The following is a 72,089-nucleotide window of genomic DNA, read 5'->3' on the forward strand; positions in this document are numbered from 1 at the left end:
CCCTCACCCTTAGGGTGGAAAAAAAACTTACTTCTGCAGCAATACCACACTTCACTTGACCGCCTTTGAGGTAACTTCAAAGAGACTCGTTATAGTTCTTTCACAATCTTATCACTTCACAACGGAAACATCTTCAATAATTATGTAAAACAAAGCCATTGTTTTTGCTTATTTATCTTATGCGACTAACATCCATTGACAAAGCCAATAGCTCAGCCTTGTGTAATGTTACTTGTTGTATTTTATATCTGGATTCAATCACAGAAGCAGCAAAATACCAATCGGAGGGCACACCATGCTAAGTACTGATTTTTAGCTTATGTGTTTTTAAGCCACACCCTTAACTGGATCGGCCATGCCCCCTAGAGACAGCCCCACAGTTTTGTCATCTCACTTAAAGCAATGGCTAAGGCCCTGATTATGAGTTGTGTGGAGCAGAATTACCACAAGTTTTTATAGCCTTAATTCCAGTAAACACAACTACAAGTTAAACCTCAGGCAGAAATACAAGTTGTGGTAATGAAATATGCATATTTGCATATATCTCTGTACCCAGTATGCCTGAGCCTGGCTTTACCTGTGGTAACTCCACACTCAGTAATTCCAGTGCAGAAAATATAACGTTGAGTACAAGTTGCAGTAGGGGCTCTCATGGGTGAGGAAAAAGCACCTTCAATTTTGACAGGTGATAAAATGATAGAAAGGTTCCTTTAACATTGGATTGTGTTAAATAATAATACTTATATATATATATACAAAAACAATGTACGAAAGAAGAAAAGCTTTTAATTTTAGGGGAAAATAATCCAACACTCCATTAACCCAACAATGAGCTACATAAGGGATATACCTGAAGGCAATCCAAATGTTATGAGTCAGTGTAAATGAGGCTTGTTCCTAATTAAAGCACCTGATAAATGCAGGCTCCGACTGGCAAACACATCAGAAAACCTTGGACGAAGCTGGTGCAGAGTCACGTCAGAGAGCAGGAGATTCTACTTCTGCAAATGCAGTTACAGGTACAAGTGCAAAAAGAACAGTTAATGGACACATTGCTGAACAATGTGAAACATTCACCCCAGTACAGAGATATGGGCCTAAATCCATCGTTTTTCTCTCACCATTCCATTCCTGTTTAAACCCAGCCATGTGCCAATCAGCCTTGACCCTGCTCTCCATGTGAACAGTCCAGCCCAAACTGCCAGGCCAGGTCCTCCCTGGACCGGAAACAAGCACCCTGGGACCGGGTTCGGGGTATCACCCCTCATCAGTCAGGCTAGCTTGACTCCAGTGGTATGGAGAGCACAGGACCGACGTCTGGGCATACCCATCCCCCTCAGGGTGAAAAATTCAAGTTCAGCAGGAGTAACAGCACAGGCAAAAACATCAACAAAAGCACAGAAGAGGACCTAAGCTGATAAGGCGTTCCATCAACTCACTAAACATATCCAAGTGACACATTCTCAGCAAAAACTAGCTAGATATCGAAACAATATAGTGTCTTACAGCCAACAAAATATATAGGGTGATTTGATTATATACTTGACAAGGCACATATTTATTGTTTATGCAAAAGATGGATATCCAGATGAAGGTCCTATGCCACTTTTGTGCAGTTTTATATAGAGCGCACTTGGCTTAAAGGCATCAGACCATTTTACATAAGTACCAGATTTCATTACACATGGTCAGATTTATGTATATAGTTAGTTAGTTAGTTAGTTAGGGGCATATTATCAAGAAAGGCATTAAAAATTATGGTGTTAACATGGGCTTCTATTGGAATTCTCAAGGGCATATTATCAAGCCCATTATCGCCGCTTTAGCTGCAGTTTTCTGCCGCTAAGCCTGTGATAATTTTAATGCCGTTCTTGATAATATGCCCCTTAGTTAGTTAGGCAGGCACCGTGAGATTACATTATTTTCCCAGAATCACAGGATATTGAGTTGAGACTGGGGCTCTAGCCTGTACCATTTCCAAGATCAGAACTTCAGGCATGGAGAACAAATCCAATATGAGTATAATGAAGATGGAGCAGCTATCAGAAATGAACTCCCTAATAAAACGAGGTGTATTTAATACCATTTCTTTGTGGACAACCTTTGTTAAGATGAATAAAACAAAACCTTTCGAGAATAACTGTGTTCATTGTGATGTTAAGAATGTGAGTTTTATATAAACGTCCTTAAGGGTCACAGAATACCCACATTCATTCTTAACTAGGAACATCCCATCACATACCACTCCGGCACCTTATACATTAGTACTATGTTTCTCAGTACTTACAGTAACTTGAAAAGAAACTAACATACCCCTGTCTATCTTAAAGTATGCTTTAACCTGCCTGCTGTGTATCAATTAGCAAATGATTAAACATTTCAAATATGAAGAATTGTGCTGTGGACTGGAGATGTTTAAGGTGCTTTCTTTTTGGCAGAGGGACACCTGCTGACATGAGTGAGACTGAGAAGACCTGGTGGAGAAGGTGAATTACTTGTTCTGCCATACTGACATTGGCTTGGCTCTCAGACATTCTGTACCACTCAAGCCTCTCTAATATATGAGGCATTCCCTGTAGAATGGACATCTGATATTGTGACAGTTGATTTCACGTGTGTGATAGACCATGCCTTTATTTGACAAAGTCCTCTTTTTGCACAATCTATTTGCTCACTCCTTCTCTATTGATGTGCTTCTCTGTGCTGCTCTACAATCCCTCCACTGCTGGATGCGATGTTGCATTGCTGATTTTGCTTCGAGTTGAAATAGAGGTAACATGTTCTTAGTGTGTCACTGGTGTCATTGAGAGTCTATGCACTTGTTTCACTGAATCTCAGCACTTGAGATTCACCAAACTGAATGTCAGGTGGCAGGTGGGTTAGATCAGAGAAGGTTTGAGGCAAAGCATCACCATTCTTAAATTCTAACTCTGTAGGTTTGTTTGTTCCCGTCCAGCTTATGCAGCATGTCTAAGTTGGAGCTCAATTTCAAATGTCTCTCTCAATGATAGTTCATGTTCAGCTGAGTCTAAGTGAAAACCCATCATATGATGGCCCAGACTCTCCCTGATATTCTGACATGGAGAGAGTCTGTGTGACTTGATTTGTTTCTGCAATGTCTGTGTCAGATGTAGAAAATATGCGCCTTGTGATTGCCAAGAAGGTGGTGGAAGTGCCCAAATCATCTTGCATTGGTTTCTGGTTTATCCGTTCCTGTTCCATGTGCTTTCTAGGCCTAGTCTCAGAAGTGTGGTATGGTTTTTATCGGGAGAAGTGTGGGAACAATCAATGGCAGGAATTTTGCGGAACTGCGCAGATTCCACTTTCCCTGACATGAATGCAAGGAAGATTTGCGATTTTAGGCAAAGTTTGTGGGCGGCAGGGTTTTTGAGGGTAAGAAAACATCATGGCATTTATGTGTTGACATCTCCCTAGACTCCCCTTGGTGTCTAGTTTTCCTGGTTGTTGGCTGACCCGGTGCCCTAATAGTTCAGACAGTCAGTATTACAGGTGAGAGGAAATTGGAATTTACTCCCACTCTGCTGGCTCAATTGTAAAAACAACACCCCCAAAAAAATCTAAATTTGTTCTTGCTTACCATGGGGGTTTGGGATGCCTTATCCCCCAGGGGGAAAGAAAGAGTGTAGCATCTGTTTTGGGCTTATTTCCCCTTTAAGGGTGGGGTCATGACCCGATGTAGAGTGGGACACCCGCTCCCCATTTATTTTCCCAAATGTTAGGTCCCTAGTGTGTAGTGGAGTTCTACTCCCTGAGGGGGTCAGGCGAACTACAAGGGTGTACATAAAAAAGAGAAAATCTGTTGTCAGCAGATTCAACACCTCACAAAAGGGATTATTCATTAAAATAGTAAGTGCCTTGTGGAAGAAATCACTGGGAGCCTGTTGGCGAATGCTTACCCACTAGCTCATTCTATCATCATTGGCACTTTACTTTTAAGCAGGAAGACCCCGCATAGTGTGTATATATATATATATATTGGGTATGTTTAATAGACTACTCCAACTCCCAACTCTTACATTAGTCTCCTGCACCCTATTCAAAAAGGGTCCTCAAATTCTGAGAGTCAATTGCTTCCCCTTAGTACAAAAATACATAAAAATTAGTCCACATGGTATCCCATAATTCTTTATGTATGTGTCCAGGCTTACCATTAAAACCACACTAACATGCTTGACCAAGATATAAAGAAAGGCCAACATGTTTAATTGAAATACTTAACTTACAGGCAAATTCATCTGGGCATGAGGACCCAACAGTCGCCCAACTGTGTACTGTTCCACATAGCCATCGGGTAAAAGCCTACCTGTGGGCAATGTGAATAATTTCAAGAATAAGTGAGAACCATGATGCCAGTGATCAATACTCTAACAGAATGCTTCCCAATCGGGCCAACCCTCCTATCTGTCTCACCATGGAGGCAGAAAGATATTATTGCCCCTTCTGGAGTGGGTTCATGGTGTCCACATGAAAGAGTGGCCGCCCCATCATTTTGTTTGATTTTATGCCATTTTGAAATCTTTTGTGTCTAGGGGACTTCTCCTCTAAGGGGCTAATTGAGGGTAAACCCCCTATCTGCCCCTGGGATAGCAGAAATACTTTATTGTCCCTTTTGGTATGGGGGCACGGCCCAATTCCATGGCGGGATGCCTCCACCCTTCTTATGCCCAGATGTAATATCCCTGGCATCTAGTGAGCTTCTTTTCTCCTCTGAGAAAATTAGAGGCAAACTTCGAATTGGGGCAAACCTCCTGTCTGCCCCTCAAGTGGGGCAGAAAGACTGCATTGCCCCCTTTTGAGATCGGAGCATGGCTTCTTGGGTGCAGCCATGGTCCTATTCCATGGGGGGGCCACCGACCTCTTTTGTTCTTGTTTTGATTTCAGTTCAGTTCGTGGTGGCTAGTTGGTGGCTTTCAACTCCCCGCCGGGCAAATGCGGGTTGAACAGCCACATCCATCTGAATGTGCCCGGGGGAGGGGGAGCTGAGGCACATGGCTCTGGAAGACGGCATTCCCCACCCCCCAAAAACAATCCCTGGTATCTAGTGGATGCACCAGGCGATTCCATCCCACTGTGACCTCCTGCCACTTTGCAGGTCAGCTGCATGACCATCACAACCCCCTAGGCCGGTGCAGGAGAGTCTCACTCATTATCCCATAGGGGTGTGATAGAGGGCACCAAAACAGCACACAACAGCTGCTGCAGCAGTGTCAGACACATTAAAGTGAGCACCTCTTCAATAGCGCCAGGCCATGGGCACTGTTGATGGGGAGGCCATGTGAAGTGCACTTAACAGGTTAAAGCTGTTCTCTTAATCCAAATGCTGTGCATCTGTTACTAGAACTGACTGAAAGAAAAGTATGGAGCATCCTAAAAGTAAACTCCCTTTGCAGTGTGGTGGAAAAAAAACCCTGAGGTCCTGTATGTGTGAGTAACGAAGAAAGAACACACGTGCTGCCAATAGAGCAAGTACAGAAGTTCAGGCAATGCATTGGCTACAAAGACAACTGAAAAGAAAAAGAAACCCTAGAAGATAAACAACCTATAACTGTCAAACCAGAAGGAGTTATTTGTGGCCTTGTAAGTAGAGAGGACAGTGCTTGATCTTTTGATTTTAAAAGCCAAGAGCAGCATCAAGCAAATACTTAAAAGTAAAACTGTGGATCTACCATGTAATGATGTTTTTTTTTCGTTAATCATACCTCCTTCTCTCTGTGTCTGTAGTTATTGTGGGAAAGTTTCAATTTGCTCAGTGATTGATGTATATTTTGTGTCGATCTCATCAAGTCCCAAAATCAAGCCACCCTGACATCTCTTGCTGAAGATACGTATGGACTAAAACGTATCTGAACAGGGGTTAATTTAGTAGACCAAACAAACACCATCCAGTAGTTCTGAAAAAACAGTTCAACAATTCGACCACACTAAAAAGTCATTGAAGCAAGAACTAGTCATAAGAATAATAGTTTTTTAAAATAGTGATATACATGAAATATATTTGTTGTGATGTTAAGGTTACAAATGTGATTAAGAGTTATGCGTAGAGTGAGGCGTTCGTTTAGTAAAAAATGTAGGGATAGTATGAGTTTTTGAGTAGGTTATGGCAAGAGTTTTGATAATGGTTAGGGAAAGGTTTTGGTTTAGTAAGAGGTTTAGGGGTATCATGAGGGGTAGATTATGTTTAGCATAGCGGTGAGAGTTCCAATTACAGTAAATTAAATTAGGACACATGATTAGGAGTACATTTAGGAATAAAACACAAATTTGGTAGGGTCAAAGATTAGGATAAGGGCTACAGATGAAGTTGGGTTAGGGATATGGCTTGGTTTTGAGTTTCTAAATGGCAGGGCTAGGACAGGCATTAAGGTTAAGGAAAGAGTTATATTTAGGGTTAAGGTAGTGGTTAGGATTATGTTAGGGATTATATTTATGGTAATTGGTAGGATTATGTCAAGGATTACGGTTATGGTCATAGTTATGGTAATGGTTGGCGTAGAAGGAGTTCTGAGGGTGGGTAATTGTTTTTCTTTTTCATTATTTTATTTCAATGTATTAAGGTTTTTGTTACATTCTGTATTATATCCCTTCCCTTTTAATGGCATGAAACCTGGATATTCTTTGTTCTAGTTCTATGTTCTTTACAGAATTTTCCTGATGATGCATTCTGCATCTTTGAGTCAGTTGCATCTGGACTCTAAAGCCTAATGTTATGATGCTGTGCTGCTGAATAAAGCTCTTGATTATAACCTGTTTCCTGCATTACAACAAAATTTGGCGATGAGGACTCCAGCCATCTACAGCACAGGAGCGGAGTGAACCCATTTTTATTCTATTTGGGACTTATTTGGAATTTTAGGAAAATTTTGCCTTTTAATCTTCTGGAGAAAATACTTCTATTGGATCTATGACTTCCTGGATTGGTCCCTATGTTTCTCCCAACGTTTTGAAGAATTTACAGCTAACTTTTAATTGATTTACATTGGATTTCGAGTTGTGCATCTTTCAAGTTGCTTGTACCTGCTCTCAACGTACAGGATTCCAATCTGCTTCCTGACGCTTTCCGAGATGTGGAACACGGCGTGTGAAGCGTAACAGTGCATCGAGGGTTCCTGTTTACGTCATCATTTTGCTGCTGCTGTGTCACGCGGTGCCCGACGTGTGAAGCGCCTCAGCGCATTGAGACCTCATCGCGTTGCTAACTGTGACACGCAGCGTTCTTCTTCTTCTACACGCAGCATTCACGTAACACCCTACGTGTCGACGCTACGTGCAACGTGCCGCCATTTTGTTTCCGGGAGCATTTTGCTGCCTAGCAACGACCTTTTCGGCTACAAAATTTTCCATTCTGCCTGTTTCTCCACAGAAATGCTCATTTGTCTATTCTTTTGAACAGCGTTTTTATCGTTTTAAAATACCAGCGCCATTTTCCTAATTTCCGTTTTTGTGGCATTTAGGCTGATTCACATCGCATATTCAAACTGTTCTCAACCAACTTCAAAACCACGAAGGTACTTTATTCTTCTACCATCTATTGGAGGAACTTGAATATATTACTTCTATTTGCACAGAGACCCTTTTTCAGTGAATTTACCACAATATTTTACATTTTAGTGCATTTTATTTTCACATATATATTTATTTACTTCTTTTATATTTGGACAATCCCCATACATTAATTCTGCTTATAATTTATCTATATTTTGGAGTTCATTTTCTATTTGGGAAGCTTTATTTGCATTCTTAGTGTATTGATATTTGATTGTTATTGGTGTTTTGCTTGTGTTATTCAAAATGCAATTTGACCCTCCTGCAAAATTTTTACAGATCAAAGGTGACCCTCCTTTGCCTTGGGCAAGGTGGAAGGAGGAATTCTTCAATTATATGAGAGCCATCGATGGAGAGCGTATGGGTGCAGAGAGAAAAAAAAGTATATTATTGCATTGTTTAGGTTCAGAAGGGCAAGAGATCTTTAGAACTTTACCTCAAGTTACTGCTACTTCTGGAAGTGGTGATAACCTTAATGTTTATTCTGAAGCTCTTGCCAGGTTGGAGAAGAGATTTAAACCAACTACCAATATTGCGCTTAATCGTTTTACATTTTACACCAGGGCACAGAAGCAGGATGAATCATTTGATGATTTCCATACTTCTTTAAGAGCGTTAACTTTACGTTGTAACTTTGGTACCATTGCTGATGAGATGATACGCGACCAAATCATTGTTCATGTTAAAAATAAGAAAGTCCAAGATAAGTTATGGTGCTTAGGTGATCCAAGCTTAGAGGAAAGCATTACTATTGCTAAATCCACAGAGATGTCTGAAAAATGGACGAATATTGTAGAGAAACAAAGTACTAATAGTAACAAAACTAATGTTGAGGAAGAAGTATGCTTTGTTAAGCCCAAAAATGAAGGAAAAAATCTCACTACTACACATTTGGGTACAAAGAATGTCTCAAGTGGTAATTACAAGAAGCCTGAATTTCACAATAATTCTGTTTCTTGTTTCAGATGCGGTAACAAATCGCATATTGCTTCTTTCCAAGGTTGTCCTGCTCTGAATAGAACTTGCAATGTATGTGGTAGGATGGGACACTTTAGCAATGTTTGCAGCGAAAAACGCTTTAATACACAGGGGCGAGCGGGACAATCGCGTTCATTTTCTAATTATCCCACTCCTGCTAAAATTTCTTCTGTTAATGACTCTGAAATCACACCCCAGGAGGTTACAAGAGGTTATGTTGTTTCCGTCATTCAAAATGAGTCTGTTGTTTTGACCAGGAAGAGATCACCTAAGTGTATATTTCAAATTTTTGAGATTGGCATTGAACTGATGGTAGATTCTGGGTCTCCTTGGACCATTATCACAAAGCAATACTTTGATGAGAAATTACAGTGTGTGTGTGATTTTTCGAAATTACAACCATCTGACATTTTAGCTGAGGGTTTTAATGGAAACAATATTTCTATTGAAGGATTTTTAAATGTTCCTTTGACTTTTAGAGGTAGACTGGCTCACATCAAGTTATATATTGCTGTCAAGGGCGTTAATGTTCTAGGGTGGCATGATCAATGGGAACTTGGTATCAAATTAAATCCACGTGCTAAGGATCCCATTGAACTTTGTAGTGACCAGGAAATGATTAATACCATTAGTGATGGGAGAGAGGATGTTACCTCATTGTGGAAAAAAAATAATTTTGACAAAGTATTTTGTGATCAATTGGGGAAGTTGAAAGGCTTTGCGCATAAAATAGTGTTAAAGGATGGGGCTATTCCCGTTAAGCAAAAATTAAGGGGTGTGCCTCTAAATGTTAGATCTGAATTAAAAGAAATGCTGGATGACCTATTGAAGGATAATATTATCAAACCCATTGAGTCATCTGAATGGGTTTCACCCATAGTTCTCGTACGAAAAACTGATCAAAAGTTGAGAGTTTGCATTGACCTGAGAGCTCTTAATTCAAATATTATAATTGACTGTCATCCGCTCCCCAATATTAATGAGCTGGTTTCCCTTTTTGATGGTGCGCAGATCTTTTCTACCCTAGATCTTAGGTCAGCGTACCATCAAATTGAGCTTACGGAAGAATCCAAGAAACTCACAGCCTTTATTACACCCACGGGCCTCTTCCAGTATAAAAGAATGCCGTTTGGGTTAGCATCTGCTGCTTCTGTTTTTCAGCGTGTAATGTTTCAGATTTTTAGAGATCTTGATTCTTTTGTTAAGTGTTTCCAGGATGACATTCTGATTTTTTCTAAAAATGAGGATGAGCATTCTGTTCATATTGATGAAGTATGTTCTAGATTGCAAAACTATGGTCTCACTCTTAAGGCACATAAATGCAATTTGTTTATGAAATCAGTGGAATATTTGGGGCATACTCTATCGGGGGAAGGTTTGGTTCCAAAAAAAATCTAATGTTGAAGCTATTCTTAATGCCCCAGCTCCTAGTACTAAGGGACAACTTCTGTCCTTTTTGGGCATGTGCGACTATTACAGCAAATTTGTGGCTAATTTTGCTACCAAAATTGAGCCTCTAAGGAAACTATTGAGACAAAAGCATGAGTTTGTTTGGGACACAGAGCAAGGAAAGGCCTTCACTGAGATTAAAAATGACATTGTCAATTCACCAACTTTAAGACCCTTTAGGATGGGCAAGAAGTGCATCATTACAACGGATGCAAGTTTATATGGATTAGGGTGTGTGCTGTCTCAAACAGATGGTGTGACGGAGTGGAATGTTGCCTTTTCCTCTAGGACGCTGAGTGAAACAGAACGCAGGTATGCAGTCATTGAACGAGAGTTACTGTCGTGTGTGTGGGCCATTGAACATTATAGGATCTACATTTGGGGAAGTAAGTTCATTTTAAGAACTGATCACAAGCCTCTTGTCCATATTCTATCAGTGGGTGGAGGTTGGAATTCAACAGCGAGGATTGCACGTTTGACATCAAAACTGCAGGAATATAGCTTTACAGTAGAATACATACCTGGAAAGAGAAATGTTACTGCTGATTGTCTATCACGCCTTCCATGTGTTAGTTTGGTTGACAGTGCTAGTGAATCTAAAGATGTCGATTTTGTTTCTAGTCTGCAGGATTTTGTTTCTACTCAGTATCAAGATATTACTGAACAATTTTGGATCAAGTGTCAGGATGAGGATGATAAGTTAATTACCTTAAGAAAATATCTGTTAGAAGGTTGGCCCAGCAAAGCCAATATCAGGGAGTATATATATTTTTTTTTTTGTAAAACAATTTTTATTGCAGAGATATTGTCAAACATACTGTATCACCATCAACAAGAGCTCCAGTACAACTGCGGGCACTGTCCGATTATCGTTTGCATACACAGCCTTTCGACCCACATCCCGGAGGCTGGGCGGCGGTCAATCTTGTAGTGTGGTGCAGGTGGTACTCATAGAAACAGCTCATCTGTACAACGTTCTCCGCTTTTATTTCGTCATCGCCTATCGTGCCCCCCTGCTCTACGGTTGTGTATAATCTCTCTCCATCCAAATAAACAGGTCAACTTTACTTCCCTCTCCCCTCCCCCACCACCCCGTCCCCCTGGTGTCTAAGCCTACTTGTCCAGTGTAAAATCTCGGGCAAAGCTGTGTGAGTAGGATTGTGGAAACAGTACATTAGGTGCTTGTGTCAGGTGTCAGTGCAGGGTCCGATACCTCTTCCCTCGGGGCTTCTTGTAGCGCCACTCCCTCCTCCTCGTCACTCAACTCCATACTATCTCTGAGCGCCTGGACTAGGGCTTCCCATGCTAGCGCCGCCTCCTGAGCCTTATCATTTGCTGTCCGCCGGGCCAGTTGGTATCTGAGTGTGCTTTCTGCCGCTGCCCATTTCAGAAATTCGTTCAGCCATTTTTTGTGTGTCGGAGCTGACTTTGACTTCCAACCCCTAGTGAGCTCCCTCTTTGCGATCAGAAGGCCCATGTCAATAAATTTACTCGACAGTTTCGTTTTGCGCGTGTGCGGGAACCAATGTAGGAGGACGACCGCGCTATCATAGTGCAGTGCTCTATCCGTGACCTCATTTAGGGCGTCCCCAACTCCCTCCCAGTACTCTTGGATGCGCGGGCAGGTCCTAAGCGTGTGTTGCAAGTCAGCGCCAACTAGCGTGCATCTGGGGCATGCTGCATCAACTGCGCCAAAATATCTCGCTATCTTATTTGGAGTGAGGTAGGCTCTGTGTAGGATATAGAGGTGTATTAATTGGAAACGGGCGTTTCTGGTGCTTTTCCTTGCTCGCTGAAGCAGTTGGGACCATGTTGTGTCTGGGATTTCCCTCTGCAAGTCTTCTTCCCATTGTGTTTTGAGACGTGTTAGTGGTGGAATGTTTTCTGTATGCATTCTGGAGTAAAGACATGTAACCGCCTTCCTCGTTCCTGCTGACATCATCGTGTATTGACATGCCAATGACATCTCTGGTTCCATCAGTCCCTCTCCCCAATGTGCCTGAAGCGCCCGCACTATTGCTGCATGCACCAAGTAGTCACCCCGTGGAAGATCATAGCGTTCCTGCAGAGTACGGAACTCCATCAGCACTCCGTCGGAGTATAAGTCCCCCACCATCTGAAGTCCCGCCTCTTCCCACAGTTGGAGGTTCGACCAATCCCCCCCATGTGGAAGTGCCGTCAACATCCCCAACGGTATTTCTGGGGCATAAGGGTGACCAGGGCCTGCACGCTTTTGCATGCGAGTCCAACATAACCTCAGTGTCTTTTCTTCCTGGGTCAGTCCACTCAGTAATAATTTCTGCTGGAGGGCTATATAGGCCAGCACATGGCGGGGGGTACCCGCGTCCCTCTCATGTTCCGGCCCCCGGTACACTCTCGCCACTTCCTGCGTAAAGAATTGAAGCTGCGCTGCCAGACAATAGAGCTCAAAGTCCGGGACCGCTAACCCTCCCTGATCCTTGGGGCGCATGAGAGTCGTCAGTGCTATGCGCCGCCTGCCGCTGCCCCATAGAAAAGCTATTATGCTGGACTTCAGGCGCCTGAACACTTCTCCCGGTATCCACACCGGCAAGGTCCTAAAAAAGTATAGTAGCCGCGGTAGGGCGATCATTTTGAGGAGGGACACTCGCCCCGTCATAGACAGGGGGAGGGTAGCCCAGAAAGCCATATTGCCCTTCAATCCTCGGATACAGCGCTCGATGTTCCCATCCAACAAGTTGGCGGGATCGTGGTATATGTAGGTCCCAAGATAGTGCAGGCAGTCAGGTTCCCAGCACACTCTGTTGGTGGTCGTCGGGCATGTCTCCCCTTTCCGGAGCGGGAATAAGCATGTCTTCTCCCAATTCACCCTTAAGCCTGAGAGCGCCCCGAATCTCTGCAGAAGATCCTCTGCACCCCTGACCGCCTCATCAGCGTTATCCAAAAACAGCAAAAGGTCGTCCGCATACAACGATATATGGTGGCAGGTCCCTCGCACTTCCAGTCCGAGGTACGCATCACCCCGTCTGGCCAGCATTGCAAATGGCTCCATGGCCAGTGCAAACAACAGCGGAGAGAGCGCGCAACCCTGCCTCGTCCCCCGGTTCACATCGTAGCGGTCCGATATCAAAGCTCCCACTCTCACCCTCGCACCCGCCCGTGCATAGAGCACTGCGGTCCAGTTTATATAACCCTCCCCGAGACCGAATCTCCGCATCACTGCATAGAGGTAGTCCCATTCCAGGCTATCAAAGGCTTTTTCGATGTCGACTGACAACACCATAGGGGCTAATGCCGTTTGTGGAGGGTCCGCCAGCAGCCTGAGCAGCCGCCGAATGTTGTGGGTCGTGTTCCTGGTTGGGATAAAGCCCGACTGGTCCCTATGAATCAATCTCGTCATATGAGTGATCAATCTCCCGGCTAGAATCGTGCTCAAAATTTTGTAGTCCGTCGTCAGCATCGACAACGGACGGTAGGACGTCGGGTTCGCGCTATCTCTGCGCGGTTTAAGCAAAGGGATCATGATCGCCTCGCGCATCGATTGGGGCAGCTCACCTTTCTCCCTGGCTTCATTATACACCATTCTGAGTCTCGGGGCCAGGAGCTCCATATATTTCACATAAAACTCAATAGGGAGACCATCCATCCCCGGCGTTTTGTTTCGCGCCATCCTCTTGATGGCCCCTCTAATTTCCTCGAGGCCAATCGGCCCCCGAGAGCCGTAGCGTCTTCCGGGTCTAACTGGGGCAATTGGGTCTCTGCCAACAGGGCTTCCGTCGCCTCGGGTCGGTTCTCCAACCCCTTCCTGTATATGGCACCGTAGTAATCTTGGAAGCACCGCACTATGTCCGGTTGCGTATGATAGGTTTCCCCGTTCGCTCCCGCCAGGGATAGTATTGGGGTGGACCCTCTGTGAGGGTTGGCCAGCCAGGCTAGGAGTATCCCCGTCTTATCCCCCTCAGCGAGTGTCCTGGTCACATAAGCTTTATAATCGAAGCAGCGCAGGCGCTCTACTTCAACCGCCACTGCCTCCCTCGCCTCACTAACTCTACTCTGCAATTATATCAGGGAGTATATTGTGCCATTTTTAATGTTGCTCATGAATTGTTCTGTGAAGGGAATTTAATCTTTAAAGGTGATAAGTGTGTTCCACCGGTTGGAGTTCAGGATTTGATACTCGAGTTAGCACATAAAACCCATCCTGGTATTTCTGCCATGAAGCGTCTCATTAGGTTGAACTTTTGGTGGCCAGGATTAGACAGGTTTGTAGATCGTGTAGTTAGAGAGTGCAGTGAGTGTTGTGATAAGGACAAGATGTTGAAAGTTTTTGTCCCACCTCTTAAACTGGTAATATGGCCTGAGTTCCCGTGGAATAAAATTGCCTTTGATATTTCTGGTCCATTCCATATTTTACCTGAGTCTTCTCGTTTTGCTCTTGTAATTATAGATTATCATTAAAAATGGCCAGAAGTGAAATTTGTGTCCAAAGTCACTTCTGAAATCATTATTTAGTTTTTTAAGGAAGTATTTTCTAGAGAAGGTTGTCCCTCTGTTTTGGTTTCAGACAATGGTGTGCAATTAGTCTCTTCGGAAATGCAGTCATTTTTACAATCTTGTAATATCAAACACGTTAGAACTTCTCTGTATGAACCGCATGAAAAAGGTCAAGTTGAGCGTTTCAACCGGGTGTTAAAGAACTTTGTTGTTGATGCAATTAAAGAAAAGGGCAATTGGTTGAATGTGCTCAGAGAGAAACTTTGGAATTATCGCATTACTCCTCACACCACTACAGAAGTTAGTCCTTTCAAACTTCTTAAAGGGAGAGATCCAGCTTCTGTCATTTGTCCTTGGTGGTTTAAGGAGAAGTGTAAGAGTTTTGGAGAGGATGTAGTGGATGTCAAGGATATTGCGGATAGGGTTTCTCACAAACAAAATAAGTCTGCTATATGGTATAACAAGAAGTGAAAAGCAAGAGAGCATGATTTAGCTGTTGGAGATTGGGTTAAAATCCTGAAACCGTCTTTTGTCAACAAAGGCATGAGCAAGTATGGTAGACCCATTCAGGTTAAGAACGTTTTTAATAACTCCCTTATAACACAAGATGGCAAAGTCTGGAATGTAAGCAAAGTTGCGAAGTGTCCTATCCAACATGGTGCAAATGCTTATTCTCATTCTCAAAATTGTTCTGATTCCGCACCGAATCAGTTTTCCGGCCTTTCTCCTGAAACTATTGCTTCTAGAGTCAAGGAAGATTTCCGAATTCGGAGGAGACCCATGTCTTTATGAGATTATGTATAATATGTTTACTTTTGTTTTATTTTATGGGGGAGATGTGTTACATTCTGTATTATATCCCTTCCCCTTTAATGGCATGAGACCTGTATATTCTTTGTTCTAAATCTATGTTCTTTACAGAATTTTCCTGATGATGCATTCTGCATCTTTGAGTCAGTTGCATCTGGACTCTAAAGCCTAATGTTATGATGCTGTGCTGCTGAATAAAGCTATTGATTATAACCTGTTTCCTGCATTACAACAGTTTTCATTTAAAAATACTGTGTAACTTTTTCCGAAGCAGGTCAATGTGCTGCCACCCAGTAGCATTGAACACTAGAACAATTAATGTGAAATAGAGCTTTTCAAAACGTCTTAATTGACATCTAAATAGGTACAATATTGTGCTCCAGCTATGATCTGAAATAATACTAAGGGTAATTGTACACTAGCGCTGGCTGTGATGTCAGAAGTATGGTATAACAAACCCTGGGAAAAATATTATAAAGTTGAAGAAACCATAATAAAAATATCATACATAGTCATGAAACTAATTAAAAATAAACCATTAGATGGTTAGGCAGTCTTTTCATGGAGGTCGACCAAATGTTGCAATACTTCCTCTGGCAAGGTAAGAAACTTCGTACTAAACTTTCTACGCTTCAGTTATCGATTGATGATGGTGGTCTGTATGCGGAAATACTATCAAACCGCTTTTCTTGATTGGCTAAATTGTGCAGCCACAAGAAGTGCATCTTTGTGCTGTTTCTATTTGCAAAAAATGCTTGTCGAGTCCGAAGCTCAGTTACCAGCCTTTCTAACATTTCTGAAGCTGCCCAAGGTATAAGGAAAAAGTTTGCACGTCTTCAAGAATACCAGTTTACTTTGATGCATCTCTTGATGCCTTTGAAAGAATGTGGGTTAAAAGGCTTATCCCTGTCTACGCTCCTGCTTTCTTGGTTGTTCTTCTCTTCTCAGGCCAGGCTATTTGGCCTTGGTCTGTCTATTCTTTTCTTGACCTTTTTCTTTTGTTTCCTCTCCTCCTTTCCTTTCTCTTGTTCTTCCCTATTTGGCATCCGTGCTTGTTTTCCTTGTTCCCGTATTACTCTTTTCCTGAATGGTCTCTCTTTCTAAATTTGTTTTTCATGTTATTATTCTTTTTGTCTCTAGACGCAGTTTGCTTCAGTATTATATATCTGTTGGGTGTTTTAGTCACATGTAATTTATTTGTTTGTTGTATTCTTTTTTGTAGTTATCTCCTTGAATTGTGTCCACTCCATATGTTGCCCTTCCTTCCTTCCTTCCATCCTGTGTAATCTTGTCTTGTGGAACGTTCGAGGTCTTGGTCATCCTGTCAAGCGTCAGAAGGTATTGTCCCATTTATCTAAACTGAATTCACAAGTTGTTTTTCTCCAAGAAACGCACTGTTCTGATGTTGAATCTATTAAGTTGAAAAGACAGTGGGTGGGCCAAGTTGTGTTTTCTCCTGCTATTAATAAAAAAGGGGGGGTAGCAATTTTATTTCATAAAGCTTTAAATGTTCAAATTGTTTCTTCTCAGAATGATGATGAAGGACGTTGGGCAATGGCTAAGGTTATCATCCAAAATAAGACATTGGTCTTGCTTAACATTTATGGTCCGGTAAGGCCTGATCCCAAATTTTGGAAGGAAATTAAAGTCCTCATTTCTTCCATTGACTGTCCTGACTTTGTAATAGCTGGTGATTTTAACCATTGGTTAGACCCTTTCTCAGACAGACTTTCCTCCAGTAAATTCCAACCTGACAAATTCCATAAGAGTTTCCAATCTGCCATTGCCTCTCGTCCTCTGAATGATTCATGGAAAATATGTAATCCTGATTTACTAGAGTATACTTTTTTTTTTAATGTTCATCATACCCGTTCGAGGATTGATTATATCATGGTTAGTAAGTCGTTACTCCCTTCTATCCAAAAGTCTGTAATCGGTTCCATATTTATATCAGATCATGCCCCTGTGTACACTTCCCTTGATCTCTCCCTCATTTCCTCTAAATTTAGTCGTTGGAAATTTAATTCATTTCTCTTGTCAGACAATGTATTCATGAAAGAGGCTGTTGGGTTTTTTGATTAATTTTTTACCTTTAACAAACCATCAGATACCTCTATCCCCAATACATGGGATGCTTTTAAGGCTGCCCTGCGGGCCTTTACTATATCCTATGTCTCTAAGAAAAAGAAACTTAATAAACAGAAATATGAAGACCAACTCCAGAAAATTAAGCGGCTTGAACACTCTTATTTCTCTTCTAAATCCAACTCTGCCCTTCAGGACTTAATCCTTGCTAAGACAGACCTTAATAAAATTATCACCAAAGAAGCTTGTAACACACTTCTTAAAATCAAATCCAAATTCCATGGTGGTCAAAATAAAGCGGGGAAAATGTTGGCAAATTTTTTAAAAATTAAGTCGGAACACAAAAATGTAGGCCCTATTTTTAACGACTCTACTAATAAACTAGTTTCATCTGATGAAGATATTGCTGAAGTGTTTCATACTTATTACCAATCCTTATACACTGATGATACTCACCCATCTGATGATAATTTGTCATCTTTTTTTGATAGCCTTCCCCCACCACCATCATTTCCCGATTAATTAATTCAATTGGAGAAAGACATTACTCTCCAGGAAGTTACCCGGGCCATTAACTCCCTCAATCTAAATCTAAAGTGCCTAGTCCTGACGGATTGCCTGTTGAGTTTTATTCGGCTTTCCATATCTTTTTTGCACCAAAACTCCTACAGCTTTTTAATTCCTTCATTGCAGATGCTAGAGCTTCTGGGTCCTTTTTAGATGCATTAATTATAATAATTCCTAAACCCGACAAAGATCATTGAAAATGTAAAAACTTCCGCCCTATATCATTAATTAATTATGACTGCAAAATGTTTGCAAAAATTCTGGCTTCACGCCTTGATTCCATTATTACCCATTTAATCAAAACGGATCAGGTAGGGTTTGTAAAAGGTAGACTTGCCCTGACAATGCAGCATGTTTTCTAATGTTATTGCACACAGTAAAAATCTCAAGGTCCCGATGGCAGCTTTGTCTTTAGATGCTGAAAAAGCGTTTGACCGCATTAATTGGAAGTTTATGTTTCGTACCCTCCAAATGTTTGGTTTTGGTCCTTCTTTTATTTCCTTTGTTAAACTCCTTTACTCTTCCCCCAGGGCCAGTATTTTTGTAAATAACACATTTTCCAGATTCTTTTCGTTAACTAGAGACACACGACAAGGTTGCCCTCTGTCCCCGTTATTATTTATTTTGTGTCTGGAACCTTTTTTAGAACGGATCCGATCTAATCCTGGAATTGCTGGTTTTAAACTTTCTTCTACTGAAACTAAATTGTCTGCCTATGCGGATGATGTACTAGTATATATGGCTGACCCTACCTCTTCCCTTCCACATTTTTTAGACGAGGTACGAATGTATTCATCTTTATCGGGTTATAAACTCAATTTGTCCAAAACTGAAGTCCTACCCCTAAAACGCAATGTGTTACCAATATATGTTCAGTAATACTGAATTTGCATGGTGCCCTGCCAAACTCAAATATCTAGGTATATGGTTCTCGTCCTCCTTAAAGGATACACTTAAATTTACTTTTGATTCCCTTCTGAAGAAACTCCAATTCCTCCTTCAACTTTGGTCTCCCCTATTTTTATCCTGGTGGGGTAGATTGGACACGATTAAAATGATGATTACTTCACATGTTCTTTATACTGTCTCTATGCTCCCTTTTAAAATTCCTAATTCATATTTCTCCCGCATAAACTCTATCTGTACCAGGTTCTTGTGGAATGATAAACACCCTTGTATTGCATTACATAAACTGACTCGCCCTAAAAATGAGGGTAGCGTTCGTTTTCCCAACTTTAAAACTTACCACTCTGCCTTCTCAATCAAACAATCCTTTTCATTAGCCTATGATTTTTCAGATAATCCTGTGCCTAGTTGGGTTCTCCTTGAACGCTCCCTCTTAAAGGATTTCTCGTTTCAACATATTGTTTTTATGTCAAATTGTTCTTGTTTGGCCAAATACCCTATTTTAAACTACTCCCAAACACTGCTTCACAATGTTTTTACTTCTAATTTCTCCCCTCATCAATGTTTTCTGTCTTCTGTTGTGTGGTATAACAAATTCCTCAAATACAAAGGCAAATCGTTTTACTTTAAATATTGGAAAGAAAATGATATTTTATTTGTTCATCGGTTTTTTGATGATACTTCTATTATTCCTTTTCCATTGTTGCAAAATAGATATCATTTGCCTTCATCGTATCTTATTGAATACAACATTATTACGTCTGCCATTCAATCTCACTTATCTTCTCTTTCAATGCCTGATGTCTTACCTTCCTTCACTCCATTCACTAAACTTTACCCGTTATTTTTATCTCAGCAACCTAAGGCTGCTCTTGTATATACAATTCTATTATCAAGTGTTGAGGATCGCCCTAAATCAACTATAGAGACTGCTTGGGAAACTGACCTTGCTATTTCCTTTTCTGTTTCGTTGTGGGATCGTTTATGGTCCAAACTGTTTAAAGTATCCATTGCTGCACGTATTACTCAATCGTTGTTCTTTATATATCATAGAGTTATCATTACGCCTGTTAGTGTTCATAGGTTTGCTCAGACATCCTCTCCATTATGTTGGTCATGCTCCAAAGAAACAGGCACGCTTAAACATCAGTTATATGAGTGCACCTCTGTTTTCTCATTTTGGAATGATGTTTGGAATATTTGCATGCTAATGTTTTGCTGTTCCACTCCATTATCTCTATTGAATGTTTTTCTAGGTTCATTGTCAAATGATATTGATGTTGTATCTTCCTCTGCTAGATTGTTGGACCTGTTTATTGCTCTTGCATTCAAAGTATTTTTGTCTTGTTGGAAAGATAATTCTAAACTTTCTGTACATACATGGTGGAATTATATTTGTGATGAACACAGGATTGCTGTGACTTCCTCCTCCTTCAAGGACGCCACCCGCAAACACCACCAATTGATCCGATCCACCAAGAAATCAGCATTCAAGGATCGGCTCGACAATAACGCCCACAACAGCAAGGAACTATTCAACATCGTCAAAGAACTTACCAACCCCACCGCAGGCACCAACGACATCACTCCCTCCCAAGACCTCTGCGACTCTCTATCCTCTTTCTTCCACAACAAAATCGCCAACATACATAACAGCTTTGAAAAACAGTCCGAAGAACAATCCACTCCACCCACCTCCGAACTAAAACAGCACCCTCACAACCTTTGCGCCTGGAACCCAATCACTACTGAAGACACCATCCGCCTGATGAACTCCATCCACTCAGGATCGCCAACCGACCCATGTCCCCACCACATTTTCAACAAAGCAGAATCCATCATCGCACCCCATCTCCACGATGTCATCAACTGTTCCTTCAACTCCGCTACCTTCCCAGAAAGCTGGAAACATGCCGAACTCAGCGCCCTTCTGAAGAAACCCACAGCAGACCCGTCTGAACTTAAGAACTACCGCACCATCTCGCTCCTCCCTTTCCCTGCCAAAGTCATTGAGAAAGCCGTCAATAGTCAGCTCTCCGCCTTCCTTGAATCCAACAATTCCCTCGACCGATCACAGTCCGGCTTCCGAGCCAAACACAGCACCGAAACCGCCCTCATCACAGCTACAGACGACATCCGAACGCTACTGGACAACGGAGAAACAGCTGCCCTTATCCTACTTGACCTCTCCGCCGCCTTCGACACAGTGTGTCATAGCACCCTCATACAACGCCTAAGCAACGTCGGAATACAAGGAAAAGCTCTTGACTGGATCATCTCGTTCCTCGCCGGGAGATCCCAGAGAGTCCGCCTCCCCCCATTCAAATCTAAGGCCACCGAAGTCATCTGCGGTGTACCACAAGGATCTTCACTCAGTCCCACCCTCTTCAACGTTTACATGAGTCCCCTCGCATCCATCGTTCGACAACACAACCTCAACATCATCTCCTACGCAGACGACACCCAGCGGATCCTCTCCCTCACCAAAGACCCAAACACCGCCAAAACCAATCTACACGAAGGAATGAGAGAAGTAGCCGAATGGATGAAGAACAGCCTCTTAAAGCTAAACTCGGACAAAACGGAAGTCCTCATCTTAGGATCATCCCCCTCTGCCTGGGACGACTCATGGTGGCCACCGGCCCTGGGTACAGCACCCATACCTACAGATCACGCCCGTAACCTGGGCTTCATCCTAGACTCCTCCCTCCTGATGACCAGACAAGTCAACGCCGTCTCATCATCATGCTTCAACATCCTTCGCATGCTCAAAAAAATCTTCAGTTGGATCCCCACCGAAACAAGAAAGACAGTCACCCACGCACTGGTCACTAGCCGACTGTGGAAATACCCTCTACGCCAGAACCACAGCCAAACTACAGAAAAAACTCCAACGCATCCAAAACGCCTCAGCCAGGCTCATATTGGACATCGAATGAAAAAACCACACACTATTGTAGGGCTAGAGGGATGTTTAGAGACCAAACCTAAGTATTATCCCCCACTGGAACAAACTAATAAACAACAAACTTAGGGGTCTAATTAGAAATCCAATAGTGATCCTATACTTTTATAGCCATGTCAGTTCTGTTCTATAAATATGCTACTGCTTATAAGTCCGCTCTGTCCGTCGTTGTCACACCCTGAGACAACGACGGACAGAGCGGGGTCTCACATATCCTGAGCCAGGTCCAGGAAGAGGTGAGGTCCACTCCCCGGACACCCTGGTACTAAGTCAACCAGGTGCCGAAGAGAGGAGTTGACACAGTTGAAGGAACATTATATCCTTTACTGGTTCTCACTTGTGTGTTTTTTTGTATAGTTTTTTCACACTTTATTCACTTATAAGCAGTAGCATATTTATAGAACAGAGACCCTGACGAAAGCCTGGGGAATCATCCCGTTGTGGCTGAAACATGTTGGTCTCCTCGCAGCTATTTGTGTGGACTGCGATGACGATGTTATACTGTTCTTGTTTTTAAAGGGGAAGGGGCTAACGTCTATTAAAACTGGTTTTTGTTAAGTTCCCTATCCTTTTTTAATCACCACTCATTTGTTTTTGCACTGCACTTCCCATCGTATCAACATCATGTGGTAGTACCGAGTGATTGTGGGTCGCTACCCCGAACTGACTATCTGGGTATGCTGGTCTCAATGATCAAGAGACACAATACCCGATAAGGATTACCAAATGAGAATATTGATTCATACAAGACTTTTGATGGGAATCCTTAACTAGGGGTGACTTACGCTTACTTGTGCTTCACATTTTGTGATATGGTTTGTTAGATTCACTGTTGTTGTCCTCATATTGGACATCCCCCGTCAAGCTCACATCTCCGGTCACCTGAAAGACCTCCACTGGCTCCCCGTCAACAAGAGAATAACGTTCCGTCTCCTCACCCACGCACACAAGGCCCTCTACGACCTAGGTCCCAAATGCCTCAACACACGACTGTCCTTCTACACACCCACCCGCCAACTACGATCATCTAATCAAGCCCTCGCCGCAATTCCGCGCATCCATAGATCCACCATGGGAGGAAGATCCTTCTCCTACTTAGCGGCCAAAACCTGGAATTCTCTCCCCACTCACCTCCGCCTTACTCAGAACCACCTCTCCTTCAGAAAGCAGCTAAAAACCTGGCTATTCGATAAGTAATATACACACCCTCCCTCAAGCGCCTTGAGACCCTCTGGGTGAGTAGTGCGCTATACAAATTCCTCAACTTGAACTTGAACTTGAACTCCTCTGTTCCCCTGAAAATCAAATCCGATCTCCTTTGGCTTCCCTTTATTACCTATCTTTCTTCCAAATCCCCTGGTTGACTGCTTTGCTTTTCTTCCCACTCATTCACCTTTTTTCTAACTGTCTTCTTCTTTTCTTTCTTCTTCCCCCTGGTCCTATAAATTTTCTTTCCCCCCTCCTCTTCCGTTTCTTTTCTACTTCTCTTCATTTCTTTCTCTCCTTCCACATATGCTTTATCCTCCATGTTAGTTTGTAATTCATGCCATTATATATTGCATATGTATTTTTTTCCTTCATTCAAAAAAAAGATTCATAAAAATTTCTTTTAAAAAAAAATGGCTTATCCCTGCAACATAGCACTATTAAGAAATGGGAGAAGGCAAGGCACTATACGTCTGGAAAATATGCATTAGCTGGGCAGAACAGGTAGTGGCATTCAATGTATATATTTTGCTGGGCCTTGTATTTTCCTATTTTCAGATTCAAGGCTATCTTCGGGTCTATATTCAGGCATTTAGTAAAGCTAAGGAACATATTAGTAAAGCACATTTTTTTGAATAAACAATTAGGGCTAGGAGACTGGTATCAAACATTTTACTTGTATCTACATGAGTCAACTGCTCTTATTAACCTCAAGTTTGCAATATATTGAGGGGAGAATTGACTTTGCAAGCTGGGGCAGATTTAATCGTATGGCCCAAAGGCCATGCCAGGAGCTAACTTTAAGTGTATGGCTTAGTACTCAAAGTGGGCGTTCTATTTTACCCCATATCGTCTGCAACAGGTGTTTTCGACCTCATTTGCTAAGTGTTTTAGATGCGGGCATCCGCGAGGTGACTGGGCAAACTTGGAGTTTTTATGTCCCATGCTAATTGATTTTTGGAACAAATCTTTGACCTGCTTGGGAGAAAAACTACGAATCCAAATGTAACCTCATTTAGGCGGGGGCTGTGCTATTCAGAATCCCGCCCCCCAATTTTCAACTACGGCTGAAACAGCGATAATGAAAATGGATCGTGTTAGAAAGCTAGAGGAACTGTATGCTCAAAGGATATGTGCACTGAAGAAAGCCAAGAGAATTTGGAATTCTCCCAGGGACAAAGGGGCATATTACCAAGATTAAGCGATATTTGTCGCTTAACACGGTTAGCGGCAATATTATTATCGCCGAGCTCCGCCGATTTTTATCGCAGATAAACCTTGCTATTATCAAGGTTTATCTCAAAAGCGATAGAAATCAGCCGTAATGCATGAATATCGCTGAAAAGTCAGCGATATTCATGCATTACCGAGCTAATGCTCTTAGCCATGTTATCCACCTACCATTGGATAACATGGCTTAGAACTGCTCTGGGCAGGCGTTAGCTTTTGGAGATATTCGCGCTTAGCGCGAATATTTCCAAAAGTACGCCTTTGTAGGTAATAGGAGATAGCGATGTTAGCGACTGTTTACAGTCGCTAACAGTAGCGGTCGGCAGTAGGAGTTGCACGCACTGCATCACATTTGGTGATGCAGTGCGCGCAACGAAATTCGTTTTATTTATTTATTTAAATGTTTACTTACCTACTACTGCCGACCGATACTGGTCGCTAACATCTTGGCACGCCCACTTTGCATGTCATTAGCGATAAATATCGATGACATGCAAAGTGGGCCCCAAGATGATCGCTATCTCCTACTAGCTGTCGCTAACTGGTGTATATGGTAATAGGGCGATAAAATTATCACCGCTTTAGCGGGAAAAATCCCCGCTAAAGCGGCGATAAGGCCCTTGGTAATATGCCCCGAAGTCCTAGAGGAAGGATGCTGTGTTTTATTCTGTAGGGGTAACTGGGTGCACAAATATGAATTATGATTGTTAGATTATATATGACTGTTGTTTTGCATATGTGTGATGTGATAACAAAAGTAACTCGATTGTGATAGTTTTTCAGCGCAGATTGGCGGAATTGGCTTAGATAAAACAGAACTCCCTTTTTATTCATTTAGGTAGCATCTTTTCTATCCCCATAGGCGGTCGTATTCAAATGTAATGGGATTGTTTATTTTTTCGCAAAGGTTTCTCTTTGTATAGTTATGATTTATGAATCATGAAGTTATCCTGATTATCAATAAAAACGAATAAAAAAAGTTAAGATGGTTGTGGAAAGGGAAGGGAGGCATTGAGTATACTAATTTCCTTCATTCTCTTAAAGGTAAAACATATTTCCAGATCAATTTGTAGTTTTGTGGGAGTCAAAGTTAAGCTAATTACAAAATTAGTTGTAGAGTGTTCACTGTGGTGCCTTCTCTGTGACAATATTCAATTAGAATGTGTAAACCCTATTTAAAGAGTTTGATTTTTAGCATATTCTTAAATGTCAACACTTTCTTAAAAATACACTCAGCTAAACCCAGAAAGACCTGTGAGTGCCAAACAGCAATTAAATAAAGAATATTTAAAGAAACAGAACATGTATTGAGTGAGACAGAGACCTAGTGAACAATATAATGCAAGGGAGATAGAGAGTTCCAGGTGGTGTTGTGCCAAGACATCACTTTATTGTTTTCTTAGTCCAGGTCATGGTTTTGTTTCTATGTTTGCTGTTAAATGCATGTTTGAGTAACTGGGTCACTTGAAGACTTTGAGTAATTGGTTCTATTAAGTAGTAGTTGCATGTTTCAGAGTCAGAGGCTGCCACTTATAAATGAGGAAGGCCAACTAAAAAAGGTCAATGTGTTCTCTTGAGTTTTTCAGGAATCAATTTTAGCAGATCTGGGCAAACACTGCTTACTGAGCTTTGCTAGTTTATTGGCTTTAAGACTGTGTTATAAATAGAATGTTATCTTTGCAGAAGTATTTGACGTTGATAAAGTACACTAAGAGGCCACAGGAGTTTAAGAAGCATTAATGTTATATGGTGTTGGAATCCAGTCTGATGACACATCTTTCAACTATACTGTGTACAAGCTATTATGTGTATTTTAGACAATTAAAAAAACATTTTCAACAGTCAACCGAAAAGAATAACATGACTTACGTGGTGAGTGTTGTGAGGTAGTTAAAGAACAGCAAGGGTTTGAAATGGTTTAGATATGCTAGCATACTGAATCAAAGGCCCATAATTTCTTTGAAGGCAGACTTGTAGGCAGATTGTGAGTCAAAACATCAAAATAACACCCAGTGAGTTTTCTTAGAGACTACTCATTGGTGCATATTAGAATAGTGATAACTTGAGGAACAATGGTTTTATGGTGGCTAGAACGATTACATTTTACGAACGTTTAGGACTATAAAGTGAATGAATACATTTCTTCGGATATTAGTGAAGCAATTGTCTAATGACTATACAACTTCATGCTACTGACTTGTAGACTTGGGCATAGATTCAAGGGGCAGTGGTGTTTGGGATGGGCCACTCTAGCGTGTGTGTGTGTGTATATATATATATTTTTTTTATTTTTTTTTTAGACACTGACGAAGCCCGAGTGGTGAAACGGGTTTGTCAAGGGGGCAAAATAAAACTTGCTTTTGGACGAGTGACTTTTGAGTGCCGTCATTTTTCGTTAAAACGAACGATTTGTAAGGATCATATATATATATATATTAGCACCACGCGCCAAGCAAAATCAATAAAGCCACTTGCCTGTATCCTCGGAGTTGTGTCGTGCCTTTTCCTTTCCTGGGAGCAGGCGTTGGACCTATATTATGTCGGCAAGCAGGTCGCTGACACTGCGGCACACCCTCTCGGTCAGGTGCACTGTGTTGAGACCAGCACCTTGTGGAACTTTGTAGCGAAACTGCAAAACACGGTGCCCCCCCAGCTGTTTGGATTTCCACTATGGTCTGAGGTACGGCAAGGGGAGAGAGGAGGCGATACCGATCGTCTGATCAAGAGGTTCGGCAAAAGGCTTTGTTTTACCCTGCTGGGCACCTGGGCTGGAGTGCGGCCCATAACCAATCATTTGGGGCATCACTTGATGTTAAAAGTACCTCTGTCACTGTACAGACACTCCTATGGACCACACTTACCAGCATGCATCTGCTCGACAGGAAGAGCGTGAGGGGCGAGTACATCCTGCATTGGAGGAGGAGCTCGATGACACCATCATGGGAGCGGTCTATTTACCACCTGCATGTCATCTGACCCCCAGAGCAAGCATGAAGTTCATGGAACCGGCACTGATGAGAGCCATTGGAGGCTTGAAACGCGTATGCCTGAGCGTTTCAGGAACTATTAGCACCACGCGCCAAGCAAAATCAATAAAGTCACTTGCCTGTATCCTCGGAGTTGTGTTGTGCCTTTTCCTTTTTTCCTTTCCTGGGAGCAGGCGTTGGACCTATATACATATATATATATATATATATATATATATATATATATATATATATATATATATATATATATATATATATATATATATATATATATATATATATATACATATATATATATATATATCCACTGACACAGGTAGCCCCAAAGGAGTGAAGCCACAGAAACGAAATAAGCTCACAAATTTATTGGCGGTTTGCAGGCAGGCAGTCAGCAAGGAACAGGCATCAAAGTCAATCCAACGCCAGACGCGTTTCAGGAGTCCTTTATCCCTTCTTCAGAGGGGTGTGTGCATGAATGAAAGCAAAGTTCAAACCGCACCTGTCTAATTTCAAACACCCGCCCCAGTGGGCATGGCCCTCTCATGGCCTTCTGGTCTTTGTGGTGCAAACTCCTAATATCCTCAGTGGGCATGCTTTTCATCATGAAAAATAAACACAGTTCAAAACCCATGTGAGTTGATGCAAAGTCCTGCCAGCAACTATGCCCCGCTTTCCAGATGCCAAAGCGAGCATCAAGGCGGCGTCACCCTGCATATGGCGCCGAACTCGTGTGTCTCCCGTAGTCGCCATATTCATTGAAGCCAGCGCGGACCCGTCAATACCGCAGTGGGCTTCACTCCGCGGCTGGGCAACAGCCATATTATATCCATTGACACAGGTAGCCCCAAAGGAGTGAAGCCACAGACACGAAATAAGCTCACAAATGTATTGGCGGCTTGCAGGCAGGCAGTGTGTGCATGAATGAAAGCAAAGTTCAAAGTGCACCTGTCTAATTTCAAACACATATATATATATATAGTCCAAAATTTGCTCCAAAGCTTAAGGACGTCACTCCACTTGGGACAGTTCACAAGAGCCTTTATTTCTTAAACCGGAAACACCTCCCCAATTAATCACAATCCCTGATGCGTTTCGGTGCAGCTGCACCTTAATCATAGGGAGAGGGATGTGCAAAACCTGGGACGCACTTCAACAATTTCTTCCTTGCTGGCATCCCGTCTCCAGTGAACAGCATGCCGGTATTTGAAGTGCCAATTTTCCCCATCAGTGGAGCTCATATGGCAGGTGCCAGTAGGTAGTTATAGTTAGGACCTATTTTCCATAGGAAATCCGCAACGTTCTAATTGCAATAACTTTGGTGATGATTGACGAATCTTTGCGAATTTTTCAAAACTCCTGGGGTGCTCCGGTCTGCTATTATCCTGAAAGTTGGGGGTGATTCGTCATGCAGGGGGTCCCAAAACGCGTTTTCCCCATGCAATTTCCAATAGGAAGCTTTAGCCGCGGCTACAAACCGAACTGCTGAACGGAATTACACCAAATTTGGCAAAGAGGTAGCCCTTGGTTCAGAGTCATGCCTTTTTGTTAAATGGTGTAAATCCGTTCAGTAGTTGCTGAGAAAATCAAAAGTAAAATCACATATATATCTATGGCCGCTCAGGATCTGCGCACCCTCCCGATGACAAGCTGTATGCTAATTGGCTGTCAACACTCCAAACCAGGAAGTGTTGGCAGCCAACTTGTGCCCCGGTAGAATAGAGGCACAAGAAAGCAGAGAAAATAATGTGAAAAACACGAAAAAGGGGCAGGGTAGAAACACCCTGACCCCTTAGGCCTGCTTAGGGGGTCCCACAAGGACCCCCCAATTTTTTATTTTTTTAAAAATCGTCAAAATCTGTGCAGGGTGCGCGGAAGCTGCGGATAAAAAAAAAGAAGCGCAGGCTCCCCCACGTCGAAGATAATTAGCCCCCGGGGGGCCAAGTCCCAGGAGCATTCTAAAAAAAGTGTGGGGGGCCCCATCCCCCCACACTGCCCCGGGGACTGCCATCCCCCGAGGCAAAGCATTAATAGTTGCGGGGGCACACGGCCCCCCCGCAGACCCGGGGAGTGCCACCCCCCGGGGCTTGTTAATGTAATGTTGGGGGCCTCTAAGGCCCCTCCAAGCCCCGGGGACCGCCACCCCCAGGGCTCGACTTAATTGTTATTGCGGGGGGCACACTGCCCCCTGCAGCCCCGGGGACGGCCGCCTCCCGGGGCTTTCTTAAAAAAAAAACTCTGTGAGGGGGGCTACCACCCCCGGGGCTTTGTAGATTGTGGGAGGGGGGACACGCGGCCCCCCTCCGGGAGCCTTGACATGGCCCTGGGACCGCCACGCCCCAGGGCAGGCTCCTGCAGTGTCCCGGGGTGCCCACCCCCGGTACGCTGTAGTTTGCTACGGCAGGCAGGAGCCTCGCGGCTCCCGCCCTGCCATAGCAAATTTGGTTTGAATTTTGAAAGAGAGAGCAGGAAAACTTGTTCTCTCTTTCAAAATTCAAACCAAATTGCTTTTCCACACGGGGAGCAGCTCACCATGTGGAAAAGCAATGCCGGCTCCCAAAGGACGCAGGGAGCCGCCGGGACCGTGGGGGGATTGGGGACCCCCCCACGGTCTTCAACAGAGAGGCCAGCCCTGGGGGATGGGGGCCCCGGGGCTACAAGTGGCCCGGGAGGGGGGCCATGCGGCCCCCTTCCCCAAAATATAAAAATTTAAAAAAGAACAAAGGCCGGCCGGGGGATGGAGACCCGGGGGGCATAAATGGCCTAAGGAGGGGGGCAAGGCAGCCACCCTCCAAAAATAAAAAACAGTACGGCCATGCCCCGGGGGATGGGGTCCATGGGGCAGATTTTGGCCTAGGGAGGGGGCCCCCTTCCCAAAATTTTGAAAAAAATTGGGGGCAAGCCCTGGGGGATGGGGTTCCCAGGGCCAATAATATTAGGAAAAGAAGGGGGGGCACACAGCCCCCCATCTTAAAAAAATAATGACCGGCATTGCGCCGGAGGCCAAGGCCCCCTCCTTTGAGCACTCTGCAAACGCGTCCCCTGGTGCGCAGGAAGGCCAGTGTCCATGGCACAGGTGAGAGAACAACACAGCAGTGCAACAGGGCCAGTGTCCAGGGCACAGGTGAGAGTACAACACAGCAGAGCAACAGGGCCCGTGTCCAGGGCAGGTGGCCCAGCAAGTACATGAGAGGCTGCACAGGGGAGACTCCAACACAGCAGAGCAACAGGGTCAGTGTCCAGGGCACAGGTGAGAGTACAACACAGCAGAGCAACAGGGTGAGTGTCCATGGCACAGGTGAGAGTACAACACAGCAGAGCAACAGGGTCAGTGTCCATGGCACAGGTGAGAGTACAATACAGCAGAGCAACAGGGCCAGTGTCCAGGGCACAGGGAAGACTCCAACACAGCAGAGCAACAGGGTCAGTGTCCATGGCACAGGTGAGAGTATAACACAGTAGAGCAACAGGGTCAGTGTCCATGGCACAGGTGAGAGTACAACACAGCAGAGCAGCAGTGCCAGTGTCCAGGGCAGGTGGCCCAGCAAGTACATGAGAGGCTGCACAGGCAAGGCCAGAACAGCAGTGAACGACAAGGCCAGTGGGCAGGGACAAGTGCAGAGTCAGGGCATGAGAAGCTGCACAGTCAGTGAGTATGACCGCACCCTTTCATGGCCAGCAACACAACCAGGTGGCAAACAATGGTCAGGACTAGCACACCTCTATGAGAGACAGGTGTATGAGGGGGACTAACACTCACATCTGGCTGTCAGGTTGACTTGGAGCCGGCAGTGTTTCGGGCTCAGCAGGAACACCTGACTGGGAAGACAGAGAAACAGGTGATGTAGGGCTATCAGTCGTCTGGCAAGCTGGAGGGCTGTTTGGACCAGGTGGTATAGTGGCACGTGGAGGTGGAGTCATGCAGACCTGGGACACAGTGTGGGAGGGAGAGTTTGGAGGGGTGCCCTTCCACTTTTTGGGAATACGAAATGGCTTCCCTGTCTTGGGGTTAATGGGAACAGGTGATGACGCAACAGGTACACACACCGACTGGCCCGCATCTGGTTCAGACTCTGGCACTCCCTCTGGTGATGTGCTGGATCCTGCAGGACGCTTTGTCTGGCTACGCCTCTGGACCACCTTACCCTGCTTGCCAGGTGTTCCACTTACAGTGTCCTCCTTTGCTTGTCTGCTAGGTGTCCCACTTACAGTGCCCTCCTTTGCTTGTCTGCTAGGTGTCCCACTTACAGTGCCCTCCTTTGCTTGTCTGTTAGGTGTCCCACTTACAGTGCCCTCCTTTGCTTGTCTGCTAGGTGTCCCACTTACTGTGACCCCCTTTGCCTCTTTGCCTGGGGTGGCACCTACAGTGCCCTCCTCCACCTGCTTCACTTCACTTGGAATTGGAGTTGATGTGGTGGGGGTAACTGGACCTGTGCCCTTCCTAGGTGTACCCTTGCTATGCAACACCTCCTCAGTGGACCCAGACACTGCACGCCTAGCTCTACGTGAAGTTTTAGGGACAGGCGAGTCCTTTGCTGGAGATGCTTCAGAGGTTGGTGAGGCTGATGTCTGCCTCATTGCCATTTCGGCCTTGCTCTTCCCTGACGGGCTCTTGTCTATGCATTCTGGGCTGACTCTGCTCTTCTGGGGGGATGGTGTCTGTGGGTGGGACCGCTTGGCTTGCGTCTGCTTTGTGCTCCTTCTGATATATTGTCTCTGTGATGCATGTGAACCATGGTCACTGTCCTCTGATGTGGCCACTGACTGGGGGGTGGACAAAGGCACCTGAACAGGAATGTGAGGATGTGCCTGTTGAAGGGCAGACGTCACTGCGGCTGACAAACCCTGGACTGTACGGTGGAACGTCAGAGTGTATGCCCTCCATGTAGGCAACCACCTGCCCCAATTTTTTGTCATGGTCGCTGAAGGCATTGAGCAGGGCGGTCTGGCCCACACAAAGCTGGCGCAGGAGCTCTACATACTCAACATTGATGGCAGCAGGGGGGACAGGTGCAGGCTCAGCGGTGCCAGGTGTGAATGTAACACGTCCCCTCCTACGGACACGGGCAGCACCAGAGGAAGTGGATGGGAGGCTGGGCACTGGCCGTTGAGTGGCAGATGATGTAGCAGACTCCCCGTCCCCTGTGCCTGACAACATGGATGCATCATCACTCGCATCAGATGATGAAGTACTCTGTGTCTCTGCCACGGATTCCTCCTGCATACTCCTGTCCCCTTCAGATGCGCTGGTGAGCTCTGTGTCACTGGCCTCCGGTGCAGCTGTAGTGCTACTCTACCCTCCACTGGTTTCCGGCTCCGGTTCATCCGTGCACACTGGCGATTCTGCATGTGGGACAGATGCAGGGTTGTATAAATGACATAATCAGGACCAAGCTAATTAAACCATTCAAACAGGGGATGCACAAATCAACATGCTGACCACCACACCCTGCATAAACATTGCAACAACACACTACATACACTACAACAGTGCCTGCAACACTGACTACCTGCCATGACTGAGCCATGTTCAGGCCACACAGCACAACACCTTGCCGGTGGATGAAGTGTACCACACACAACTTCACATGCCCACAACTATCATGCACCAAAACTCAGTGACATTGACATGCCTCCAGAGAACCGGATGGGAGAACACACACACCTATTAGGACATGGCAGTCCACAATGCCAAGTAGGCCATACTACGCAACATGTACTACTCAGGGGCACCTTGTAGTCAGACGTGTGACCCTCAACAATCATGGTGCATGAAAAGTAGGAATACATGAACTCACACTCAGATAGTGGACCCTTCTGTTCACCCCCTAATACATTTCCCACAACATCACAATGCAGAATGACCATGTGTATCCCAACACACCTGGGTATGATAATGCACAGCATGGATGATCAACCTTTTCATGAGCTGTTAGGCACAATGCCTGACACTAGCACACATCCCTGCAGCCACTCACATGACACATCACCGCACCACACCGCAAACAAATGGCTCACCGCTGCAACTGGCTCTGTACACATGCATTGGCTCCCAGGCAAAGTCACCCTCACCAAATACTCACCCATGCCTTACTACCTATGCTCCTTCAGACGTGCATCCAACTCCGGATTAGTCACTGCCAATATGCGGTACATCACTGGTGTTAAGTTTCGCCGTGCCAGACGCCCAGTGCATGGTAGCAGCCCCAAAGTCATCTCTGCCACGTTTTTTGCCAGCCGGCTGATGTCGTCCCACCTCTTGTGGCAGTGGGTGCGTCGTCTGTTGGATGCCCCCAGGGCCCGTACCTTGGCAGCAATGGTCCTCCACACGGCCTTACGCTGGTGTACCTTGAGCTGCAGGTATTGGAGAAAAGTAGGGTAAGTTACCAGTTACACAGTGTCATGTTCCCACATCTATCACTACAGTAGCATTATGCAGAGTCTCGACCTATTGGAATCCCACAAATACCCAAACTGGGGGACACCGCACATGGGCACTCTGCATGGGCCAAATAGTCAACATAGCATGCAAACATGAGGGCGTACAGGCTACATGCCAAACACACACATGCAGGATGACTGCAATGAAAGCCCTCTGTGTGTCACACACATCACCAGTCCCATGCATGTATGACCCACCCCCCGCCCAACAGCACACTCAATGATAACTTACCACTACATTGGGGCCACCATACAGCCTTGGGTATTGTGCCAGCACCATATCCACTAGCACCTCCAACTCCTCGCTTGTGAATGGGCTGGCACGAATCTTCTCTGTTCTTGCCATCCCTGTGGACATGTGACACCTGTGGTTGAAGTGAGTGTTGATGAGTCCAGGCGACAGGCACTTCAGGCAGCAGCAGGAAAGGGTCCCAGGCAGCAGCAGGAGAGGGTACCAGGCAGCAGGCACTTCAGGCAGCAGCAGGAGAGGGTCCCAGGCAGCAGCAGGAGAGGGTCCCAGGCAGCAGGCACTTCAGGCAGCAGAAGGAGAGGGTCCCAGGCAGTGGCAGGAGAGGGTCCCAGGCAGCAGGCACTTCAGGCAGCAGCAGGAGAGGGTCCCAGGCAGCAGCAGGAGAGGGTCCCAGGCAGCAGGCACTTCAGGCAGCCGCAGGAGAGGGTCCCAGGCAGCAGGCACTTCAGGCAGCAGCAGGAGAGGGTCCCAGGCAGCAGCAGGAGAGGGTCCCAGGCAGCAGGCACTTCAGGCATCAGCAGGAGAGGGTCCCAGGCAGCAGGCTCTGTGAGCAGTGGAAATGGTGGGCTCACTCCCACAGATTTATAGCCCCATGGGCTTGTTTGTGAGGTGCCAAGCTGCAATTATTGGTTGTCCAGGTCTGCCTCATTCAAAAGTATCCAATGACTGGCTCCGCGGAGCACGTCTTCCGCGATTTTCAAACCTGCATCATGCCACCGCAATCGTCGCTCCCATTGGCTGTAGGCTATGCCCCATGGCGGTGATGCACCACAGGGGCCCGGGGTGCGCTACCGCAATAGTGCATCTTTCAAACCCATCCAATGACCGGCTCCACGGTGGCGGAGCACGCCTTCCGCGATCTTCACACCTGCATCATGCCACCACAATTGTCGCTCCCATTGGCTGTAGGCTATGCCCAATGGCGGTGATGCACCGCAGGGGCCCGGGGTGCGTTACCGCGATGGTGCATCTTTCAAACCCATCCAATGACCGACTCCGCGATGGCGGAGCATGCCTGCCGTGATTTTCAAACCTGCATCATGCCACCGCAATCGTCGCTCCCATTGGCTGTAGGCTATGCCCCATGGCGGTGATGCACCGCAGGGGCCCGGGTTCGCTACAGCGATGGTGCATCTTTCAAACCCATCCAATGACCGACTCTGCGGTGGCGGAGCACGCCTGCCGCGATTTTCAAACCTGCATCATGCCGCCGCAATCGTCGCTCACATTGGCTGTAGGCTATGCCCCATGGCGGTGAAGCACCGCCGAGGACAGGCAGTAGCAACCGCCATATGTGTGGCACAGCATGCCCACCGCCAGCACCCATGCCAATAGCTACCGCACTTGTGGACGGGGGTGATGCTGGCGTCACACCGCCGTGGACAGGCGGTAGCTAGACACCAGCACCACCCCCGTCCACCAGTGCGGTAGCTATTGGCATGGGTTGCTGGCGGTTGGCATGCTGCGCCACACATATGGCGGTTGCTACCGCCTGTCCACGAGTACGGTAGCTATTGGCATGGGTTGCTGGTGGTGGGCATGCTGCGCCACACATATGGCGGTTGCTACCGCCTGTCCACGGCGGTGTGACGCCAGCACCACCCCCCTCCACAAGTGCGGTAGCTATTGGCATGGGTTGCTGGCGGTGGGCATGCTGCACCACACATATGGTGGTTGATACCAGCATATGTGTGGTGCAGCATGCCCACCGCCAGCAACCCATGCCAATAGATACCGCACTTGTGGACGGGGGTGGTGCTGGTGTAACACCACCGCGGACAGGTGGTAGTTTCTGCAAATTTGGTCACATGCAATGGGAATTTGAACCGTGAACTCTGCATCAGTACACAGCACCAACAGGTTTAATGGCACATCATTGTACACACATTGCATCTCTTGGTATCAGGCACAGGTGGCTGCATACTATGTGTGACACACATTGCTCTGTGTTCCTGCATTGTCACTGATGCATTTGATGGTTGATGATGGCTGACAGTGTTAAGCTGGTCTTAATTATGTTTAACCAAGCACTGTGCTGTGGGTATGTGCTGACCTTGGCAAGGCTTGTCTCACTGTATGGTGTTGTTCCATAGTTGTGCTACCATATCAGCCCATGCACACAAGTTTAACATCTACTGTGATCATTGTGCTCTTCATGTGCGCCAGCTTCACATGATGCATTGAGGTGGGCAATGTAAAGCAGATGTGTGTGAGGCATTCATGGTCATCTCACACACTTTTGTGATGTTACTGGATGAGTCGTGCACATGTGGAATGTCCAGTTCAGGAACTGTACTTAATACACTGATATTCAGTTATGTCTGTGGGACATGTTTTAGGTAAATGGATTGGTGTCCCCCCAATGTATACACATGTAACCTTGTGTGTCACGCATCTCACATGGAATTTATAATGTTTTGCGTAACATGATCCACAGTATGTGCTGGGTCAACTTCTTGATGGTTGTCATTGACATGTGTCCATGTACATCACACCGAGGAGGAGGCCAAATCTCATAGATATAGTGTGTGTAAAATCACTGCCCACCACTTGCAAATTAATGAATGAGGACATTAATAATGGCTCTACTGTCCTTCACCAACAGGCACAATAACTGCCAAAGACACATCTGAATCTATGCAAAAGATGAAGTACAGCTAAGACCTGGAAATTACATTCGGGCGGCTGGTCCTCCATGATTTATCTGGAAGACAACTTTTTTAAACTCAGGTAACCAATATAACCGTTACTAATCACCTACTAGGTGATAATATAATGCTATGATTTCCCTAAAAATATGCTAACACTTGGGAATGGTGTCTCTTACACAAGTAAGGGTTTGTTTTGATAATACCAATAACATTACCAACGACAAGGTCGTGACTAGTGCCAACTTTTATTTAGCCGGAGTCTGTCCTACACCTCTACAAAGACAGGAATTGTGTTTTTTTGTGAATTGTTTTGCAAATATGTTTGCTTAAAAAGAATCTGTAAGGATAAAACAGTAATTGTGTGTTTCCTTTTAGAACTTGGTCCTGAAGAAGGTTTTAACTGTTGCTCCAAAACCGAAACGCCGCGTCGACCCCTGTTCTTGTGAACATTTTTAATTTTATAATGCATAAATTGTTTGTTTTTTGCTTGTAGCCATAATTCTATGTGTTTTTAATTACGACACCGTATGCTTTTTTTAATCAATTGTTATCATGGCGATTATTCTGTAATTGTGTAATAAACATACAAATGTTTTATTTTTAAAGACAATTTTCCTGTTTTTTCTTAAACTTTGTCCATAGACTTGTTAGACTCTGAGCCTTACACATATTGTGTTAATTGATAAGTTTTCAATAATGGTTGGCTTATGTACAGTTGAATAAGTAGTGCAGGGCACTTGGTAATACATTATTGTGTGATTGGTATTGTTCAAAAACAAAATTCCAGACACCTGTTAGCAGCCTTAACCACCTTAGAGGGTTACCAGTGGGACCTCCATGTTTTTCAATATTTCTCCCCTGTCCCAGATGTGACAGATAAGGGGGCCTCCTTTACTTTCTTTTTATGCATACCCAGCTAGTGAGCTGAGGAGGCGTGTTGTTTGTACATATACCTCAAATAAATACCCACATTTTTTCCCCCTCACTATCACAATTCCCTAACAGCTCTTATAAATCTAGAAGTAGACAACTATGGAAGGCATAAAAATACTTAGCTACACGGAAGATCATTTCAACAAAATCATTAATGGCCCCCCTGTAAAAAACATTTCCACTGTCCGCCTTGACAAGTCAGACGAGGAGCAGTGGCGAGCTTTATGGAACCTAAAAAAGAAGGTAGTCAGGGCGGAACTACACGCGGAATTTCTAGTAGAATATTGCAAAAAAGGAGTGATTCCCAAAGGTCTCCAGGTAGTTAATGAACCTGGCATCTTTATTAACAATAGAAAATTTATAGAGAATTGGACATTGGTAGCAAATCGCTGCAGTCGCGATTGGATCCTCCTCATTATCGAGACTGCCCACGAGGTACTAGTGGTAGAACGCAAAGAAATAGAAGACCTAGAAGCTCAATTAAATAATAGCACAATACTCCTAGAAGCAAAACAAAAATTAGAAGAAATAGAGAAGGACATCTCCGGGTACACTGACTATTTAGTGAATAAGAAGAGCAACAAATTACGTAAAGATATCACAAACTACAACCCCGAATATGTCTACCCATACCTGCAGAAGGACTTCTATGAAAGAAGCAAAGAGAACTACCCACAGCGCAAACCTTGGCAGAACCAACCACGCACTTTCCAAAAGAAAAAAGTCAGGTTCTTTGACACATCGTACACGAGTTCTGAATCGGAGGGAGAACAACAGAATGACAGTAGGCATATGAAAGACAGAGACATGCCGAACACCTCTAACCCAAGTAGCCTTCCTTTTTTGGAACAGCGCCAACAAAACCAGGGCCCCCCGAAAGGGAGAGGCAGAGGACGAGGGAGTTACAATACGACACCTCAATTCCTACGACGTCCAAACACACGCAGCCAGAAACATTGGGATTAGCCAGCCACAACAAAGCACCTATTATTAATCTTTCCAAACACACACTCACTAATCAACAAATCACACTTTTAGAAAAAGGCAATATGCAGTCTCCTCTAATATTGACAGATACTCTCTGGAAAGAGACCTTCAAAGTTTCTTTAGGAAAATCAGGCTAGCTATCTTCTTTGAAGGAAAAAATAGGCACCCTAGTCAGAATAAGTCAGGACTTAAGAACAGGTCTGTTTGGACCCCTAGTATTAACATGCTCCCTAAAGATATAGAAGCTTTCGAGCGTAGCGTAGACAAGAGTATAGATGACCTACTGAAGCACAAACATTGGATTACTCACAATTTGAGCAAAGATGAGGCGTTAGCATTACAGACACTACAAAACAATAGTGAACTGACCATTAAACCGGCAGACAAGGGGGGTGGCATCGTGGTGATGGACACCCCCGATTATAACAAAAGGATGCTGAGCTTACTCCAGAACAAGGATCACTACAAGATAGCGAGTATGGATGAATGGATATCCCTCAAACTATCCATCTCTACCCTTCTTAAACTAGCAAGAGATGATGATATAATCTGTGATGAGGAATATTCTTTCCTCAACAACCAGGACCCAGTCATTCCAGCCCTTTATGGACTCCCTAAAGTCCACAAGGACATCCTGAACCCCCCAATGAGGCCCATTGTATCCAGCATTGGGTCTCTCACAGAACCACTCAGCAAGTATGCAGACGTGTTCCTACAACCCCTAGTCACAACCCAAAAGGCATACATCAAGGACACCTCTGACATTATTAAGAAAATAGAAGGCTTACAATTTAATCCCTGCTCTCAGTTTCTTGTCACACTAGACATAGAAGCACTTTACACTAATATACCCCAGAATGCGACAATAGAAGTGATTTCTTCTATGATTAACAACGAGAATAGAGACCATACAGCCCACGAACTATTCATTATAGACTGCATTTCTGTGGTGTTGAAAAATAATTTGTTTCTATTTAATAAGCAACTATTCAGACAAACCAAGGGGACCAGCATGGGGGCTACCTGTGCTCCGAGTCTGGCATGTTTGTATGTATCGAATTTTGAAGAACAACACATATATAACACAATGTCACCATTTTACGAAAATATCTCGTTGTGGTCTCGATACATAGACGATGTCTTTTTTATCTGGACAGGCCCTATAGACACACTTAGAGAGTTCATCACATGGTTAAACCTCGGCGATAGTAATTTGAAGTTCACGTCAAACATCGATGACACCCGTTGTGAATTTCTTGACCTTATTATTAAACACACGAATGGTACCTTAAACGTAGAACTCTTTACAAAACCAACTGACAGGAATACCATGTTACACCACAAAAATAACCACCCACCCAGTCAAGTTAATAACATCCCGTTTGGTCAATTTTTGAGACTAAAAAGAAACTGTACTACATCTCAGGATTTCGAAAAACACGCCAGCGTTCTGAAAACCAAATTTCTTGACCGTGGTTATCCCAAGCGGTTGATAAGACAATCCTATAAGCGTGCAAAATACTACAATCGAGAAACCCTATTCCTGCCCAAGGAAAATAAAGATATTACTCTACAGCCTATTGCCTTTGTTACTAATTACAATGTAATTAGCAACAAACTAAAAAACATCATAAACAGGAACTGGCACTTAATCACCGATAAACAGCATAATAAGTTGCCTAAACCAAGGTTCTCCTACCGGAGGAACCGTACAATTCGCAATAGCTTAGTTCACACGTATAGAGAAACCAAAACAGATAGTCAGCCCTGTATCAATAACGCACCTTTACCAACGGGTACGTTCCCCTGTTCGGGGTGTAGTAACTGTAAAGACATCATTCGAGGAAACCCCATTACCATTAATGATACTGTACTCAAACCATCTAGTTTCATGAACTGTCGCACGAAAAGTGTTATCTATTTGATTAGTTGTCCATGTAATCTCATTTATATTGGTGAAACCTCCAGAGAAGTGCGGACACGAATCAATGAACACAGGTCAGCCCTACGTACTAATAAGATAGGGGCCCCTCTAACTGATCATTGGAAAGTAGCCAAACACAATATTAGCGACCTTCGCTGGTGCTGCTTAGAGCATGTAAATCTTAGCGCAAGAGGTGGCAATTTGACGCAAAAAAGAAAAAGGCGTGAACAATTCTACATGTCCAAATGCAACAGTGTTCGAATTGGACTGAACACTAGAGAGGATTGGGAAAAGATAGTTTAATCCCGAGCAGTAAGATAAAAGAATATAATGCATATGAAATAGGATATGGTACTTATACCGACAATATGATTCATTATATATAATTATCTCAATCTCTTTTTAGTTTGGGAAACCGCGATAAAATGCTTACACTGAACATATTGACGGTAGCATCTATTTAACTACCCTTATGTCACTCACTCGGAAGTTAATGAGCAGATGCTCTTGCTTCTAAAAAAAAAATTTTTAAATTTTTTTAATTCTGATATGACATGTGCTGTGATAAGCGCATAGTACGCCTTATTCATGAATATATATTATTATATATATATTCTTGAAGCTTGATAGCGCCTAGAGCGGGCATTACAGCTCATATGCACACACCCAAATTGCCTAATATCGAGTGGTGAGCGGGCTGCGACATAGAGATCGCCCTATATATGCATAGAACAAAGGTGCTCATAGAATCACGAAAAAAGGTCTTTTTACTTCCACAAAAAACAGGCAACTAAATAATCAAGACGTGAGAAACAGATAAGAAGGTGTGTAAGTCCTCCGTTTATATCTACGGCGTGGCACACGAGCCTGGAGGTAAACAGAGCAAACAGCCATGTGACCTCCGTAGAGCCAATCACTGAACCAATGACGTTGACCCAATCAACTGTCTTGTGCCATAAAAAGGCCACAAATCGCCTCGTCCCAGAAGTGCTATTTTATACAGGAACCACGAAGACGCTACCGGAGTAGGAGCAGGGAGGCCGAATTTCTATCTTAAGGTAAGCCGAATACTGCCGGCGCTGCCCGCATACCAGACGCATTTAGGCAGAATAGTTTCCAGCTTCCCGCATTCATAATCCGCTTCTAAAATGCACTAACTTTTGTATTGGAATTGTTCCGTGTTAACCTTTGGCAATTCATTAGCGTGGTTCGTTTGTTTACCAGCTTCGGAAATAGACAATCATATAAATGATTATCACCGGCAACATGATTTTATCGTAGATGGCTCCACTGAAGTGGATGAATAATGAAGCACATTGACCAAGCTAAAGGGAAACAGAGCAGAAACATCACATATAAGCTACGCACAGCAAATGTGCATACATAACTGCAGGAAGCCAAATACATGCCATTAGATAGAAAGGTAGAACAACCTAGACAAAATGCATATGTCTACTATTAAATTCTCTCTGTCAACATTTTCTAGAGAGAGAGAAAAAAAGGAAAAAAAACGAATGCCGCCCTCAGCACAAGCCAATTGAAAACGCACGTGCTACACTGAATTGCCAGTGATTTATATCTGGGTAAGTGTGTATGACTGAATCCCTTGAGACAGTTGGGAATCACTCCTCGTTTAACAATATGGTAACTTATTTCTACCTACCCACAGTTAATCAGAAAACCCATATCAGTGGCTCCTACTACCAGAGTGCGATCCCGTTTATTGAAAACACAAGGTAGATATAGTGTGTGTAAAATCACTGCCCACCACTTGCAAATTAATGAATGAGGACATTAATAATGGCTCTACTGTCCTTCACCAACAGGCACAATAACTGCCAAAGACACATCTGAATCTATGAAAAAGATGAAGTACAGCTAAGACCTGGAAATTACATTCGGGCGGCTGGTCCTCCATGATTTATCTGGAAGACAACTTTTTTAAACTCAGGTAACCAATATAACCGTTACTAATCACCTACTAGGTGATAATATAATGCTATGATTTCCCTAAAAATATGCTAACACTTGGGAATGGTGTCTCTTACACAAGTAAGGGTTTGTTTTGATAATACCAATAACATTACCAACGACAAGGTCGTGACTAGTGCCAACTTTTATTTAGCCGGAGTCTGTCCTACACCTCTACAAAGACAGGAATTGTGTTTTTTTGTGAATTGTTTTGCAAATATGTTTGCTTAAAAAGAATCTGTAAGGATAAAACAGTAATTGTGTGTTTCCTTTTAGAACTTGGTCCTGAAGAAGGTTTTAACTGTTGCTCCAAAACCGAAACGCCGCGTCGACCCCTGTTCTTGTGAACATTTTTAATTTTATAATGCATAAATTGTTTGTTTTTTGCTTGTAGCCATAATTCTATGTGTTTTTAATTACGACACCGTATGCTTTTTTTTAATCAATTGTTATCATGGCGATTATTCTGTAATTGTGTAATAAACATACAAATGTTTTATTTTTAAAGACAATTTTCCTGTTTTTTCTTAAACTTTGTCCATAGACTTGTTAGACTCTGAGCCTTACACATATTGTGTTAATTGATAAGTTTTCAATAATGGTTGGCTTATGTACAGTTGAATAAGTAGTGCAGGGCACTTGGTAATACATTATTGTGTGATTGGTATTGTTCAAAAACAAAATTCCAGACACCTGTTAGCAGCCTTAACCACCTTAGAGGGTTACCAGTGGGACCTCCATGTTTTTCAACATCAAATCTCATACGCCACCTGACAGTGCTGGGGGGCATGGAGGATGTTGCGATAATCTGAAAATTCCGCCTCTACAGGGTGAGCCTCAAGACCCTTTGTGACCAGTTGGAGCCGCACCTGCAGCCTCGTCGCCACTACCCAACTGGCTTCACACCCACATACAAGGTGATGGCAGCCCTCCACTTTTTTGCTACTGGTTCCTTCCAGGAGACCGTGGCCGCCACTGCAGGGATGTCGCAACCCATTTTCAGCATGGTGCTGAGGGATGTTCTTGCAGCCATGATGTTATATAAAAATCAATACATACATTTCCCCAGGGGAGCTGAATTGCCAGGAGTGAAGGGGGACTTCTATGCCCTTGGGCACATACCACATCTTGTAGGTGCCATCGATTGCACCCATGTATGTCTGGAGGCACCACAGGCCACTGAGCATATTTTTAGGAACCGGAAACATTATTCTATAAATGTGCAGGTGGTGTGCCTTGCGGACATGACGATTTTGCAGGTGTGTGCAAAATCCCCGGCTCTGCCCATGATTCCTACGTCATGAGGAACAACATGGTGCCCCGTATGATGGCTAACCTGCATCCTGATCGTGTTGCATTGTGGGTAAGTGAGCCCTGTGATATGGCGTGAGGTGTGTTTGTGACCTGCTGCACTCAACCTGTGTTACATTGCAATGTGTGCTTTTATTTCCTAGGTGACTCAGCATATCCCAGTCGACCCTGGCTGCTGAGTCCAGTGCGAAATCTCAGGACCCCGGCTGACGTCAGGTACAATGAGGCACATGGCAGGACCCGACGTGTCATTGAGCGGACTTTTGGACTACTCAAGTCAAGATTCCGCTGCCTTGAGCGGACAGGAGGAGCACTGGCATACTCGCCTGGGAAGGTCTGCGAGATCGTTGTGGCATGCTGTATGCTGCACAATTTGGCCATTCACAAGAGGATTCCCCTACTCCTGGATGTTGGAGAGGAAGGAACCAAGGCCCGCACCTGCCCAAGGACCTGAGTCCAGTGATGAGGACAGTGGATAGGAGGAAGGAGTTGACATTTGTCAACAGCTCATCAACCGCTACTTCACTTGAAGGTGTGTACAGATCTTCAACTTGTACATTATCTGTTGTGGTTGTTGTTGTTGTGCAGGGCTATCTGCGGATGGTAGAGACAGGCACACGTTCAGTCACCTGTGTGTGGTAAATGTGACATTGACGTTCCATATGGGGACGTATGCTGGACTCTATTTGTTCACACCTGCAGCCCATTGTCTTGTATGCCAGTAGTCTCTTGTGTATGTTTTGTGTAGTGTTCTGTCTGTGATGCCACAATGACACCAGTGACTGTTGTTCTGTTGTGTCTCCCTAGGTGCTTCAGAATAATCCTGCCCTACATTCTGTAATTCTTTTGGACACATCATGGACATTGTCAACACTGTAAATATTGCACTAAAAACTATACTGCACAAAATCTGGTGCGTCGGGTATTTTATTTGGAAAGTGGACATGTGATTTGTGCGGGAATATTTCCATGAAGGTGGGAAATGAGCAGTGAGTTGACAGTCATGGTAGATGAGAAGCAAGAGTAGACACCACATGGATGTGGTGACCCAGTCCAACAGACAAGTGCCATTGCCAAGGAAATGTGGGGAAAGACAGTCCAAACAGTCATTTCATTTCATTTCATAAGGCTTTATTCAGAACAAAGAGCAATGTCCATAAAAGTATATAAAATAAAAAAAATTAGACAATTTCCAATGTTAAAAACAAGATATACAGGCAAGGGGTTAAATAAATAATTTAAAAGCTCATACTTTTCCTTGCATTGATTGCTTTTAGAAGGAAGGTAGCCATGAAAAAACAAACATCGGGATGATGCAAGTTAAAGATCAATTTCATGGAGTCGTTTACGGTCCTGACTCCAAACTTCACAAAAATAGGTTTTAAATAAGCAATTCGTAAATACCTATACATTTGACACAACAGAAGAAGGTGCATAGTGCTTTGTGCTGAGATATTGTCACATGGACATGGACCAACCGGGTGCTTGTTCTGGGATGGGAGAGCCACCAATTTGTGCGCTATCCCAATCCTTAATCTTGTTAGGACGAACCGATGTGACGCTCTGGTCACTTGGGTCAAATAAGGTTGGTAGCCCACAAATTCATTTAAACCATTATAGGACACACAGGTGGATAGGTTGCCACTATTACTAAACTGCCTCTCAGAAAGAAGATTCAAGAAGGACTTCTTCATTTCGGATTTGGATAAATCAGAGGCCCCGTGGTTATCTAGTTTAATATCGAGGCCATAGATCACTTGGAAGTTATCTAGATTGTATTTAATCCATGGGATCTTTAAATGGTTATTCATCGAGAAGCAGTCATTGATGATGGCTTTACATAGAGATGTTTCATCTTTCATCCAGATCGATCGCCATAACATAAGGGGTCTAAGGAGAATCAAATCGGTAAGATGTTGAATGCCGAGTTCTCTGTGTACTAGTTCATTGGAGGCAGATTTGGGTAGACACAAGAGTCTTTTTTAAAAGACGTTCTCCTCCACTTGTAAGCTCCCGGTCGGGGCAAAGCCCCAAAACCCGGCACCATACAAAGCGGTAGAGAGACATCTAGACTGGAATATTTTAAGCATGTCTTTAATCCGCCTGTCCCCTAATTTCGTGGCTAATGTAAACACTCCATGAGCACTCTTCGCCATCTTGGCCCTCACATTTTTGTGCTCGCTAGTCCAGCTGCAATTGTTAGAAAATGTGATGCCCAGGTATGAAACGTTTTCAATTTGTTGAACCTTATGTCCATCGATAAAATAAGAAGATGACTTCCTTTTACGCCCCTGCCCACATTCCATGATATAGGTCTTGGATTTGTTAATCACAAGCTTTCTCCCTTTTATACACTGTGAAAACCCATCCATCAGGCGTTGGAGGCCTATCGGGGTGCGTGACAATAAAACGGCATCGTCCGCGTAAAGAAATACCGGGACGTTGGCATCGTTTATTTTAGGGGCATCTGCTGCAATGGTTTTTAGGACGGAATCCACTTCGTTAATAAAAAGGGTAAAGAGCAAGGGGGCAAGAACACACCCTTGTCTAATACCCCGCCCCATCCTAAACTTAGTTGTACACTCACCATGGGTACCGTATCTTACACAAGTACGTAGTTTGGCGTAAACATAAGCTAAAAAATAAACAATACCCTCTGGTGCCCCCATTTCAATCAACTTGGCCCAAAGAATTGCGTGGTCCACCAAGTCGAAGGCACTGCTCAGATAGGCAAAGCAGAGATAAATAGTGCCCGGCTTGGCCTGCGTATACTTTCCGATCAACAGTTCAAGATTTAGACATCGTTCGATCGTCCCACGCCCCTTTCTGAACCCAAATTGACATTCTGCCAAAATGCCATTGGCCTCTGCCCATTCTTCCAGCCTGACAAGAAGCACCCTACTCATAACTTTTACTGAAGAATCTAACAAGGAGATCGGGCGATAGTTCTTCACATCCCCCCGGTCTCCTTTTTAGGTCTCGCCTGTCGATGCGCATGCGCATCGAGCAAGCGAGACTATAGGGGCTCATCGACTCTTTATCTAACTTGCAAGGAATCGTGGCGATTCCTTGCAGTGCCCGTGACTTTTAAGCTCAATGCGCATGTGCATTGAGCTTAAAAGCGCGTGCACAGCCGCCCGCATTCCTCCGACACCTTTGAAGTGAAGCTTAGCTTCACTTCAAAGGCCCGGCTTCTTCACACCCACATGCCGCTCTGCCCCGCTCCGCCCCCTCCCCTGAGTCATCCTGCCTGCCCCTTCCCGCCGTGTCGCATTTCTCCTCCCCCCTCCCCTCTCTTCCCTCCGTCTTGTTTCTTTTGGCGATGTTCTTGTTTTTTTAACTGACCACTTTGTTTCACATGACAATTAAGTATTTCGACATATGGTTGCACTTTCTGTTCATTTGATATTTCTTGAAGCTGTAATATCTTTAACTGTAGATAATGGTATTATAAGCTGCCATTTACTGAGCTTTAAGTATATTCAAATGCATGAAACCGAGATGTGCAGGCCCAGCTGGAAGGCGAGCCGCAGCGCTGTGATTTGATCCAGCCGTGACAGAAAACAAGTGCTCGGCTTGCAGGATATTTCTGCACAGCCGAACATCTTCAGCAGACGCCTGTCGTCAGCTGCTCGCCATTTGAGTAGCATAAAGATGCCTTTGGTGTCTTAGCAGTGTGCGTGTTTTGATACATATATTGCTGCTACTTTAGATGTGGACTGTCCTCAAATGCCGTTCAGTGGCTCGGACTGACGCTTGGCAGGCATCTGCATTTCAAAGGGACGGTGCAATCAGCCTAACTCTTCCCCTGTGAAATGTGCCTTGAATGTCAGAGGCCAGACGTGACTGACTCGGGCACCAGCCCCTGCACCTTTCGAATAGCTAAATGGCCATGCGCCATACCTGCCGGGATTCTTTCCCAAACCCATCAACTTCTTACATGCTACTTCTTTCTAGCCCTCATGGCTTTCATTGGCTAGCTGTACTATATGGGAATGTTTAATAATTTCAATTTGGGGCTATGCATTTGCCTACAAATAGGTATACGAATTAATGGCGCCACAAATATATTTATCGATCTGCCTTTCAAGGGGCACATCAAACCCCCTCATACATCGCAATCTGCCTTGCAGTATTAGACATAAATGCTAAAAAAAAATACATGATGTACTCGTGTCCAAAATGTTGAACACTTTATTTTGTACACATATTCTACACCACGTTACTAAGCTGATGTTATTTAAAGCAATAAAACCTACTTTACATTGAGTTGTGTGGCGTAATTGTTAATGATAAACTAATTGCCTGCTGCACTTTCTGTGTGTGTGTGAGTGCAGCATTAGAGGGATACTGCACCCCGGCTCCACCCAAAAAAAGAAAATGTGTGCTTTTTAATACAACACAGCATTATGCTGCTGCGCAAGGTGGTGATGCAGAACCCATTTGTCCTCAAGGAGCCAAGGCACATACATAGTTACACTGCTCATTAGACATTAATACATAATTACACTCCACATATATCCACTTGGCTCCAAAACACATAACTACACAACAAAATTCAACTCAGCAACGTGCCCTATATTTACACTCCACATAATTCCACACATTGCCACACAGTTCCACACCACACAATTTAATGCCACACAATTCCATACCACACAACAAAATTACACTCCACTCCACAGCACATAATCACAACGCACATAAATCTAATCCATGGCACACAGCAACACTCCACATAAACACACTCCACTCCGTGCCACATAATTCTACTCAACATAATTTAACTCAGTCCCACACAATTCCATGCAACACAATTCAACTCCACATAATTCAATTCCACAGCACACAATTCCACTCCACAAAACAATTCCACTACACACCGCATACATCTAATCCACACCACAGAATTCCACATCATGCCACATAATCCAAACCGCAAACACACACTCTCCTCCACTTCTTTCGGTGTGTACACAAATGCAGCATCTTTATGCGTCTATAACCTTCTCTCCCATTCATTCTCTCTAGCACACTCTTTCTACTACTCTATCTAGTCTTCATTCACCACTTCATACACAAATTACCTATTCTTCTCAATGTCACTTGCTATCTATTTTATATAGCTCTCACCCCATCTATTCACCATACCACATAATTCCACTACATAAATACACTACACACCACACAATTCAACCCCACACTATTTCACAACTTACAATTCCAATCTAAACCACATAATTCCACTACAAACAACATACATCCACTCCACTCCAAACAAAAAACATAAGTAAAAAAGCAATATCATTAGCAATGCCAATAGCTCAAACTCTCGCAAATGCGAGACCTATTGCATTGCAAATGCTTGTTTATAAATAGGAATTATGATGGATTCTTCCCAAGTAGGGTGCACCCCATTACAAACTGCTGTGTTAAAAACTTTAGCCAAAATAGGGCCCCATAGCTCCAGAACTAATTTATAAATATCGATAGGCACCCCGTCAGGGCCCTGTGCCTTCCCCCCTTTGCTGGCCTTGATGCTATCTAAAACTTCAGTGACAGTAATGTCCAAAGGGACGATGGGCCAACAGTCCTCTTCATGACCCATAGCTTTGTCCGAATCAAAAATACTAGAAAAATGAGAGATCCAAGTTTCCCTGTTGACCTTGGATGTTAATTCTGGAACCTTCTCATCTTTAAGGAACGGACAATTCACTGTGGCCCAAAACAAGGTACAATTATTAGTTTCGGCCGCCTGGGCCAAATTATCCCAGGTCTTCTGCTGAAGTTCCAGTTTCCTTCTTTTTAAGGTAACCCTATATCTAGCTCTAAGTTTAAAAACCAGGCTCTTAACTCTAGGTTTGGCTGCCAATGCCCTTTTTAGCTCTTTTAGCGCAGAAGTACATGCTTGGTCACCCCACCCCCTTAGGAGGTCTGACTTGCGCTTAACTGAGATAGTAAGCTTGCAATCAATGACAGAGTTAATTCGGATAAAATGCCGAATGATTTTGGCAGTGACGTCAACATCTTCGAAAATCTCAGTGATTTCAGATAAGCAGCTATTAATAATAAAATCAGACGTCATTTCTGCTTTATCCCCATTCCATTTTAGTCTTGTCCCATTAGGTCTATAGGGTTCAATATTATCAATAAGCCCCGTACTAGATATCCTATTCTCTTTCCAGAGAAAGGCCTCTATTGTTAGACAGTTATGGTCGCTGAGCAAGATGTCAACGACTTTAGGGGCCAAAGTCCAGGACACAAGGCTGGAGGAAATACAGATAAAATCAGTCATGGTGTTGGCCCCCCGACCTGTAAAGGTGGGGATTGTCTCACCTAGATCATTTTTCTCATTGGCCAAAATGTCCATGTCATATGATGCTAGGAGATTATTCAGAGACTCCCCTTACTGATTGTGTTGGAAATGGAGATCTCCGTCTCCATAGCGATTAACCACCCCGCATAAATTAAGGTTAGAGAGGGGGCAAACAGACATATTAAAATCCCCTGCCAAAAGCAAATCAAAGACAACATTGGAGCCCATTGTGATGTCATCCAGGGCGCTTGCTAAAGCGTTAACCACCTGGACCCTGGTGCTGTCAAAAACATTATTGTAAAAACTAATTAAAAGGATGTTTCTACCATCCTTCTGGGAGAGCCATAAGATCTGTGAGTGTGCCCCAACCAGTACCTGTTTTTTAACGATAAAGGGAATTTTGACAGAAATCAAAACCAAGAGCCCTCCTTTAGCTCTACCAGAGGTAGATACCGTAGCAGGTAATTGATATGAAACAAATCCATTATAACCTTTAAAATCTCTGCACCACGTTTCCTGGAAACATATGATATCAAAAAGGGCCATAAATTCTGACCATCCCAGGCAATCAGATTTGGACGTTAAACCCGCGATATTCCAGCTAGCAATATGGCAACTAGAAAATCCAGTTGCCATATTGATACAATAATTACCCCGTAGATTGGTTGTGGGCGGGTGGGTGATGCTTTGACTATCAACTTCCGGCAATTCTTCATTACATCTCCCTAATTCACCCTCTATACTGGCTATCGTACAAGCTGCATGAGGCAGAGTTGCTTTAACTACAGGCCCTGAAGTTGTTACAACGGGTCCTACTCCTGGCAATACAAAATCCTCACAGGATAAGGAGGGGGCCAGACCAAAATCCAGTCAATCGTTAGAGTATAACCCACTTAAACAATGAAAACGATTGGAGGTAACTGCCTGGAACCCGCTCGGCATACTAAACATACTGGGACCACTCCCTCTGCCCCACCTAGGATCATTATTAGGCTGGCCAGTGTTATGTCAATAAAAATAACCCAGGGGACGGAGTGAGATACCCTGGTCGTTCGGTGGGCGAGAGGTGGCTCTGATCAAAGAGGTGGTGGCAAGATGGGGACTTTTAAAATTGACAATAACACAATCATCCAAGATGTTCTTATGTGAAGTACCTATCCAGTTGGTTCTAGTGGATACCAAAATCTGGTCTGCCAAGGCAACTGGAAAACCACATTCTCTGTTAAGCCAGGCCACAGTTTTATTCTTTAACGATTCGTGTGTTTCATGGATACCATGAGGTCCCTCCTCCCTTACTGGTGGGACATTAGTCAGAACTGCCACATATGGTGCACAGTCAGGTGGTTGATCAGGCCGTGAATAGCCATAACGCTTTGTCTTCACAATATTAGTTCTCGGTGTATTCCCTATACTCAAAGTAGTGGGTAGTTTTGGAGACACAGGGTTGGTGACCACTACCGTATCAGCGCTTGGACCCCCATTAAGCGACTTCAATGGCTCACTAGTGCTACCCTGAGCCGTATTAGCAGATACCACACAATTATTAAGGCCAGAATGGGTTTGCACAAGGCCTCCTAGCCGTTTCAGTTCCCCAGAAACAATATCAAGTTTGTCAAGTAGGGGTTGTATAATTTTATCGAACTTGGCATCAATGATGCCAATCAGCAACTCTAACTGCTCAAGTGCTAATTTCAGGTGGGTATTGTTCGAAACAGAGTCAGAGTCATTGATTGTCCCTTTAGGAGTTGGTTCGATATTTTTTTTACTTTTACGAATACCCCTCCGTTTAGACAAAACAGGCCTACTTACATTTTTTCCAGACCTTAACACCCTCTGGACTTTTGGGGCCGGTGAACAAGATACCGCAGAATCATTAAGAATCTCATTCACCGCCAGTGTGGGCTCTAAATCAAAGGATGCCGGCGTATTAAAGGGGTCTGGGGAACTTATAACACAGCTAGTATCCACGGGGGGTAGACAGAGGAAGAGATGCCTGAGTTGGAATAGGGGGGGGGTCTGAAGAGCTCCCTCGTCCTAAAGATTGTCGGCGTTCCTTGTTAATTTTATCTACCACTTTGACAAGGTAGTTGTCAAGAGTGGCTACAACAGGGCGGATATTCCCTCCATTGGTTTTAGACATTTTAAATATGGAAAGATGGCCCTTCCCAAAATTAAAAATATAAAAATCCGAAAAGCACAGTTTATGAAATGACAATTACCCTAACAAGTAAGGATAACAGAAGCAATCCTAAAGACTACCATACAATATTAAAAAGAGGGGGAAATTACTATAAAGGCCCAAAATAATATATGAGAGAGAATTTTGAAAGACTAATCACAGTTACCGAATCCAGTTCACAGTTCTACGGATCCTCAAAGTTCTCGAGGCGACAGTCCAGGGTCCTTGGCCCGGCCCAGCCTCGTCCTGTACCGGACTGTCACAGACTGTCCCGCCCTTGTCCCGGGCTTCTCCCGGGACGCTCCCGCGACGCGGGGGGTGATGCCTCAACTTAAACGTCTCCTGGCGCGCTTTCAGGGATGTCGGTTTCCGGGTGCACTGGCCGCCGGGCGATGTAGTCCCTTGGTGCCTCTGACCCTCACTCCACACAGTGGCCGCACCAAGATGACAAGGCGTGCGGCGGCAGGGGGCGGGCAGGCAAACAGTGGAACAAATGCAGCCCCCAGAGAGCCCCGGGCAGCAGCAACAACAACAGGTGGGCCTCAGGTAACTTCCCCCGCTCCACCGGGGGTGATGCCTCAACTTAATCCCCTCCTGGCGCGCTATCAGGGATGTCGGTTTCCCGGTGCACTGGCCACCGGGCGATGTAGTCCCTTGGTGCCTCTGACCCTCGCTCCACACAGCGGCCGCACCAAGATGACAAGGCGTGCGGCGGGCGGGCACAACAGCGGAACAAATGCAGGCCCCAGAGAGCCCCGGGCAGCAGCAACAACAACAGGTGGGCCTCAGGTAACGTCCAAACAGTCAATGCAGTGGGGAAGAGGGTTGCCATCAGGGCTGGCTCCGTGACTGGCGTGCGGCAGGTGCTTTGCCTCCGGAGACTCCCAGGCTCTTCTTTGGATGCCCCCTTGATCTTTTTGGCGGTGGGGGGCCTGATGACTGGCCAGCGGCATCAGAGGACTCACCCCTCTCTGTTGGCGCAGGGGAGGATGGTGCACTGTCATCCTGCGGCACAACAGGAGGGGGCAGAGGTGTTGGTTGGGACACAGGCCTGTCCCTCTGCAATGCACCTTCCGGGGCCATGAGGTCCACCATTTGACCTATACGTCTGTCAACGGACCTCATCAGCAGGATGAGCTCACTTAAAAGTTCGTCCGACCGGCCACTTTGTCCCTGGACCTGTTCATATGCACCGATGACTCGGGTGAAGTGGTCCAGGGATGGTGTGCCAACCTCCTGATGTCTGGGGGGACCCTGGCCCTCCCACCTGCCCTGCTGCCACGGACCTGTTGCCTCGCCACGGTGGGTCCTCGCACACTCTCCCTGCCCTCCACAGTTGGTGGTGTGTCCTGGTCGTCCCCTTGGACAGAGAGGGTGCTGGTGGTGGTGGTGGTGGTGGTTTCCAAGGTGGTAGCGGTGGAGGAACAGGCAGTGACAGCAGGGGTCTGCTGTGCAGTTGTTGGTGCAGCAGGCGTGGTGGTGGGGAGGATGGGGTCCTGGGCCCGGTTGGGCCTTGGCACACCAGATGGGCCGGCCTGGAGATCATCGTCCAAACTGTCCTGGGAGTCTACATCCGAGAGTCCATGTACCGGGGGTGGAGACTGGCTCTGCTGGTTGATGTTGTTCGCAGCAGCAAGATCTTCATCACCTGTGGATTAGATGGCAAATGGTCAGTGTTGGGCGATGTGCAGGGATTCTGTTAGCTGCATGTCATCTTCTGTCTGTACACCACACAATTGAGACAACTTTTGTATTCTTGTTACAGGCAATACTGGCTGTTATCACATGGTGCATGCCAACATCATGAACTCATACATGTCCTGTGTCAATGCATTGCATGCAATTGGTGCCCTGTGTAGTGTTGCAGGTCTCCCACACAGAAACAGCTAGAGCTGTGAGGATGGCTACCTACCTGTTAGGTGAGGGTGGACAGTGCAATGGCTGACACATGCTCCAGGGTGGGGGAGGCCTCCATGCTGCTGGAGTGTGGGACAGGGGGTATGCTGGAAGTAGTGATATTGTCCTCCAACCCCCAAGCAGTCCTCCAATACAAGATGGCTACCTACCTGTTAGGTGAGGGTGGACAGTGCAATGGCTGACACATGCTCCAGGGTGGGGGAGGCCTCCATGCTGCTGGAGTGTGGGACAGGGGGCATGCTGGGAGTAGTGATACTGTCCTCCCACCCCCAAGCAGTCCTCCAATACAAGATGGCTAGCTACCTGTGAATCTGTTTGATGAATAGTGCAATGGCTGACATATGCTCCAGGGTGGGGGAGGCCTCCATGCTGCTGGAGTGTGAATAAGGGGCATGCTGGGAGTGGTAGTGCAGGCCTCCCTCCCCCAAACAGGCCTCACAGTGAAGATGACTGGCTACCTGTTAGGTGAGGGTGAACAGTGCAATGGTGTTTGGGTTGTGAAAGGAAGTACTTATCAGTGTGTTGGTTGGCATTTGTTTGTACTTACCAGCCTCCGTTCCCCCGGATACTCCTGTGAGACTCTCAGGATGCAGTATGGCAAGCACCTTCTCCTCCCATGGTGTGAATGTTTTTTGTGGGATGGGAGGGCCACTGCCAGTCACGTTCGCCAGCTCCCAGTTCCTGCTCCTCTTCTCCTTGACAACCCTCTTGAGATCATGCCACCGCTTCATGATCTCCTTCTTGGATCGCGGGGTGGTCCCTACTGCATTGACCCTTTGGACTATCCTTTCCCACATTTGTGTCCTTGTGGCTAATGGTGTCTGTTGGACCAGGCTACCAAACAGTTGTGGTTCCACTCTCACTATCGCATTGACCAAGACTGTCAACTCACCCTCTGTGAATTTTGGCATTTTCTGTGCTGCCATGATGGTTGGTGTTTGCAGTGTTTGTGCGTGCAGGGGTGGGTGTGGTGGGTGTGGTGGGTGTGGTGTTGAGGTGTGAGATGTGTTGTGTGCTGGGGAGTTTTTGGTGCTGGTGTGATGGTGGTGGTGGTGGTGGTGGTGATGTGTGTGTGCTGTGTTATTTTGCCTCTCCTCTCAGATCTGGTGTATGCCCTTCTCTTCTGGAGTGTTGCAAAGAATTGTGGTCAGTGTAGGTCCTGTATTTATACTCAGCTGTGTGGGTGTGTCCAATTGGGCTTTTGCTGTGAGGTGTATCGTGGGTGTTGTCCTGGGAGTATTTTTTTCCTTTTTTTTCACATTGGTATGTATGTTTGCGGGGCATGGCTACTTTGATTTGTGCTCAGTTAGGCATCGTCGCGGTGTTTTGGCTTCGTCCGCCATGTTTTTCATGTACCGTCAGCGGCGGTGACTATGCTGCAGCTCTTCCGCTATCTCTCCAATTCACTGCAGTGTGTGACCGCGACGGTCGGAAACAGCGGTTCGTACTGCGGGACCATCGGGGAAATCCTACTTTCCCGTGCGGTGTCTTGCTATGCTTGCGGCGGGGTGTAGCTTTTCCGACTGCAGCGGTCGTTTTTGAGATGTCACCGCACGTGTTGGACGGTTTTTGTTAGCCCGCTACCGCCGCGGTCGGTCTTTTTTGGCGGTTAATCCTAATTTGGCCGCCGGTTTATTCGCGGTCCCGGTGGGCTGTTGTTTTTCATCCCCACGGTGGTCGGCGTGATTTTCCGCCCGTCATCCTAATGGGCCCCTTATTTACCCATTTATTCTTCCATCGACCTTTAGATATACATATATAAAAAATATTTATTTTTCAGAAAAACACGCATTCACTGGATGATGTCATCAGTGATGTCATTTGAGATGTCATCAGTGATGTCATGAGTGATGTCACTGACCATGTCATGAGTGATGTATTATGTGACATCATCAGCAGTGCATTGCGGGCGCTCGAGTTATAGTTAGCTGAACTAACCATAACGGGGGAATTTCAATGGAATTGTATGAGTGAAATGTCCAGCTAACTATAACATGTGTGAAACCTATGTTTTTTTCAGTGAATATATATATATATATATATATATATATATATATATATATATATATATATATATATATATATATATATATATATTAACGCTCCGTTTGTCACCTTCCACTGGCAGTGCACTCTTTTCGGCGGGTGCTGGTTACGGTCGTGACAGACCGATTTGTAAATTGAAGCTCGTTTTTCCTCCGGTCTTCCAAGAGAAAATACCGCACTCAAGGTAAGGGGGCTCACGCAAGACTTTATTTGGCAAGCTAAAGAACAAACGTTTTGGCGTAGAGCCTTCCTCTGTGTCATTTGTTAAATGAAAAGACAGTGTTTATAAAGCATTATTCAATATAAACAGTGAAATGGAAAAGGGACAAATGCCTCTTGCGAGTTTAAACGCCATTTTGAAGAGGCTTTCCTTCTACTTATCTTCCTATGGAAGCATGTTTATACATTATGTAGACAGACTTGCTGTGATCGCACCGTAAACACTTTCAAGCGCATAGATGCGCGAAAACATTCAATATGTTTTTCTCTCCCACAGAAATTTCATAGTTACGATTTCAGACCATACGCATAACCACATCTAGCCGTGTATCTGCAAGTGTCCCTTTTCAGATTATCATTCACATTGTATTTTCAAAATTCATGCTATTTACAACATTATAACGAAGCTTCATTCATTAAAGGATACGTCAATTTCTGGCAAATCATATACAAAAGAAAATACAAAATAATGAATAAAATTGTACGCAGTGGGTTTTAAGTACAAAATCAGTTTCAAATCTTAGGGAAGGTCTAGTGCAGCAACAATCATTGACTTTTCCCTACCTCTTGATTCATTTATTTGAGTCTTCTCATTCATCAATTAATAGTTTAGTCTTCTCATAATTAGTTCATTTTCCGAAATGTAGCCCTAGTTCCTCCCCACAGTTCACTCCTCTAGGATGTTTTGTTGAGAGATCTATAATGTACCTTGATTCAAGGCGTCTAAGTGTTCGTAATCTGTCGCCTCCACGCGGGTTTGCTGGAACAGAATCCAAGCGAAAATATTGTAGCTTGGTTCAATCTCTGCAATGAAATTCCGCAAAGGGACGGGCCACTGGATATGCAGGGTCTGCTTTTTCAATTGCCCTCTGATGTTCTAAGATTCTGATCTTCAGTTGGTGAATCGTACTGCCAATATATTTGAGGCCGCAAGGACAAACTAGGCAGTATACTGCATGCGTGGTACTGCATGTTAAAAATTTCGAAATGGCCTTTGTCATGCCTGTATCTGGTACATTGTAGTTTAGGACCCTTTTACTCTGCGCACAAGCCTTGCATCTACTGCAAGGATAGAATCCTCTCATCTCTCTCAATGTGTTGGGATTTTGCTGTGTGGCGTCAACGATCTAGATTTACTAAATGTCACCAAGGGGTGAGGTGGAATGTCATCCTTGATGACATTATCCGTTTTCAGAATGGACCAATGTTTTTTAAGCAATTTCTTCAAATGGTTGGCCTCCGAATAATGAGTAACCATTCTGCTGCACTAGACCAACACTAAGATTTGAAATGGATTTTGTACTTTAAACCAACTGCGTACAATTTTATTCATTAATTTTGTATTTTCTTTTGCGATCAAGTATATGATTTGCCAGAAATGTACATGTCCTTTAATGAATGAAGATTCCTTATAATGTTGTAAATAGCATGAATTTTGAAAATACAATGTGAATGATAATCTGAAAAGGGACACTTGCCGATACACAGCTAGATGTGGTTATGCGTGTAGTCTGAAAATGTAACTATAAAATTTCTGTGGGAGAGAAAAACATATTGAATGTTTTCGCGCATCTATGCGCTTGAAAGTGTTTACGGTGAGATCACAGCAAGGCTGTCTACATAATGTATAAACATGCTTCCATTGGAAGAGAAGTAGACAGAAAGCCTCTTCAAAATGGCGTTTAAACTCGCAGGAGGCATTTTGTCCCTTTTCCATTTCACTGTTTATTTTGAATAATGCTTTATAAACACTGTCTTTTGATTTAGCGAATGACACAGAGGAAGGCTCTACGCAGAAATGTTTGTTCTTTAGCTTGCCAAATAAAGTCTTGCGTGAGCCCCCTTACCTTGAGTGCGGTATTTTCTCTTGGAAGACCGGAGGAAAAATGAGCTTCAATATATATATATATATATATATATATATATATATATATATATATATATATATATATATATATATATATATATTGCAGGCTGTGATTTACTGAATAAAAGAAAACTCGCCTGAAAAGCTGTGTGGTTCGAGTCTCCTTCTTCACCAGCGGATGTTGGAAGTGGTCTGGAGTTACATTGTGCTATATATATATATATATATCTTCTTACACAAGTTTTATATTGAAATGAAAGTCACAGGTCTCTAATGAATTTGAAGTTCTATATCTCAGTTGGTATTTACACATTTATATAATCAAGTTTATTTGAATGTATGACCATTAGTGATGTTTTCTACATTTTCTATCAAAATATATTGTATTACATGAATTATTCAATATATTGAGACTTAACTCACTATGAGTTTTATCTTTACACTAAATGTGGGGAAAAGGATGAAATTATTTCTTCAATCCGAAGTTTTGTTCCCAGTCTGTTTTCCATTTCATTTGATTTGAAACTTGTGACGTATACAGAGTATGCACCATTAGTCCGCCCTTTGTATTGACTATTTATATCTCACCTGTGACTTTGCAATCACATCATGTGATCAAGACTGTGGACACAGTCGAAACGCGTCATGGCTGCTTGTTAAGCTTTAACTTGCACGAATAAAGACACCTTGATTTTGGCACCAGACCTGGGTTCCACTCTTCGTTATTTACCCGATTTCAACTTTAGATCGGTGACGCTGTCGGCGTCTGGCGAGTGTTTGTTCATTGTTGTGCACCAGGAAGGCTTTCGGTGGTGCGAGTGGAACCCCTCCCCCAAGAGAGGCTCGGCGGCAGGAAGCAGTGAGTTCCGTGTCCGGGACTGACTTTTACGAAAACTTCGGCGAGAAGTTAGCCACGGAGAGCCCCTGGACGCTGCAGAGTCCTGCCATACGAAGGGAATCGGCGCCATTCATATCGGAAGAGTGGACGGCGTAAAGAGAGCCCAGTGGAGGTAGGAGACGACGGATTGTCCGGTGGGGAGTGTGCTTTGGATTGTCAAACGCGATATATCAAAACGTGTTTGAAAACAGTGTTTGTGGAATCCATCATTGGTGTAGTGCAAACACCGGCTACAACTTAACAATGTCCGCGGATGTGTTACGGAGCAGAGAGGAGGCCACTGGCCTCATGTTTATTAGTCCTCCGGCTGGGGGAGTGAATACAACATCTCAGACGGCAGAAGTAAATGCAAACCCTTCAATAAGGGATTTATTCAGAAAATTGGAAAAACTCAAACTAAAAGAACAATCAAAATGGTGGGAGAATAAATCTTTAACGATGTATTTACAAGTGGGCAGAATACCGAGAGGCTTACGGTTGAGCTTAGCCCCAAGCTATGAGACGCCTGACCCAAACATGCTCACGGAATGGGCGGAAATTATTTTGGAATCTTCTGCCAAATTAATGACTGTGCTTGTTAAATACGCTGAGTCAGACCGCTGCAAACTACAAGCTCAAATAGAGGAGCTTGAAGAGAAAATCAGCGGTATGGGGTCAAGTGAACAAATAGACAAAATGAGGCCGTATATGACATTTAGGCTCAACAAGGAGGAGGAGATCATAAAGAAGCGTAAGGCTTTTAAGTTCGAACGGGATCGTCTCGATTATCTCAATGGCCAAATCTTTACCTATGCTAAAAGGTATGAGAATGTAAAAGCACGTGCCATAAAAGCCCACATAACGCCATCAAGCAACATTCCAGCCACTCCGTCCTCTACAGACATTAGCTCAAGGGAAAGCGAGTCAGAAAATGAGGGAGCTCAGACCTCAATGGTGGGGTTTACAAAGCTGTCCCTGGCCCAGGAAGTGAGTTGTATGTGCCAGGACCGTCGAGACACCCTGAGACCGAGGATAAAAACTGGCGGACCAAGCGCACAAGGACAAACAGGAGACGCAGTGAAAGGCGCAAATGTAGCGTCTGGAAAATCAAACAGCGAGACAAAACCACGAAAAGGGCGCTGGAACAAAAAGGCTGCGAAAACACAGGGTCAACCTCCTGTTCAGTAATCAATCTCACCTCATTAAAGCTGACTAATAAAGACAATAAAATCCTTAGCCTCGGACTTACTTACTGTCCACCGAGTCATTTCAATTATGCAGATGTAAGGATGGATGCGTTCAGGTATATTAGGAAGCTAAAATTGAGAAAACATTTCAAGCTGCAACCAGCGTCATCAAAGAAAAAAGTGGAAATTCCAAATAGCCCCACACTCTTAGAGGCGGGTGATCGCACGGGATTTGAAGAAATTTGGGCATTACAGGAGGAGATATGTCCATCTAGGTTGATACCATTGGTTACATCTAGAATCGACCAATCCATCTGTGATACTCCTTTTAAGCCTAAATCGATTTTTTTACCAACTATGACACATGACAACTTAGATGTCTATCAAGAACTCATCTCAAGAGATCTCAAGAAATTATCCATAACTACCAACAGGAAACATTCAGTGGTCAGCAAAATGAATCAAAGCTACAATAATTTGATAAAAAAGCTGGAATCAAATAAAAATATCATTGTCCGCCAGGCAGATAAGGGCGGGAATGTAGATTTATAGCCACGAAATATGTATATCGATGAGGCGGAATCCCAATTGAAGGATCAATCTTGTTATAAAAGGAGTAATCTTTCGGCGATTAGACTTGCTTGGCAGGATCAGAACTCTAAATTAGTTGCGTGGAGAAGCGGCAACTTAATTTCAAAAGAGGAATTTGGCTATCTTAAGAAGGAATTTCCGGTTATACCATCGTTCTATTTACTTCCTAAGGTCCATAAAAGTATGGACAGACCACCTGGGTGCCCAAAAATCTCCGCCATAAACAGTTCAACCGAGAACATTTCAACTTACATTGACTACTTTTTACAAGACAGTGTCAAGAATTTAAGATCTTATGTACAGGATTCTTCAGACTTTGTGCGCAAATTGAATAATACCACATGGAATTCTGATTGTTTACTCATCACATTGGACGTAACATCTTTATATACGTCAATACGCCACAATGATGGAATAAGAGCTGTCAGCCATTACCTAAATCAACGGGCGATTAATTTCTCTGCCCACAACACTATGTTGATCTCCATGATTAAGATGTGTCTGGAGCAAAACTTTTTCCTATTTAACAATCAAGTATATCAACAGGTCAGAGGGGTGGCCAATGGGGCCTGTTTTTCTCCCAGCCTAGCGTGCTTGCACATGGGCTGGTGGGAGGAACAGGTCCTCATGGGGCAACATCGGGATACCATGCAAAATCATGTACCATTATATTTAAGGTACATAGATGACCTTTTCTTGATTTGGCAGGGTACTTTGGATGATGCACTTTCTTTTGTGGCTAAACTGAACAATAATGATTTAAACATAGAATTCACATCTACAATTAGCACTTCGTCAATCTGTTTTCTCGACATAGAGGTATACATAGAATCTGGAGAGTTAGCTACGAGACTATACAGAAAGCCCACAGCAGGCAATACGGTCCTGCATGCAGCCAGCCAGCATCCTCACCATTTGATACGCAGTATCCCCTTTGGGGAGATGCTGCGCATCAAAAGAATATGTAGTACTGAGGTGGAGTGTACTAAAGCTCAAGAGGCGAGTAAATTGCGCTTCCTAGCCAGGGGTTATTCAGCTAATGTGTTACAGAAGGCAATTGACCATTCGAACAATATATCTAGAGAACAGGCACTGTTACCCAAGTCACTCCCTAATACGGCTGTTATAGCCCCAACATCAGGCTCTCCTAGAATTATTGTTATCTATAGCCAACAGCATAAGGAAATTCGTAAAATCTTTTCTCGCAATTGGAACCTGGTGACAGGGGATCCTGTCATCGGGGATACAATGGGCAGAAAACCAGAATTTTCCTTTAGGAAATCTACTTCTATGTCTGACAAATTGGTGAAGAATCATTTAGAACAGCCAATCTCTGATACGTTCATGGCATTGAGGACGGGGTTCAAAAAATGTTTGAGCTGTAAAGCATGCAAACAAGGCTGTAATAAGACCCATTATTTGATACCCTTCAAAGATGCTCCTGTACCTATATCAAAACAACTCACCTGCAAAACTGAATATGCAGTTTATGTGTTGCAGTGTCCCTGTAAGCTCCGGTATGTGGGGAGTACTCGACTGCCGGCCCACAAGCGGATACTGCAACACATAAGAGCTATTAACACCAAAGACCAGTCTTATCCGGTGGCACGCCACTTTGAAAGTGTACACAACAGTGACCCTAAATATTTACTGTATTCTGTCATAGACTGTGTAATGCCATTAAAACGAGGGGGTGATAGAGATGCACGATTATGGTTGCTCGAGACCCGTTACATATTAGAATTAGATAGCCGTACCCCTAGGGGTCTCACTGCCAGTGAGGATCTTTACACGTGTTTATGATTTTTTCTGTTAAAGGTATCATTGACATTAATAATACAGGATCAATTAGGCTAGAAAGATAATTGCTTACACTGATAGGCTGCCAACTGAAAAGTATTTCGCAATGTAAATCCAATTTTCTGTTTGATTTTTTGCCTTTCTGTTATCTGGTTAGATATTGGTTTCTTTTGTGTACCTAACTAACAGAGGGAGGGGCTCCTCCTTTTTAGTCTTGAAAATTTAAAATTTGCACAAAAGAACAGAGAAAAGAAATGAAAAAACTGTTTTTAGTAATTGTAATAAGCACTTTTGCACTTGTTTAAAAAAAAATGTTTGCACTATGCTGAACTTTGAAAATTGGTATATATACTCTTAATAGATCCCCACTTGGGGTATATTCTTACACAAGTTTTATATTGAAATGAAAGTCACAGGTCTCTAATGAATTTGAAGTTCTATATCTCAGTTGGTATTTACACATTTATATAATCAAGTTTATTTGAATGTATGACCATTAGTGATGTTTTCTACATTTTCTATCAAAATATATTGTATTACATGAATTATTCAATATATTGAGACTTAACTCACTATGAGTTTTAGCTTTACACTAAATGTGGGGAAAAGGATGAAATTATTTCTTCAATCCGAAGTTTTGTTCCCAGTCTGTTTTTCATTTCATTTGATTTGAAACTTGTGACGTATACAGAGTATGCACCATTAGTCCGCCCTTTGTATTGACTATTTATATCTCACCTGTGACTTTGCAATCACATCATGTGATCAAGACTGTGGACACAGTCGAAACGCGTCATGGCGGCTTGTTAAGCTTTAACTTGCACGAATAAAGACACCTTGATTTTGGCACCAGACCTGGGTTCCACTCTTCGTTATTTACCCGATTTCAACTGGCGAGTGTTTGTTTATATATATATATATATATATATATATATATATATATATATATATATATATATATATATATGTATATATATGTATATATATACATATATATATATATATATATATATATATATATATATATATATATATGTATAATCAAATGTAATGGTTTAAAGTTCGTATTGTATACAACACTATGCGTACTGTGCTTATATGGTTGCTTTCAAAAAGCACGCAGTAGCTACAATTTCAACGACCAACAGCATGAATGGAATATTTAATGCACTGTTCACTTCATAAGCAACATTTTGCACAACCATAGTAGTCTGCACTGAGATCCAAATTTCATTCGGTCAGTTTACTTGCTGTAATATGTCAATATTCCTTTTTATGCACATATGCTTAGTTTTGCACATAGCCCCACTATCAAAGGAGCCTAATTTGTGTGGCCATTATATCAAGCAAGAATTTTGAACCATCATTGCACAATTAGTAACTGATAAAGCAAAAGCACCTATATATAGCATATTGTGATAATCATGGTATTAAGATTTCTTTTTGGGATTAAATTAATGCTAAATAATTGCTTTTGTATGTTTTTACAGCCGACATTGTCACAGTCTGTATTTTATGTTTATGAGGGTAGCAATCAGGTGGACAATTTAAATACTATTGAGGACATCACAGCGCGTCATGATCAAGGCCAGGCTTGGTCGAAACGTGTCATGGCAAACTGTGACAAATAAAGAATTGCACACAGTCTTGGTGTCTATGTCCTGACATCTCCTGTGGGGGGATTGACGCAACAGGTGTTGAAATGGATATATATATATATATATTCACTGAAAAAACCATAGGTTATAAACCATATATAGTTAGGAATTAGCATTTAAAAAACCTTACTTTACTCACACAAAACCATTGAAATTCCATATATAGTTAGTTGTACTAACTATATATCGCGCACCCGCAATCCACTGCTGATCATGTCACATATTACATCATTCATGACATGGTCAGTGACATCACTGATGACATCACTGATGACATCTCAAATGACATCACTGATGACATCACTGATGACATCTCAAATGACATCACTGATGACATCACTGATGACATCTCATTTGACATTACTGATCACATCACTGATGACATCATTCATGTGATAATACGATGAACCTCTTCAGACTCTAATATACCCTTAGATACACTCAGTGTAAACACAGACTCACAGATTGTCACTCATCCATGAAGTTACACACACACCTAGTCAGTCATGCAAACAATCAATCACACCTCCATTTCCTTAACTATACAGTTAAACACACCTTACTTATTCAAACATATACTAAAACATATTTACTCACTTATACAATCCTGGATACAAGTTCACAATGATCCATAAAGCCACTCACACATTCACTGGCTCTTATGCACAGTTATTTATATATGTCAACTCTCACATGTACTGTATTTTACATATGTACTTACTTTGACATGTAGCACTGAGATATCTATTCACTCACCAATACAGTCATGCACACAGTCAACCGCCCATACAGCTGTTTCCACATGCACTTTTGAACCCATACATCTATGCAGAGAGTCATACACCTCCCAGCCACCCATACACACTCTCAGTCTCCCATACAAATACTTGGGCAACCAATCAATAACCCATATAGTTAATCATATAGCTACTGATCAACACATGCAGCAGTTTACAGAACAACAGACATAATGATGCACAAATTAAGACAGTTTAGTCACTAACTCATGCACTCAGTGAGACACATTTAATCACTCACTCATACAGTCAGTCATGCACCTACTAAATCCTTTGTTCAGACACTTCTACATCCACTCATTCTTCAATATGTAAGACATATTTTAACTTTACAGAAACATACAGTCACTGGATGTTGTCATCAGTGATGTCATCAGTGATGTCATTTGAGATGTCATCAGTGATGTCATCAGTGATGTCATTTGAGATGTCATCAGTGATGTCATCAGTGATGTCACTGACCATGTCATGAATGATGTAATATGTGACATGATCAGCAGTGGATTGCGGGTGCGCGATATATAGTTAGTACAACTAACTATATATGGAATTTCAATGGTTTTGTGTGAGTAAAGTAAGGTTTTTTAAATGCTAATTCCTAACTATATATGGTTTATAACCTATGGTTTTTTCAGTGAATTTTCAAGGTTTTGTAAATGCTAATTCCTAACTATATATGGTCTATAACCTATGGTTTTTTCAGTGAATATATATATATATGTATATATATATATATATATATATATATATATATATATATATATGTATATATATATATATATATATATATATATATATATATATATATATATATATATATATACATTTCTATGGCAAAATGAAACCCCTTATTTTGTTCCTTTTCAAATTAAATGTATTAAGTGTTACCACTTTATTCCAATCAAGATGACTTCAGGTGTGCCATACTTTTGTCATAAGTAAGACTGTTAGCGTTCTAGTTGTTCTTTAAAACACTCTGGGACATTCTGTCACTGGGCTATAGTTGGGCTACATCTGGCTGATATTTGGGCAACATTTGTTTTTTTTTGTCTCTGGCGGCCATCTTTGGGCTACATTGGGCTTCATTGGGCTTCATTGGGCTACATTGGGCTACATTTGGGCTCCAACATATATATAGCCCAATGTAGCCCAATATATATTTTTCAAAGTTAATTTTCGTAAAAACCACTGGAGCATATATCTTGAGACATAGCAAAGGCACATCGGGCTACCAGTCCCTACAATTTTGCCAAGTTTCGTGGAAATCCATTCAGCCGTTCGAGCTAAAAGTGAGTCCAACCGCCCTATGGAAAACTCAATGTTAAAAACACGTTTTGGGACCCCCCTTTTTTCTCGGCCCCCGCTTGACGAAACCCCCCTAAATTTTCAGGGGCTGCTCAGAAACAAAATGTTCCATTTCCCAGAAAATTTCAGCCAATTCCGTCCTCAAACGCCAAAGTTATTCAACATAGAATTTTCAAAAATCCCATAGGAAAAAAATCCTAACTATATATACCTACTGGCGACCGCCAGTAGGTAATATATATATATATATATATCTCCAAAAATAGCTTGCCCAAATTTCAGAGAAACCACTCGCAGGAAAGTTCAAATCCGTGTTTATTGGAGCAAGCTGCAAGGCGCTGGGATGAGGTGTTCACCAAATGAAAGTGCCTGACGCGTTTCATGCGCAAAGCGCATTTCTTCAGAGGCGGTGATACTTCGCTGCTAGTGGCTCAAATAGTCTTATTAAATGTTCACCTCGTGACCAATGGGCGTGGGCACACCCCGGGCATTCTGGTATGAGTAGTTCCTTATCTGCGTTGAGTTGCTCACAGCAGCTAAATGGATTCAAAAAATTAAAACCCCACTGGGCTGTGAAGACTTCAAAACACAGCGTTTTACATCTTATGCCTTCCTCCACACGACCTTCCTGCCCCTCGATGTGCTGCATCCCAAGACGCTGCACGGGTCCATTAAATCATGGCTGGGCTTCTCTCCGACCAGGGCCGGCCGGTTAAACATCCAAAAATAGCCTGCTTAAATTTCAGAGAAACCACTCGCAGGAAAGTTCAAATCTGTGTTTATTGGAGCAAGCTGCAAGGCGCTGGGATGAGGTGTTCACCAAATGAAAGTGCCTGACGCGTTTCATGCGCAAAGCGCATTTCTTCAGAGGCGGTGATACTTCGCTGCGAGTGGCTCAAATAGTCTTATTAAATGTCCACCTCGTGACCAATGGGCGTGGGCACACCCCGGGTATTCTGGTATGAGTAGTTCCTTATCTCCGTTGAGTTGCTCACAGCAGCGAAATGGATTCAAAAAATTAAAACCCCAGTGGGCTGTGAAGACTTCAAAACACAGCGTTTTACATCTTATGCCTTCCTCCACACGACCTTCCTGCCCCTCGATGTGCTGCATCCCAAGACGCTGCACGGGTCCATTAAATCATGGCTGGGCTTCTCTCCGACCAGGGCCGGCCGGTTAAACATCCAAAAATAGCTTGCCCAAATTTCAGAGAAACCACTCGCAGGAAAGTTCAATTCTGTGTTTATTGGAGCAAGCTGCAAGGCGCTGGGATGAGGTGTTCACCAAATGAAAGTGCCTGACGCGTTTCATGCGCAAAGCGCATTTCTTCAGAGGCGGTGATACTTCGCTGCTAGTGGCTCAAATAGTCTTATTAAATGTTCACCTCGTGACCAATGGGCGTGGGCACACCCCGGGCATTCTGGTATGAGTAGTTCCTTATCTCCGTTGAGTTGCTCACAGCAGCGAAATGGATTCAAAAAATTAAAACCCCAGTGGGCTGTGAAGACTTCAAAACACAGCGTTTTACATCTTATGCCTTCCTCCACACGACCTTCCTGCCCCTCGATGTGCTGCATCCCAAGACGCTGCACGGGTCCATTAAATCATGGCTGGGCTTCTCTCCGACCAGGGCCGGCCGGTTAAACATCCAAAAATAGCTTGCCCAAATTTCAGAGAAACCACTCGATGGAAAGTTCAAATCAAACATAAACCTTCCGGAAAACAGCCCTCATCAAATTAATCTTCTGCACCTGTTCCTTGCTATAAGCAATTACAAAGCAACCTATGTGAACATTCTAAAACAACTTCTAGAAGACAGTCTCACCAAATTAATCATCTGCACCTTTTCCTTGCTATAAGCATTTAAAACATGACATTGGTGAACATTCTAAAGCACCTTCTAGAAGGCAGACTCATCAAGTTAATTAACTGCATCTGTTACTTGTTACAAACAATTAGAATTTGATCTTAATGAATGTTCTAAAGCAATCTTATTTAAAGATCGTCTACACTCCTCTCCTTTGCTTACCCTCTTTGCCTGCCACTTATCTGTTGTACCGGCTTCCAGGACTGTGTCTTGCAAGCTCCCTTGATCCTGGAGCTTCGACCTCACCGCAAAGAACGTCCCGCATTTGTCTCACACCTGGATGAGAAAAAAAGAACAAATAGAAAAGGAGAGAACCAATAACAGACTTGATTTTACTAGGCGCTGAGTTCAAATAAAGGTTACCAGTGGTTTTGCTCAACTTGTACATACCGTAGGCAGGGCTCTGCTAGAGAGGACTTGGGTGAAGCTAACCTCGTCTAAATTTGCTTGTGGGTTTGATGCTGAAATAATACTCGCTACAGTTTCAATAACTTTGATGAAGGGGCCTCTACAGACAAATTAAAAGAAAACAAAAGAACAACAAAACTAAAGGTTGGTTGAGATTTGAAAAGCTTTTTTGAGGTGATACCTTAAGAGCAAGGCTTAATACTAGACTTAAGCCTCATTATTTGTTTGTTTATAGGTACCATATCTGTCTGTATCATTCATCAGACTCGTGTGAATGCTTGCTGCAGTGTTGCTGTTGAGAAGACGAGCCGCAGCATCTTTGATTCTGCACGCTTTCTTCACCCCAACTCTCTTCACCCTGGGACTTGCCACTGAGCAGAGTCTCCTCCTGTAAACTGAGGGCAAGTCTTGAGAGGATTCGGGAACTAGCGTCGCCACCCCATTGGAATCATCTGGGATCAAGGTAGGTGAATTTTGGCAGTGTGAAAGCTGTGTAGGTCTGTGAGTTGGTTTGTGAGGGTTTTGAGGGTCTATGAGTTGATGTGTGAGTGGCTGTATGGGTGTGTGAATGGGTGTGTGAGTGGTTGTGTGGTTGTGTAAGTAGGTGTGTGAGTGTGTGGGTGAGTGTGTGAGTAGGTGTGTGGGTCTGTGAGTGAATATATCTTTTTTTAATAGGGGTTTGGATCTGCGGATCTGAATTCTAATCCAAATCCAGGAGGATTCTCGGATCCCATGTAGTTTAAAAAAAGGTTTTCTGACAGTTTCTTGCCCATGAGGTGTCCATCAAAGACCCCTCCATTAGTCCCATGGGGGTATGGTACCTCTACCCTGGCCCCTTCTATCACTGTTTAATTTTATTTTCCGTGCTTAGAACTGTGTCCTGATGAACAAAATGGAAGTCGCAACTTTCCTTTCAGGTTGCAGCCAGCTAATCATGGCATTGCTGTTGGTGCGTAGATTTGTGAATCCAAGGAGGATCTGCGCTCCAATATGAACACATTTGTTTTCAGCTTAATATCCCTAGAACTGCCAAACAGGTCTACACCAAATAATAAAAAGCGCGATCTGCGACCAAAAGCTAGCTTTCTGGCAAATTTGGTGTAATTCCGTCCAACAGTTCGGCCTGTAGTTGTGTCTAAAACTCCTATTATAATTAACATGGTGAAAACGCGTTTTGGGACAGCCCATTTTTCTTGGCCCCTGCTTCACAAATCACTCCAAACCTTTCCAGACAGCAGCTGAAGTAACAGGCAATTTTGAGGGGCAAATTTCATGCAAATTCATCAAACGGCCCCAAAGATATATATATTATGAGAATCCGGACCCACAACTGCTCACAGACTGGTTCGAACACACTGCCGAATATTGCGAGGGCACACTGAAAATACTCGTAAAATATGCGTGGAGCGACAGAGAACGGGCATTGGCTGACATCGCTGCAATTAACAATGAGTTGGAAAGAGAAACTGATTCTAGCCTAATAACAGCAATTGGGCAAATGAAAGAACAGATGAAAGCGAGGCTAGTAAAGTATGAAGCCAAAATAAGACTCCGGAAGCAGGAGAAATACGAGAGAGACGCAAATGACTATCACACTGGACGTGTCCTCACGTATGCAAAGAAGTTCGACGCTCCACGCAAGGCCCTCCAGAGAAGTAGAACAGAAGGTGCCTGGATAATGAACGAAGCTGCGGAAGTGACATCAGAATCTGACATAACTGAGAATGAGTCAGAAGGAAATCAGTCAGACGCAGAAGAACGCAGAACCAATAGAGGGCTGAAAACTTTAGAGAAAAGCAAGAAGACCCCTTTTCAGGAGGAGTACGAGGTAATAAAAAGCTCATGGCTCCGGGGCGGGAAGAACAAGCCACCGGATGCAAGTACCCAAGGAGCAGGAAAAGCAGGAGAACCAGAAGGGCAGGTGGGGGGAACAAGAGGCAGAGGAAGAGGCGGTGCAGTACCATCTCGTTGGGTGAATCGGAAACGCACCAACAAGAAACAATAATATCTTCAGCCACTAACTCTATAGGTATAAATCACATCATACATACCTCCCAACCCCTTAACACCGGTAACGAAGAAACAAATCTAACGGTAGTCAACTTAACTACCAGGAAACTCACGACTGAGGAAGAACAAGTTCTAAGCCTCGGATTAACCTTTTGCCCCAACAATGAGTTGGAATACACCCAGACCAAGATAGACTTGTTCCGCTTCACACGCAAGCTGAAATTGCACAAACATTTTAAATTGCGTCCACACCTACAGAACAAGGAGAACCAAGGATCCAGGATAACAGCAACGGACAAACTAAGCTGTAGAGATCTGCGCTCAGTAGAAGTACTTAGTGATCTAGAACTGGAGCAAACACAGGACCTTGCACAATTAGATACAGCCCAAAGAGCTGAAATGCAAGGTATTGAACAAGAAAGAGACACGAGTGGATTCAGACCAGTGTCGACCTTTGTGCCCCAGTCCCCTTGGGATGCTGTAGATGTGTTTTCTGAAGCTATGAACGATGATCTACTTAAACACCGTAGAGCCAACCACCACAATACAAATTACAACATTACGGAATCACAAAGACTAGCCCTGAAAACATTAATGACAGACACGAAATTAATTGTGAAGCCCTCAGACAAGGGCGGGAATGTGGTTTTAATGACACGCGAATACTATAAACAGGAAGCATTAAGGCAGCTCTCAGATGAGAACTTTTACAACAAATGTACTAATGAAGTCTACCAGCAAAGCATCAAAGATTATGATACACTCATCGCTAAGTGGTATGACCAACATATGTTGAGCAGTGATGAACATCTGTTCTTACGTACGAACTGCCCTATGACTCCTACATTTTACCACCTCCCAAAATTACACAAAAATCGTGACTGTCCACTTGGTCGCCCTATTATTTCTTCCATTGGAAGTCTTACAGAAAATATGTCTCGCTTTGTGGACCATACCTTATTTCCTTTGGTATCTAATTTGGATTCCTATGTGCGAGACACAAAAGACTTTCTGATGAAGATACAGAACTTAGTGTGGGAACAGGAATACCTATTGATGGTATTAGATATCACTAGCCTATATACAATTATTGAACACCATCACGGACTAGAGGCTGTGAAATGGGCATTAGAACAGCGCCAGCTACGATTTTCGAGACACAATACAATGATTCTCGAATTCGTAGAATTTTGCCTGACACACAACATTTTTCTGTTCGAAGAACAATTGTATATTCAGAAGTCTGGGACGGCGATGGGTACCTGCTTTGCCCCGAGCTACGCGAACTTGTTCGTGGGCTGGTGGGAGGAGCAGGTACCCAGGAGCTGTGTATCAGGAGAGGAAGAAGGAAAGGTCATTTG

At 43.8% G+C, this 72,089-nt stretch overlaps 1 long non-coding RNA gene across 1 annotated transcript; it reads left to right on the plus strand.

Annotated features, from left to right (window-relative positions):
- Positions 1–2,436: 2,436 nt before the first annotated feature.
- On the plus strand, positions 2,437–36,637 carry LOC144774900 (uncharacterized). Its single transcript, XR_013600537.1, has 3 exons — positions 2,437–2,486; positions 16,496–16,611; positions 36,513–36,637. It is a non-coding gene; the product is annotated as an uncharacterized LOC144774900 (long non-coding RNA).
- The last annotated feature ends 35,452 nt before the right edge of the window (positions 36,638–72,089 follow it).

The sequence above is a fragment of the Lissotriton helveticus genome, chromosome 1_1 (genome assembly GCF_964261635.1).
Source record: "Lissotriton helveticus chromosome 1_1, aLisHel1.1, whole genome shotgun sequence".
NCBI classification, from domain to species: domain Eukaryota; kingdom Metazoa; phylum Chordata; class Amphibia; order Caudata; family Salamandridae; genus Lissotriton; species Lissotriton helveticus.